The sequence below is a fragment of the Meles meles genome, chromosome 1 (genome assembly GCF_922984935.1).
Source record: "Meles meles chromosome 1, mMelMel3.1 paternal haplotype, whole genome shotgun sequence".
NCBI lineage: Eukaryota > Metazoa > Chordata > Mammalia > Carnivora > Mustelidae > Meles > Meles meles.
The window spans coordinates 190,450,411-190,522,148 of record NC_060066.1 but is presented as its reverse complement, the minus strand read 5'-3'; the positions used below and the strand labels follow the sequence as shown (position 1 = coordinate 190,522,148).

Genomic DNA, 71,738 nt, shown 5'->3' with positions numbered 1-71,738 from the left:
AGGCCACCCAGCTCCATTCCTTAGTCACAAGCCAGCCCCGTCACCAGTGGGATTATAGAAAGTGAGAGTGGACCTCATCCCCTTTCTTCCAGAATGGGCAGAAGCCCATCTAAAACAAGGACAAATATCCACAGACCCATTCTTAGATAGCCATATACACGCATGTGTGTACATGTGAGTACATACATATTGGAGAGCCATATTGTGTACAGATGGACACATACCTGTATGCCTAGATGTCATGCATACTGACCCCCTTTGCCGGGCACACCGGGTGTGTTCTTGTTCCTGCTGGACCCAGGGTCAGGCTGCAGCACATGGCGCACAACCACACACACCAGCCTCTGTGTACGCCCATGTTCATGCCCCAGTCCCGCCAGCCATCCCCTCATGATCCTTGACTGACATGTGGACTCGGACACCAAAGAAGGGAGAGCTGGGCCAGGAGGGAAACCCTGCTTCATGAGCAGCTAAACTGGGGACAGTCTGGATTCCAGATCACTAGATAGACCAAGGAGCTGTGGCAAATTGAGTCTCATAACAGGGGCACCTGGGAGTCCAGTCTGAACCTGAATGCAGAGGCGGGGCATGGAGCAGCTGGGAGTTGGGGGAGGAGGGGGGTTCCTTCCTGGGTGAAACAGGTTCCCAGACTTCCTAGAGAACTGCAGGGACCAGGTACTGCACCCCCCCCCCAAGGCCTTACTCCCAAAGGTGAAGCTGGATGTTAGGGCCTTATTCCAGAGAAGAATAGGTAAAAACCAAGAACCCGCCACTGACCTAAACACCTGCAGTGAGGGGAGAAACTGGGCTGGTGGTGTCGAGTGGCTGGGGCCCCCCAGCTCTCAGATCCTGCGTCCAGGAAGCCTAGTCGGTACCAGGCCCACCCACTGCCATGTTGGGCTCCACACCCAGAGCCAGACTGGGTCAGGGTAAGCTCAGGGTGTTGGCAGGCCACGCCTGCAGACTCTTAACGGTATCTACAGCTGAGAAGACTAGGGGAAGACAGACCCCCAGCTTCTGATCCAGCCAGACCCTGAACGCTGTTATTCCCTTTGCCACAAAGAAGACAACTGGATGACTCACCCTCCATCCCAAGAAACTGCCCTTAGGGTCCCTCCTCCCACTCAGCTCTGAGGATCTTGGTCATACATGCTCCCTGGTGTCTCTTCTCACTGCGAGGAAGCTGGGAGCCAAGCCACACACCTGAGAAGGATGGGGAGCAGGTGTTGGATTCAACTCTCAGAGTCCCTACCTTTTCTCCCCCAGCCCCAGCACAGAAGAGAATTCCACAGAGCACCACAGCCTGCCTCCTCCTTTCTGAATAGACAGGTGTGAGAGAAGAGATGAGAATTCCAGCAGGGAGGGCACAAGCAGCTGTTTACAACTGGGACTTTCTGCATCTTCTGGCAGTCTGCTGTGGGGAGGAGAGACAGGCAGGTGAAATTTCTGAACACTCGGGGTCTCCTTGCCACCCAGACTGACTCTCTCTCTCTCTGCCTTTATATATGTTACTGTTTAGAATATTCCTCCACCTCCCTATCTCCTGGAAAACTCTTATTTAACCTTCAAAACCCTGTTCAGGTCTCCCCTCTGCTATGAAATCTTTCCCTACCCTAGCATTCGCCCTGCCTAATGAGCTATTCATTCCCTCCTCCAGACTACCATGGATTCCTTTGGGGATATCTGTCTTCCCCACTTGATTGCAAGCTCTGGGGAGGGAAGGAGATGTGTGGGATTTGTCTCTGAATGCCAGCACCAATGCAGGCTCTGCCATAACATGTCCAGGAGAAGCAGTGACACCCAGCAGTTGAGACAGTGAGCTCTGGAATAAACCCAACTTGAGGCCAAGTCCCAATTCTGTGTCTTCTCCTTGTGGGACTCGGTCAAGTTGTTTCAACTCTCTAAGTTTCAACTGGCCACACTGAAACAGAAAGAATAAAAAGAGAAGTAAAAGAGAAAATTAAAATTCAGAGGTTAGCCCAGAGCTGGGCGCATTAATTACTTTCGTGATTGTCCCATGAACATCTACGCTGTCACTTCTTTGCTGGAAAGTCCTAATGACCCCCACACAGTCCTTTTCCCAAGAAATCTCACCAGTAAATGAATACAATGAAGTGTGGCGAGTCCCATACCAGCCCAGAGAAGGAACCGTTTACTTTAGCCATGGCGTGTTCTAGTGCTCACATTCATTGTCTTGGGGGTTAGAAAGTCCCAAGTTCAAATCCCAACTCTGACAGTAATTAGCTGTGTGAACTCAAGGAAGTTATTAAAACACTCAGAAACTCTGAGATATATTGGAAAATTAACAATACAAATAATGGTAAGCATGTACAAATAATACAATATAAAACATGTGGGATGCCTGGGTTGCTCAGTCAGTTAAGCATCTGTCTTCAGCTTGGGTCATGACCCCCAGTTCCTAAGATCAAGTCCTACATCGGGCTCCTTGCTCAGCAGGGAGCCTGCTTCTCCCTCTGCCTTCTGCCTGCCCTGCTTGTGCGCTCTCTCTCTCTCTCTAACAAATAAATAAATTCTTTAAAAAAAAAAAAAAACTTGTTAGGGAGTAAGCAAAGAAGATTCCCAGAGAAGGCAACATCTGGCTTTCACAAATGAGTAGTTCCAGGGAGAGAGGAAAAGGAACAGCAGGTTAAACAGCTGGTGAATGCAAAGGACAATGACAAGTGTGGTGACTCTGGATCACAGTGTGTAAAGGGGAAATGGCAGAAGAGGACCCAGAAAGAAAGGCAAGGGCCAACCACACTTATGCTAAGTGGTTCCAGGCACACACTTCTGATGACAACAGACCCTTTTCTGGAATGTGCCTGGTACCTATTTTAGAGGCTCAATAAATATTTGTGGGAAAAAGAAATAAATGAGTTAGTGGCCCAAACAGCCTGACCCACAACCCTTTCTTTGCTGGAATTTCAATTCTTCCATGAATTAGCTCCCCAGGCCTGGGCATGTCATGTAATATCTTTGGGCCCTGTTTCTTCCTCTGAACTTAGAAAGAGGCTGGACAGAGTCACCATGCCTTCTGCGGGGAGTGTCTGAAGGGTAGATGAGCACATGCCACTGTGTGTTACCCTCACTGTTTTGGAGAGTGACCTTTTGAAAGCAATGACATAGTCCGTTACAAACATCTTCGCACCAAACTCCGTTCTAGGTACATTACCTCATTCGGTCTTCTGAACATCCCCATTAGGAAGACTTTACCATCTCATTTTACAGATAATGCACTCAGAGAGTGTGCCCGGGTCACACAGCCAGTCAGAGTCTGACCCAAGACCCAAACCCCCGTCTTCCTCACTCCAAAGTCTCGCCACCACTTTGATGATTGTTTTAAAGCGATAAAAATTTTTCCATTTAAAAAAAAAGATTTTATCCATTTATTTGAGGGAAAGAGAGAGAGAGAGAGTGGGGGAGGGGCAGAGGGAGAAGGAGAAGCAGACTCCCCACCAAGCAGGGAGCCCAATGTAGGGCCAGATCCCAGGACCCCAAAATCATGACCTGAGCCGAATCAGACATTTAACCAACTGAGCCACCCAGGTGCTCCAACTCCTTTTTTTAAATGAAATACGACTTTGGTAGGAACCCCAATCTATAAAACAATTACAAGCAGAGCTTCTCCTGTGAAGCAGGAGTAGAGGGAGCGGCACCCCCTGCTCACTCCTTGCCCTCACTCACCCACCCAACCACTCACCTCCCCAGCCCCTGGGCTCCAAGGAGCACAGACCCACTGAACTTCACTCCCTTCCAGCCAAGCTCCATGGCCCAGAAACTTGAACAGAAGCTAGACCCACCAATGGGCCTGACATCAGAAGAGCAATTCCTGTGCCTGCGGCTCACAGAATAAAAATGTATTCCTTCTGATCCCTATCCAGTCTCCTGATAAGCCAGCCCTGCCATGTCTTAATATTCTTCCTGCTAAGGTGCCTGAAGGTCCCTCAGATGTCTGGTTCCAGCCTGCTAGTCTTTGAACTTGAGACATACTAAGCACCCAGTAGTTGACTTAATAATTTGGGAGACTTGAAAGGCAGTCCGGGCAGTGGTCAGCTAGCTGTCCTCCACAGAAAATCTGGATGGGCTGGAAGCTCTCCCTAAGGGCTCCTCTCCAGGGATGGCTGCTTGAATCACAGAGTTAGGGATCATAGCAAATTTGTTTGCAGACACAATAGTTTCATGTTAGCAGGCTGTCCTGGGGAGGGGAGAGGGGAACAGGTCACTTACATCTCTATCAGAGGCCACATCCTTGGACATGTAATAATCAGCTCTGCTTGGCTTAGCATCATCAGAGCCTGGAACTGTGCTCTATCTCAGGGCCCCATGGCCTTAAAACCACGTCAGAGACAGGTGATTCCCTTGCCCTCTGGCTGAGGACAAACCACTACCTTCAAGCTTCAGTGAGTCCCTACTGGCCCTGACTCCCTTCCTGAAAAGATGAAGGTGCCACAGAAGGGCTTACCTTCCGTTGTCTTAACAATTCCACACATACTCCACCCCATCTCAGAGGGAGAAGGCTCCCTTCTTCTGTCCAAGAACAGTCTTGTCATCAAGTTTGCAACTCCACATACCTCCCCTGTACCCAAAATCCTTCCCTTGCCCTTTGACAACAGCCTCAAGGACCACACTCACCCTTGTGCTAAAGGTGGCCTTCCCAGGATGGCCCTAGCCCTGGATGGGCAGATCTGGATTCAAGTTCAGGTTCTATCACTTACCAGCTGCTTGACCTTGAGCCTGTCCTTCTGTCTCTGCATCTCAGTTCCCACATCTGCAAAGTGGAAAGTGGAAATAACAGCTCTTATCTCAGAGAAAGGACTGCTAAGAAATGAGATGGTGTGCTTGGAAGGGCTCAGCACAATGCTTGTCCTTTCCTTACTCAAGGAAACTTGTTAGAAATGCAGGACCCCAGGCCCCCTTGAGGTATGCAAAATCAGAATCTACATTAATACTTTTAAAAAGCAACTCAAGTCTTTCATATGTGTAGGCAGAACCACAGCACCATTTGAACCTCTAGATTTTATCTCATCTTCCTTCCGGAGAGAAATAATTGACACGAATGTGTGAGTTCCCCTGCATCTCCCCTTCCCTTCCCCTCACCTTCTCAAGGAGACCAACACCCACAGGGTGACCTCTGGTGTCCCTCCCCAGTTGTAACTTACTTGCACCAAGCCAGTTCCCTCTACTCATTCTGCCTGGCAGTGGGTACCACTGGTGCCAAATCCTTTTGAAAGACATGTTGCAAGTGTACTGGGAGACTGGAAAGGAAATATGTAATAAGCCTTAAAGAATATCTGACACATGGAAGATACTAGGTATTATTCTTCCCAGCTGTGTGACCTGGATATCCCTGAGCACATCAGAGCCTCAGTTTTATCACCAGCACCCAACACACAGTACTAGGTAAAGTGGGTCTTACGGTGTGAGTTCAGTCTGACTCTCAATTCAGAAGAGATTCTCAACTCAAGAGAGATGGCCAAATCTAGGATCAGGGGTTGAAGAGGAGAGGGTACAGATGGAGATGAGCCCAGGTATAAGAGCAGGTAGACCAAGGGCATGGGTAAGGAATAAGGAGGAGACCAGCTTGGCGGGAACAGGAGACATGCCGAGGAGAAACAGGTGAGACAGACAGGAGAGTGGTGACTAGCAGAGGACCTGGAAGATCAAAGTAAGAAGTTCGGGTTTATGCCAGAGGCACTAGGGAACCACAGGAGGCTGCAGATCAGGAGGTAGAGTAGCAAAGAGTGCAGGGGGAGAGTGACCTAGGCAGGCTGTAATGGTAAAGAGGGGGAATGGCTCCAAGAGATATTGTTGTAGAATGTATAGGACTTGTTGACCAGTTGGATGGAAGGAGGAGGATGGAGAATCAGTCTGACAACTATGCTGATGATAGCAGTGACAGACGGGGCAGCATGCATGCAGACATGGAACTATTTTCAAGTGGAAAGTGATGGGTTTGGTTTCAGAACTTCATCCCTTCATCCAATCGGAATGCTAAGCTCTGTGTGGGGTTCTGAGTATATCACGGTGTGCCAAACAGTTTCTGCCCTCCTGAGAGGTGCAGCCTGGTGATAGGATGATGTCAAGATGCCTATGGGACCCCCAGCTAGAGAAGTCCAGGGGAAAACTCAGAGAGATGTGAGGGCTGGAGAAGGTTTTGGTGTCATTTTCCCAACTGCTCTGGACATACATTTTGAAAAGCACCAAGAGCTGGAGGAGTCATTGGAGCTTTTTTCAAGGCCCAGACTTCACCCCTGCATTTCTCTCAATACCCAGCCATAACCACTGCCACCTCCAGTTGCCCTCTGCAGGGTCCTCTCCAAGGTAAGCACAGCAGAGGCAGATCCCAGGTGCCTAGCATGCCCAGTGGGCAGGGGTTCTGGCCTCTTGATTATTGGCTGGTGAGGAGCCTCACCAGATGATTGTGTTCATCTGATTAGCAATTCATGCAATTCATGCTCTCACGATCTGAGCAGAGACACAGACCAAAGAATCTGGCTGAACAGAGTAGCCTTGTCCCTCATTGTGATGTAGGTGAGGTTCTTCTTCAGCACTGCCCTCCCTTCTCCCACACACCTCTTTCCTTCCACTGTACATTCTGTTCTCTGCACTTCTCTAGAATGCCTAGTGTGCTAACTGGTCAGTGACTCCTCCACCCCCCTAAACTCAGACTCTTATTTCCCTCTCTACATCTGCTCTAGCCACTGTCTTCCAGCTCCCCCAGACTCACCACACACCATGCTGGCCCCTGTAAGCCCAGTTAAGTCAAAAAATCCACAGTTAATTAAATACTAAGCACTTAGCATTAGGATAGATCATTTGGAGGTAAAGTGATGAATGATACTATGGAATTGTATTTTTGTGTGCCCTAATTGTGTGCGTACAAGATATAATTCACTGTAGCTTTCCTGTGGTCAATGAGTAATGGATATTTATATCTTTTTTATAGCGCTCAGAGGCAAATATAACTAATGTAAATGATATAGAAATCTCCTTCAACTGTATGGTCAACTAAACTTCAACAAAGCAGGAAAGAATATCCAATGGAAAAAAGACAGTCTCTTCAACAAATGTGTTGGAAAAATTGGACAGCCACATGCGGAAGAATGAAACTGGATCATTTGCCTACACCACACACAAAAACAGATGCATTTCATCAAAATGGATGAAAGACCTAAATGTGAAACAGAAATCCATCAAAATCCTAAAGGAGAACACAGACACCAACTTCTGTGACCTTGGCCACAACAACTTCTTACTACACACGTCTCCAAAGGCAAGAGAAACAAAGGCAAAAATGAACTATTGGGACTTCATCAAGATAAAAAAGCTCTTGCACAGCAAAGGAAATACTTGACAAAACCAAAAGACAACTAACAGAATGGGAAAAGATATTTGCAAATGTCTTATCAGATAAAAAGTTAGGATCCAAAATATATAAAGAACTTATCAAACTCAACACCCAAAGAACAATTAATCCAATTAAGAAATGGGCAGGAGCATGAACAGACATTTCTCCAAAGGAGACATACAAATGGCCAACAGACACATGAAAAAAATGCTTAATATCACTCAGCATCAGGACACTACAAATCAAAACCACAGTGAAATACCACCTCACACCCATCAGAATGACTAAAATTAACAAGTCAGGAAATGACAGGTGTTGGCAAGGATGCAGAAAAAAGGGAATCTTCCTACACTGTTGATGGAAATGCAAGCTGGTCCAACAGTATGGAGGTTCCTCAAAAAGTTGAAAATAGAGCTACCCTATGACCCAGCAATAGCACTACTAGGTATTTAGCCCAAAGATTAAAATGTAGTGATCCAAAGGGGAACCTGCACCCCAATGTTTATAGCAGCATTGTCCACAATAGGTAAACTGTGGAAAGAGCCCAGATGTCCATCAACAGATGAATGGGAAAAGAAGATTTGGTATGTATATATACAATGGAATACTGTGCAACCATAAAAAATGAAATCTTGCCATTTGCAATGACATGGATAGAACTAAAGGGTATTACGCTAAGCAGAATAAGTTAATCAGAGAAAGACAATTATCATATGATCTCACTGATGTGTGGAATTTAGGAAACAAAACAGAGGAGCATAGGGAAAGAGAGGAAAAAAATAAAACAAGATAAAATCAGAAAGGGAGACAAAGCAAAAGGGACTCTTAATCACAGGAAACACACTGAGGGTTGCTGGAGGGGAGGAGGATGGGAGGGATGGGGTGACTGAATGGTGGGCGTTAAGGAGGGCATGTGATGTAATGAGCACTGGATGTTATGTGCAACTGATGAATCACTGCCCTCTACCTCTGAAACTAATAATACATTCTATGTTAATTAATTGAATTTAAATTTAAAAATAAAATTAAGAAAAGAATGAGAAACTATTACATATTAAACAAAATAATAAATAAATAAATAAATAAAAGGATTTCCCCTCCCCCCCAAAAAATAATAATATAGAAGTTTAAGGCCCTCTCTCTCTTTATCTGACACAGGATAGTTAGAACTACACTCTCCTGGCATTCATTCCCTGGGCCGAAAGCAACCCCTTGGTAATGTGGTGCTCCAGTGTAAAAAGACGGTCTTCTCTGTTGCCATCTGCTCTATGATGCAGTTTCCAGGAATACACCATGGGGGGAGGGGGGCGGGACTCCCTTTTCTTCAAAGCCTACTCCTCCAGCTATTCTGTCAGCCCAGATCAAAGCTTTAAAAATATACATTTTCTTTGACGCTGTAATTCTACTTCCAGACACTTATTCTAAGGAGGACGTATGTGCAAGGATGTTTGTGGAGCACTGTTTAAAATAGCTACACATCAAAATGGAAAGAACCTAGATGTAATATACACACAGTGAGATACTAGGGGAGTTATTAATGTCTCTCGGGCCAAATCACCCTTCCATATTCTGCTCTGTTGCTGGTCTGGGGACTGCAAACACTTTACCTCCCAGACCCTGAGAGCAGCTGGCTTCCCATTAGGTTCCAGCAGTGGGAGGCACTTGAGAAGTTTGGAAGGCAGGGCAAGGGAAGAAGGCACTGAGTTCCTGTTCCTTGCTTTCCTGACAGCATCACCCTAAAAGCAGCAATGGGCTTCAGCCTCCCTTTGTCTCTGCACTCCCAGATCAGCCTCTTCGGACTCCCCCAAGATACCAACATCTGGCAGCATCCTCTTCTAAGGTCTGAGCACCAAGAACTCTGCTCTGAACTCCTAGGTTCTTGTTTCCCCACATCTTTTCTTTCATTCCTCTAGCCCTACAGGGGGCACCTCCTTCCTGCAGTTATTAGCTCTAAATTACCTTTGAGTCCCCTTCTTGCTCTATCTGCTCCCCAATGTGTATGTAGCCAATTGCCTCTATTAAATTCCCTCTGGGTGAAATACTTTGTGTGGTGTCTGATTTCCTAACGGGGTCCTGGCTAATATCAGGGCCATTTCACCCCCATTAGTTGGAAAAAGGAATCATCCTAACTGTGACAATACCAAGAGTGAGTTAAGATGCAGAGGACAGGAATTTTATACATTGCTGATGGGTTGTAACTTTATACACTAGTCTGCCCCTTATCCTTGGTTTCTCTTTCCATGGCTTCAGTTGCCCATCTCCAGTTGGTACCTGGAAGCAGATGATCCTCCTTTGGACATATTGTGAGAAGGTCAATATAGCCTAACACTATGTCATAATGCCTATGTCATTCCTGTCACTTCCTCTCATCATGTAGGCATTTTATCATCTCATCTCAACATGGGAAGAAGGGTGAGTATAGTACAGTAAGATATTTTGAGAGAGAGTGAGAGACCACATTCATGTAACTTTCATCTCAGTATATTGTTATAATTTTTCTATTACCATTAATTACTGTTGTTCATCTCTTACTAAGTCTAACTTATAAATTAAATTTTATTGTGGGTATGTATGTACAGGAGAAAACATAGTACGTGTAGGATTTGGTACCACCTATGGTTTCAGACATCCACTGGGGGTCTTGGAACATATCCTCTTAGGGAAGGGGGGCTCCTATATGACCATCTCAGAGAGGATTTGGAAAGCAGTACCTAGTAAAGCTAAAGACACATATACCCTCCAGCCCTGCGATTCTGGCCCTGGGTATGAACTCTAAAGACATCCTTACAGATTACACAAGAAGATGGCATCATTCCTTATTTGTACTATCAGCAGGACATGGGTGAGTCAATGGTGGTATACTCATATAATGGAATCCTAGATAGCAGTTAAAAATGAATAAATGAAAGTTGCATACAGCAATACGGATAAAACTTAAAAGCATCATTTTGAGTGAAGAGAACAAGCTACAAAGGATTGTGTACAGTAAGATATCATTATATATATAAAATTTTAAAGCCTGCAAAGCAGTACTATGCATTGTTAATGGATACATTTGGATATAGTAATGGGAATATATTAGTACATGGGGGAAATGAGCAACCCTAACATTAGAACACTCATTATTGAAGAGGACAGGAAAGGAAATGGAATCAGGAAAAGAAACACAGATGATCTGGCTAATATCAGGGCCATTTCACCCCCATCAGTTGGAAAAAGGAATCATAACTTCTTAAGTTGTGATAGTGGGTACCATTCAAAGGGCATTGTGGAAGCAGAAGCTTAGAAGGTGATCATCTGTGTTTAAGAGCAGGGAGGAAGAGGAGCCAATAGGCATACCAGCCATCAATGTCCATTAAAACAGTTTTCTAAAAATATGGTTTACTGACATAAAGAGCTACTAAAAAACATAGTAAGTAAAAACTAAGTGTACAAAGAGTACTCTCTCATCACCCCCTTTTTATAAGATATATACATGTGAAGGGGCAAAGGGTGGAAATGGCACTGTTGCTCAGGGTAGGAGGATGACAGATGCCTTTTATTTGCTTCTTTATATTTATGATGTTTTCTATTTTTTCTGAAACAAATATGAACTTCTTACATAAGACATTCCTAATGATTTTTCGCAAATGGACTCCAAGAGAAAACCCTCCCTTATCCATGGCCGTGATCTCAACATGCCACTGAGGGTCTTCCCAAAGTGTGGACTGCAAGACAATTTTAGGTGGCTTCATGTAGGTTAAGCATTTCTGATATTCGTAAGTATGCTTATCTTAACATATTACAAAAGCAAAATAGTTTCAACAAATGGTGCTGAAATGGCTGGACATTGACCTACAAAATCAATCAATCTAGACACAGACCTATACCCTTCCCAAAAATTAAATCAAAATGGATCACAGATCCATTTTAGATCCATTCTAAATATGAAATGCAAAATTACAACACTCCTGGAAGATAATGTAGGAGAAAAATAAGTTAGCACTTCCAACCCCTGATTCAACTGATACTCAACCTTTTTTTAAATGGGAGGCCTGCCGTGCACGGGAAAGGGATTATCTTTTCAGTAATTTGTTCTGGGTCTGCAGGATAGCTAAAGGAAGGGAATATCATTTAGACCCCTACTTCACTATTCATAAGAATCAGTTCCAGGTATCCTAAATATTCATGACAAAACAACAAAGCTTCTAGATGGCAAACACGGCAGGATCTCTTCATGACTTTGGGGTGCAAAGATTTCTTAAACAAAACAAAACCTTGCTGATCATATAAAAAATGATTGATTGAAAAACAAGATTTCTTTAAAATTAGAAACTTCTGGTTATCAAAGGACACCACTGAGAGAATAATCAAAAAAAAAAGTGTAGAAGATGGTTGCAACACTTATAATCAAAACAGATTCCCTTCCAGGATACATAAAGCCCGACAAACCAATCATGAAAAGATAGAACACACAATTGAAAAACGAGCCCAAGACTTAAACAGGCACTTCACAAAAGAAGATGCCCAATTACCTCACAAACATATGACGGAGGAGAACTGGCAGTGTTCTCTTCCTTTATCTCAGAGGTCATCAGATGAGCCCATTCACTCTTATATTTTCAATTCATGGAGCTATACACTCAAGATTTGTCTACTTTTCTGTACCTATATTGTACTTCAACAAAAAGATTATTTAAGAAAAGAAATTTGGGCAAAAAAATAAATAGCATTTTGGTGCTTAGGTGTTGACCTAAAGACAATTTAGAAACACAATAATGGATTGTATAACTTCCAAAAAGAAACAACAGAAAAATAGACCAAAAATAAGTAAGGATTCCCTTTGAGGGCAAGAGTGAGAATAGGAATGAAGGCGGGAATAGGAATAAAAATTAGACTTCTCTGCCTCTATCTATTTTTTAACAATCTTAATTCACAATCATGCAAATAATCAGTACAATTTTTAAATAAGTTATTTTTTAAGAAACATTAATCAATTTTATATTAAGTTAGTAATCCAGGTAGTACATAGATACACCAAAAAGTATGACAGCATTAACATTAATGACTGAAGTCGTGGTATAGGAAGATTTCCAGGTGACTGGGCGTGCTATAACAGCCCATGTCATAACCATGGCAGACTTTGCTAATGCACCATAGATCTTTCCCACTGAGCCTAGACTGCACCTCAGAACCCAAATCAACACAGCACTCTAGGCAGCACTGACCTGATCCAAGAGTTGAAATATGCTTACCATCCTTAAGTGATAATAGCAGGTCTCAAAGAAATAGGTCAAAGCAGTCACAAGTCCACCTAGGTCTCCTGATCCTTCAGGCTACTAATGGGAAAACCGAGGCTAAGACGGGAGTGGCTTTCCCAAGGACACACCAGAGGTTTCATTTCCCCTCTGCTACACCACCACCAAGCCTTAGCATTCCAGCCTAAAGAACAGAGCCCCCTACCTTCCACCATCCCGTTCACCTGAGCAGAGGAGACAGCAGAAGCAGTCAGCTGTGACAAACTCTGCAAAAATTACCAAGTAAGAATATCACAGCTCACTCTTGCATCAAGCCTGCTCCTGAATCCAGAGTTTTGCCCTGTCCTGAACAACCAGGCCACTTTCTTCCCAAACCACTACGACAGAGACATCTTGATGAATCACAGTGACGATCCTTATATTTTTCTACTCAGAAATTTACCATAGCTCCCTATTTCCTCAGTCCTAACCCCTTAGCCTGGCATTCTAAATAGTTCATGATGAGACCCCAAACTGTCTTTCTTTGTTAATGTCAGCTTACCGTCCCTATAAACTCCAGCTTAATCTCACCTCCAGATCTGTGTCCATGCTGTTCCAACCGCCTTGTCCTTTCATTGAGTCCCAGAGATGGAACAGGGATATTTCAAAGTCTTCCTTCCATGCTGTGGGATGAAGCTGACCCATGGAGTGTTGCCAAGAAGCTCCAGCTAAAAGGAAAAAGGGTTCCTGGGACTGGAGCCAGGTCAAACAGCAGAAACTTTCTCTTGATCATTCCCAACCTCCTTTAGATAAAGGACCCTTTGAAAATCCGATTAAAACTATGGACCCCATTCCTAGTTAAATACATCAAAGACATTTTTCAATAACTACCAAAGGGCAGGGAGAAGAGACCCCGGCTTAAGAATCATGCCCCACGATATCATGACAGCAGGCAGTCACCCTTTCTTCTGTGTTTATTACGTGTCAGGACTGTCCTAAGCACTACAGGCATTACCTCATTTAATACCCTTCATACTGCCATGATTGACCCCAACTTTACAAAGAATGAAGGCACAGAGAGATGGTAGCCACAGAATGAGAATTCAAACCCCAAAGTCTTTCTGACTCCACAGCCCTTGTTCTTAAATGATTCAACCAAAGTTTTTTATTCTGTACAAACTATGTCAGAACTTCCTGGGCCTGTCATTTAAAAATGCAGATTCCCAGGGCACCTGGGTGGCTCAGTCAGTTAGGTGTCTGCCTAACTCAGGTTGTGATCCTGGGGTTCTAGGTTCGAGCCCCACATTGGGCTCCCTGCTTAGAGGGGAGTCTGCTTCTCCCTCTCCCTCTGCTCATACTCTCACTCTCTCTCAAATAAATAAATAACATCTTTTTTAAAATGTAGGTTCCCAACGCCATATCAGGTCTAATACATCAGAACCTTGAGAGGTTCTGCATAATTAATAAGACCCCCAATTGATTCTCAGGTACCCTAATGTTAAAAACTGCCACACTTCACTAGCCTGTCTTCCCCCAGTAAGTGGTGGCTGAGTGTTCCAGTTATCGTGGCTGTGTAACAGATTACCTCAAAACTTAATAACATAAAGCAACCACCATCTTATCTTGCTCCCATATTTGTGGTTCAGGAATTCAAGAAGGGCATCACTTCCACCAGACTCCATTGGCCCCAAGCTGGCCCATATTCAAGAGGAAAGGAATAAGACTGTGCCTGCTGATGGGCATGACAAGGTCGCATCGTACACAAGCACATGCAATGGGAGCTGGTGTTGCAGCCATCTTTGAAAAGGGCAATCTGCCGCTTGAAGCTTCTGCTCACCTGCAAAATCAGATCAGATCAACCAGGCTGCTTTGATGTGCGGTGTGGAGAGAACAAGGCTTAACATTCATCAAAGTCACTTTTTCAGCAGGCTTTCTCATGCTTCGTGGCTCACCCTTTCTGCTTCAAGAAGAGCTGCAGCAGCAGTCCCGCACATCTCAGCGGCCACCCTCAGGAAGTGCCCTCAGGAAGTGACAGTGCTTTCCCAGCAGGTCATGATCTCAGGGTCTAGTACAAAAACATGTGTCCACCCAGATTTCTTCTGCACTTGGGTGGCCTCCCCTAGGGCAGGGGGTTGAGTCTAATGGGAGACCCAGAACCAAAATGAAAAAGGTTCCGCAAGGCATCATGGGTGGAGAGGGTCAACTGGTAAAACCTTTCTCAAAGGGCAGCTTGGCCACATGTATCAAAACGTTATATGTACATGCTCTTTGACCCAGCATTTCCCTTTCTAGAATTTAGTCCAAGGAGAGAGCGGCCCAAATGCAAGAAGACACGTGCGTGAGCAGGTGCACGTGATGTTGTTCGTGATCATGAAAAATTGGAAACAACCTTTCCACCCGCAGGTTGATGACGGATTGGACCACTAAACTGTAGTTCATTAATACTAATTTTCAAAGAACGATGTAGCTCTGTATAGACTGATAGGGAAAAATCTCCAAAACATATGGTTAAGTGGGGAAAAAAGTATTTGAACAGTACATATCATAAATCACATTTATATAAAACACTTTGTGTGTTTGAGCCTGAAGATGGAGATGGCTAGAAGAAGGCCCCCTGGGGGTCACATTTGGTGTGTTTTGTTTTCTTCTGTATTGTTAAAATAATTAATAATGAGAAGGAGGCTTATATTATACCTACTGTGTGCTATGGACTGTTGCCAATTCCTTACCCCCCATTAACCCACTTTCTCCTCCTAACAGCACTGAGAAATGGACACTGTTATTGTCTTCATTTTAGAAGACAGGAATACTGAGGCACACAGAGGTCAGTTGTCCATCACCACACAACCAGCAAATGGCAAAGATGGGAGCCAAACCCAGGTGGTCAGGCTCCAGAATCCGTGCTCTTACCCATTAAGCTAACCTGCTACTCTGCAGTGTTTAATAATAAAGCCCTTTTTTTTTTAAGTTATCAAATTGGCCTTTAGAAGCTGTAAGTTTCCAGAGGGAGCAGCCATGGGTCCTTAGAGAGGGTCCTCCTGCCCTTTCAGCCAGCTGAGTGTACACACAGATTTCCTCCCGGGAGAAGTTCAAGGGTCATGACAAGGTATGCCCCAGGAGGCCCTGTGGTGCAAAGGGGACATTAAGGAGACCCGATGGGAGGTTTCTCCCCTTGGGTGGGAATGTGGGGTCCTTCAAGTCTGTGAGAGACCAAAGGTCAAGAAAGAGACCCCTCCTCAAGCCTGCAGACCCAGGCCACAGCCCTTTCCCACTCCCATGCAAGACCAGAAAAACTTATTATGGTAAATATCTACTTCAAATGGGTCCTTAATGACTAGAGAGCGAGACCACCAGTTGGTGGATCTGTTCGCATCCTTGGACTCAGGCATGCCCGCAGGAGGGCAAGGCAGCCCTAGCCGGAGCAGCAGCATGAAGGCCCAAAGGGGTCTCTAGGGAAAACTCATCCTAAGGAAAGGGAGAATTGAAGTCCAGAGCATGGTCCAAAGATGAGGTGAAGACGATTCTGAGCCCCGCTCTACTGTGTCATTGGATCCCCCAGAGCGATCCCAACGGCCTTGCGCCTAAGACCTGGTACAGGTGGCCGGCGCCCATGAACACACACTGAGGTCAATGGGGCTGCTTCTCTCCTACGCCCAAAGGAGCCCCGCAAGATGCTGAGTCAGCCCCTCCCCCCACCCCACCCCCACCCCAGCACACTTAGGACCAAGACACAAGAGTTGCAGAGCCTTCAGCCTAGGGGACACGGCTGACACTTTGGGCTTCCATAGGGACTGGAGGAAAGTGGTGGATGCTCATGGTTGCCAAAGGTACACGAGGCAGCCTCGAGATGCCCAAACCAGCATCAGGAGCTGCCTCATAGCAGTACGGGAATAAGCTGCCCTAGGGAGAGCATGTCATATGGGAAACAGGGTCAAGAGCAAGTCCTCCATGGGACAGGAGAGAAAGGGGGTATGTAAGGAGACTGGATGTGGGATCCTGTGTCCTAGGCCTGCCCTAATGACAAGGGGGATTGGGTTCCCCCCACCTCGTGGTCACCTCACCACCCTAGCCTCTACCCTTCCTCCTTCTCCACACTTAACCCCTCTCCCCAACTGACTTTCAATGCACACACACACACACACACACACACACACAGTTCTGAGCCCAGGTCTCTGTCTACCTTCCATCAGGGATCCTGAGGAATCAGATGGAGCTGCCAAGCTGGAGGCAGAGGAGATCTTACTCTGGAAACTTTCCTTTTAAAGGAAAGCAAGAGACAAATGGCCCTGCAATCCACCGGGATCGCCTTGGGTTGGAAATTTAAAATGCATTAAGGTTGAGAGACCTATAAACATGTCATAACACGCTCGGCAAGCTGCTGCCTCTGTGCCTTGCGGGCACGGGAGCCCCAGAGGGCACAGGCAGGCACGTCCGCCACACACAGATGGGCATACACCCCCATACGTACGCATCCCTGGAAAACACTCTTTCCACACCTGTGCTCACACGTGTGTGCACTCTCCCCACAGAGAGACACACACGATCTGGGCACACAGTCCCCCAAACAGATGTCTGTAAAAAGTCTCTGCACACACACTCACCCCTCCTACAGGAAGAGATGTGTAACCACATTCAGACTTACTAGTACATAAATAAACACACCTGCTACCCCCACACATGCACACAGATTCCCACACACAGTCACTCCACAAACATGCGTGCGCGCGCACACACACACACACACACACAGAGACCCCTCCCCATTTACACACATCTCTCAGAGATAAGCCCAGGCCCAGGCTTACCCCGGATGGGAGACAAACACCCTCACTCCACACACACAGACACACACAGATGTACACACTCACACACACTGATTCCACCCACATCTACATGGATGTGTGGGCACGTTCATATACACTCATCCAAAATATAGGCATTCGTATGCATACACACTCATCCCACACCAAATGTATGCGTTTACTTTATCCAAAGCAAAGATGTGCACAAATATGAACGAACGCACACCCACCCACGGGGAGTGTGTGTACATATGCAGCCCACAGAGACACATAATCAAATAAACATTTAGCATTCCTCCCAACTCCAGCAACCATCTGGGTGACCATCCAGCAGCCTCAACTCTTCATCGTTTTAAGCTTCTCTTCTCACAAAATGCCACCGTTTGCCCAGTGGCTCGACCAAAAAGCCTGAATATCACTCTGGATTATTTTTTTTTTTAAGATTGATTTATTTTAGAGAGAGAGTGTGTGTGTGCCGGGTCAGTGGGAAGGGGCAGGAGGAGAGAGAGAATCCCAAGCTGACACCCCTCTGAGCACAGAGCCCAACTGAGGGCTCAATCCCATGACTCCGAGACCACAACCTGAGCAGAAACCAAGAGTAAGATGCCCAATCGACTGAGGCACCCAGGCACCCCCATCACCCTGGAGTCTACCATCTTCCTCTCCGCCCTCCACATCCAGGCCATTTGCAAAGGCAACCATTTCTGTCATCCCTGAAGCCGTCGTTCTCCTCCAAGGCCCCATCTCTCACCTGCATCACCGCCACAGCCCCCTCCCCTCTTCCCTCACTTCCACTGTTGCTACCTACAATCCTTCCTCCACACGGCAGCCTGGAGAAAGGACCTCTCTATGGCTTCTGTGGCACTCTGAATAAAAGGCAACCTCCTTCCTCAAGCCTACAAGTCTGCACAACCAGACCTCTGTCTTCCATGACTGGACTTCACCTTGCACACCACCGCCCACCCACCACACTGGCCTCCTTTTCCAGTCACAAGCATGCCATTGCCCTCAGGACCTTTGCACACACCACGGCCTCCACCGGGGAAGCTCATTCCCTGTCTTTTCCTCCAGCCCCCATGCACCATCTCCCCATCTCTGCAGAGGTGTCTAATCTCAGCAGGATGCTCCCCATTATTCACGGTCCACTGTATTTTGTTTCCTGCATAGCACCCATCGCCATAAGCAATTTCTTTATGTTTCTTGTCCATCTTTCCCTCTAAACCTGCACTGTCCAACAGAGTAGCCACATGCGGCTATTTAAATTTAAATGAACTAAAATTAAATAAAACCCCAATTCAGCTCCTCAATCAAACTAGCCCTATTTTGAGTGCTCAGAAGCCACAGATGGCTAGTGGCTACTGTCCTGCAAGGGATAAAGGTGTACATTATGGCAGAAAGTTCTCTTGGATGGGTTCTACTCTGGATAGCAACTTAGACAGAGCAAGGTCATGTCTCTCCCACTCACCAGCATGGACTCTGTGTCCAGCATGCTGGCTGGCCCATGGAGGGGCTCAGGAAATATTTACCGGATGAACTCACACACATACACAGGGTCATAAAAGGAGAGCTGCCTTCTCCTATATCAAAGACCCGACTCTCTCCTATACCAAAGACCCTATTCAAATGCCACCTCTTGCTTGAAGCTTCTTGTCATCTTTCTGCGCCTTTTGGCCAGCCCCAGGCTTGTACCTCTAACATGGATGGGTCCTTCTTGGCCACAGACCTGAGTTGGCCACAGGCACTTTTACCCTATGAGAAAAGAGCAGAGAAGGAAGTGTCTGGGGCCATGTGCACATCAAGGTCCCCTCTGCTCATCTCCTTGGGGCCAGCAGAGTACCTACATTCAAGGTACAAGCCCCAGACACAGGCAATCCCAGGGTCACACCCCAGCTGTGCCTCTGACTAGCTGTGACCGTGGGTAGCTCACTGTTCTTCTCTGAGTCTCGATCTCACCTGTAAGATGCACACGACCGCACAAACTTCACGGAACTGCTATGAGGAGAGAGAGAGATGCCATCCGTGGAAGAGGTCACACGGTGTCCCTGGGAGGACGCAGCCTGCCTCAGCAGGGGTAGGACCCATGTATACCCCGCCAGCTGAATACAGAGGCTCGTGTGCAAAGTTTATTCCCAATTCATTCCAGCAATGACTGAAATTCTTTAGAGATGGGAGCCGCAGGTCACTGCCCAGACAGTCTGATGATTAACCAGGCTCTGATCCCGGCCCAGTGGCTGCCGTTTTGAAGCAAAACAGTCAGTGTCACATCTCAGTAATTAGTTTACGTGCTATCGAAAGGCTAGTGCTCCTACAAATATTTTATTAAGAGCAAGCCCTGATTACTACTGAACCGTCCCTGTGGTCCAGAGATGGGGTGGGGTCTGTCACTGAGCTGCCCTGGGCCTTCTGGCTTGAGCTTGCCCCAGGTCCACTGCTGGGGGAAGAAGGTCCCGGGCAAAATAAATGATCCGACAGGGAGGAGTATGCTCCATGAGGAAACAGCTTGTTCAGGACAAAAAAGAAGGGGGCATCAGAGGGAATTCAGCCATCAGATAAAATACAGCATCCTATAGGGGTGAAGTCATGGAATCTGGGGCCCAACGGCCTGGGTCCAGTCTCAGCCTGTTCCTTGCTGTCTGGGTGACCTTGACTGAGTTCCTTGTCCTCTCTCTGCCCTCATCTGTGAAGCAGGGATAACAATAATACCCACTTCACTGGGGTGTTTGGGGAGTCAATTAGTTATTACTTAGAAAGTGCTTACCATGGGGTTGCCTGGGTGGCTCAGTGGGCTGAGCAGCCAGCTCCTAATTTCGGCTCAGGTCCTCTGGGTGCTAGGCTCCACGCTTAGCAGGAAATCTGCTTGAGGATTCTCTTTCCCTCTCCCTCTGCCCTTCCCCTCCTCAAGAGCTCTCTCTCTCTCTCTCTCTCTCTCTCTCTCTTTAAAGTAAATAAATCTCTAAAAGAAAGAAAGAAGGTGCTTAGCCTGGAAACCGGCATGTGTTAAACCCTAACCCAGGGTCTGTTAAGCTGGTGGAGAGAGGAAGAGTGCTGAGATTTGGGAAACCTCCCTGACCTTTGCCCTCTCTCTTCTCCCAGCCTCATTATCAATGCTTCTTCTTCAAAGTCCTCCACACCCAACCTAGGCCAATTCCCTCAGAGTCCCAAAGTGGCTCTGAAGGAAATACAGGGGACCAAAAACCTGGGAAAAGATGCTTAGCCTCTCGTCTCATTATCTTCCAAGGGTGGGAATCTGGATGGCATCAGAGATCCCAGAAGGGTCTCACGGAGGGCCAGGCTGTGCTCAGAACACTTCCTGAATGAGTGCACCCTTTATTTAGTTGGAAATCTTAATGTAGCATTTAACTCTCAGGGTAGACCTCACATATTCATGATTCGAATTTTTTTAATACTGAAATAACACTGGTATACTAGCCAAAACTGATGGCATTTCAATACTTAACAACAACGCAGGGGCGCCCGGCCAGCTCAGTCGGTAGAGTATGCAACTCTTGATCTCAGGGTTGTAAGTTTGAGCCCCACACTGGATTGTAGAGATTACTTAAAAATAAAATCATAAAAAAAAGTTTCAGTATACCAGAACATCAGAATATTAAATCTTTAAAAGTCTTAGAATCCCTTTATCACTCCCAGATTTCATGGTCAAGGGCTCTTTGGGAGGAGCTTGTCCACTGAGGCAACCCCTCAGTAACTAGTAAACTAATTACTGAAGGTGTAGGAGGAGGGAAGAAGTCGAGAGAGAGGGAATAAATCATTGAAAAAGACAGCTGGGCATCAAGCAACATACGTCCCCCGAAGATGTTCATGTTTTAATCCCCAGGATTTGTCAATGTTACCTTCAAAGGCAAACAAGTCTTTGCAGGTGCGATTAAGTGAAGGAACTCTAGGTGGGGGAGAGTAGCCCAGATCTCCCCAGTGGGTTCAATGTAATCACAAGGATCCTTATGAGCGGGAGGCAGGAGGGTCAGAGTCCAAGGAAAAGAAAGGATCCGATGCAGGAGGCGGAGGTCGGAGTGATGCAGGGCCGCAAGCCAAGGAATGTGGGAAGCCTGGAGAAGCCAGAAAAGGCCAAGCAGCCGACTCCCCACTAGAACCTCCAGGACGAATACAGCCTGCTGGGGTGTTTTAGATTTCTGACCTCCAGGCCCATACGATGATACACTTGTTGTTTGAAGCCAAAAGGCTGGTCGTAATTTGTCACAGCAACAGCAGGACACTCCTACAGTACCCATAACATATATGAAGTAATCATTTCAACAAAGGTCTGTTGAAGGCCCACCGTACGTACCTGACACCGCTCTGGGCAGACACTAAATGACTAAACAAATGGGATCATTTCTAATAGTTAAAAGAACGTGAGAAGAATAAGAAAGTTTGACATGACGGAAAGTTTTGGTTGTAGGAAGAGGCTACCTCAGATGGAGCGGTCAGGAAAAACCTCTCTGCGGAGATGGCCAGAGTGATGAGGAACTAGCCAGACAAAGACCTGGGAGGAGAGACTGTTGGACTATATGGTTCAACCTTGACTCCGTAACCAACCACCATTTATTTGCTCCCAATTTTCCATGTTGGTGGAGCTGAGGACAGACAGCTCACCTCTGCTTCATGTAGCATCAGCTGGGATGGCCCCAACGGGAGGGTCTGCTTCCCATTCACCCACATGGTGTAGCACGTTGGTCTAGCTGTCAGCTGGGTGTGACTATTAGTCTCCCACGGGAGGCTTGGGCTTCCTCACAGGATGGCAGCTGGGTTCCAAAAGGAAGGAAGCAGAAGCCGCTATGTCATATCTACCACAGTTTTCTGGGCAAAGTCATTGCAGGCCAGCCCAGATTCAAGGGGACAGAGAAAGAGACTCCATCTCCCAGTGGGAGAAGGGACAAATCATCAGGGGTCATCTTTCACCCACCACACACCTGAGGTAGGAATGAGCTTAATGAGCTTGAGGACAGAGGTGTGGCTAGAGAAGAGAGTACACTGGCAAAGAGCGGAAATGGAGGTGAGGTCAGAGGGGGAGGCAGCTACCAGATGGCACAGGCCCGGCGGCCATCCTAACCAGTTTAGATTTTACTGCAAGGTAACAGGAAACCACCAGAGCAGGGAAGTAACATAATCTTGTAGGAGTTTGGGGGGTTTTGTTATTTGTTTGTTTGTTCTCAGTATCGCTCTTCAGTGCTGAGTGGAGAGGGTGAACAGGGGAAACAGGTTGTTGCAATGGGACCATTCATTGAGGCAAAAAACCATGAGGGAGTACATGGCTCAGTTTTATTCTCCACTTTCTCATTTTTTGAACTGTGATGGAAGGAGATGGAGGAAGAGTCCATTTAAGACTAAGTGCTTCTGGGAGGAAGCAGAGAGTGGCAGTTAGCAGCACAGGCCTTGGCCATGGCCCATTTGTGACCTTGAGTGGCTAACCTTCCCTTTCTTAACCTTAGTTTCCATAAAATGGGGATAATAATATCTGTCCTATAAAGTTATCAGGAAGATTAAATGAGGCTATTAATTCACTCAACAAATGTATACTGAAAGCCAACTATGCACGGGGAAAACAACCACAAAGGACTTTCCCTCCACGGAGCTTATAATCACATGCAGAGTGATAAAGATCTATAAATAATTCTGTGCCTGACACACAATACCGCTCAGTAGCTATTTTTAGTGTTGCATCGGAGGGGCCTGTGGCAGCCCCAGAAGGAGAGTCTCAATAGTCAATTGGCTACCTGACCTGGCTATCCCTCTCAGCCACTCAGCTGTCATTTACTGAACACCTACTATGTGCCAGACCCAGTACTAGACTCCTCCACCTCCATTAACCCCTCTCATCTTCCCCATAGTGGAGCTGTTAGGAATCTAGGGGCTCAGGGTCAGGTTAATTTATATGAGGCACCCCAAAGGCCATATGATCTGGCCCCTGATGAGTCACAGACTCACAAGGGGGCAGTTTGTCACCCCTGCTCCTTCTAGAATCAGACAGTAGGAGTGTGTGAGGCACTGCATTTTCTCATGACATCTTCACAATAGCCTTATGAAATAGGCTCTCTTGTTGTCCCCCTATCACAGATGGGAACACTGAGGCCCAGAGTCACAAAGCAAGTGATTGGCAGATCTGAAATTTGAACCCAGACAAGTTGACTGCAGGGACCACTGCCCTACACTGCCATATGGCCATCATTAGGAATCCCCACATCTAAGGATGGCAGGAGACCCCGCAGCCTTCTGTTTTATGGGAGGGGCCGGTTGAGATGCAGCAGGAAAAGGATGAGCCTGGGAGTAAGATCCATCTGGGGTCAAGGCCTGGCACTACCACTTCCTATTTGCAGACCCAAGGGAAGGATCCTGGATTCACTTTGCCTCAGGTTCCCTTCAATAACACCAAGATCATCCCTCCTCCATTCATTCATTCAACAGATAATTACTGAGAGTCTGTTACATGCCAGGAATGGTGGCATGAGTGAGACACACACTGTCCCCTGTCTTCATGAATCTGACATCCGAGCTAGGAAGACAGATGACAAAACAAGGGAACAGATAAATAAAATATTTTCCAGCCCTAATGAGCATGGTGAAGCCAATTAGCCAGAGGCTGAGCGAGGGAAGGAGAGGAGGAGATCTGCTCTGGGTAAGAGCAGCCACCCCAAGGATAGGAAGGAGCCAACCTGGCAGAGAGGAGGAAAGTGGTCCAGGCAGAGCGAAGGACCACGCAGAGACCCCAGGAGGTCTGGGAACCCCAGGAGCCCAACGTGGCTGGTACACAATGAAGGGACCACAGTGTAAGGTGCCCCTCACCTCCCGCCAGCTTGTCCTGAGCAGGAAAGAGGATCGAGCTTGCCAGGCAGGAGGCATGATGCTTGACATGTGGTAGATAATAAATGTGAGTCCCCCTCTCCCCACCTCCCAGAGCTGGGTGCTCTGGGTCCCGAAAGAGGTTCCTCCTCAGGAACCCAACCTTGTCCCCAGCCATCTTCAGCCACGAAGCCCTCATGGCTCCTCAGGGTTGCTGAGCTCCAAGCCTGTTTGCCAGCATCAAAGCACGCACTTTCTCCCTTTGTCTAATTATTCCTAATTGGGAGAAAAATTGTTTGGCAAATCAGCCAGCATCTCCTCGGCCCCGGTGTCCTAGCAACCCAGCTCTCCAGGGGGGTGACACCAGGGAGGAGGCGCTCTGCCGCCTCCGCGCTGCAGGGAGCCAGGGACAGGGCGGCACCGCGCTCCCGTGGTGGCCTTGCCCGTGCCCGGCCCCCACGTGCATGGCACACAGGCACACGCAGCCACGTGCGCTCTCCACCAAGGCCACCAGAGGCCCCTGGCGCTCGCCCGGCCCAAAGCGGAGCCTCAGCCTTTCTGGAAAGCAGAAGGTGTCTCAGAAATAGATTTCTAATTTTCCAGCCACCTGCTCAGCTGAAAGATATTCTGGAGTTTATAATTACTTTTCAGGCACTTAACTAGAGTCTAGTTTCTAGGGCAACTTGATGCATCTCTTAATGTGTTTATGGCGATATCACACCTTGAGGCTCAGCCAGGGCGGCCCAAGCATGACCCAGCCAGGCCCAGAGGAGGGTGCTTTCTCCTGGGTTCAGGCTTCTTAAGAACCCTGACACCTCAAGGAAGGGGAAGGAGCCAGTGAGATGGGGGTGGATGGGGCTCCTGGAGCGGCAGCCGAAGGGCCGTGAGAATATTTAACAGCAGTAGTAACAGGTCTCATGAAGACAGATGGCGGGGCCTCCGCCTTCTGGGAGGGAGCACACAGGCTCAGGGGACAGGCCTCAAGGGCAGAACCGCCCTCTCCTCGGTCGAGAGTTTGGTGGCCCCACTAGGGTTCCAATCCCAGCCATGCCATTTACTGGCTGGGTAATAATGGTAAGTTATTCTCCATCTCTGTGCCTCAGTTTCCCCTCCTGGGAAGTAGAGATAATCATGGTACCCACCTGGGAGGGTTGTGATGGGACTTAACAGAGTTAATTTCAGGGGAAGCACTTAGCATAGTACCCAGCTCATACAGAGCGTGCGCTGAGTAAATATTCTATTACTGCCATTATTAAGAAATCACAGAACAGCTCCCCCAGGGTCCGGGAAGTCCTGTGTGGGCTACAGGAGACGGAGATGGCTTCAGGGAGCTTACAAACTAGAACAGAGGTCTCCCAGAGGAGAAAAAATGCATACATATTGTAACTTCTAATTTGTATTTTTATCTCATCCTTTTTGGTTTATATTTAATGTATATCTTATGAAGTGTCTATTTTATAAATAAATAAATATATAGTGAGGGACCTCATTCAGGAAGGTTCCAATGACAGGGGAACAGGATTCCAAAAGGGGTAGGACAGAGGGAGTAAAAAAAATCATTTTAAATGAAAGGGGCCTAGGGGTCCTTCGACCAGTCTGCACCCACATTTCACACGTGGGGACCCTGAGGGGCAGGAAGTGGGTTGCACTTCACCCGGAGTCACACCAGAAACAAGGGGCCAAAGCCCTGAGGGATCCACAGAAAGGCCAAGAAGCCAGCTCTGCCGGTCTCCTGGGAGACAAGAGCTCCATGGGCAGCACAGGCAGGAAGGCTTCCTGGAGGAGGAAGGGCACAGGCACCAACCCTGGAGTGGAAGAACAAGGTTCCATCTGGGCAAACCAAGAACAGAGAGACAGAGCTATTGCTTCTAAAGCCACTCACCATGGGTTCCCCAAGGGTCATAACACAGGTGAACACTCCCACCAGGGCTAAGTTCAAACATCAGGGGTTTTCCAACCGACAAATTTCCTCAATCGGTACACTCCTGTGCAAGCTGGCACTGGCTTGCCCTGGAAGGACTCTCTGTCCTGGTCAGCTGACCCTGAGGCCTCCTTGCTCTGAATTTCTACCTACCCCTGGTCCTCCCCTCAGACTCCTGTTTTTCAGGGGAATAAGCTCAGTCCACATTTTTGTTGTCTGCCTATCTTCTTTAGGTATCTCTCCTTCTCTCCCTCGCTCCATAATAGGTCATTCTTTGAGCTGCGGTGGGGGGCCAGGAAGGGATTCTGTCTTCCCCAGCTCTGCCTCTGTACCTCTGGGCCTCTCAGCCTCTTTGACACCCCTGCTTCGGAACATGCCTGTGGGTCTGCTTGACTGTCTGTCACCTCTCTGGGCCTGTTTCTCTCTCCAAGTCTCTCTCTGGCTCTGAATGTGTGTGAATGGGGGCGGTGTGCATCTGCCTTTCCCTGTCTCCAGTTCCGTCTGTCTGTCTGCCTGCCTGTCTGCCTGACTTCTCTCTGGCCCACTCTCTAAGTCGGTGATTCTCAAAGTAGAGTCCCAGAGCCAGCATCATTACTTGGGAATTTGGTAGGAACGACGTTCTGGGCCCCACCTCTGACAGATTCCCTCCTTGACCTCCTTGCCAACCTCCACTCGGGCTGCTCTGAGTTCTTTTTCAACTAGGCCTCGATTTTCATGTTCTGCACAATGCCCAGTTTTAGCAGGAATCCTGTGAAGTCCATTTAACCAGAACCACCACACACACACACACACACACACACACACACACACACACACACACACACAATCTGATCAGGTTCCTCAGCCTCCGCCACCCCCCAGGTGGGGATGTCCGTTTCCCCTGGCCTGCCTCCAGCAAGAATCCTATTAGGTGGCTTATCCAGAATCTCCCCGGACCCTGAATGTTTCCTCTGGGTAATTTTCCATCCACTGACCCCACCCTGCCTCCTTGGCTGTCAGTTCCCACTTGCTCCTGCCGCATTCAGAGTCAAACCCAATCTCTCTCATTGCAAAATCCCCTTGCAGGAGTCCCTACACCTGTCGGGATAGTCCCTCCTGCTCAAATAAAGTCTTCCCATCATGCTTTAACAAGCATCATTTAACACCCAGACTGACTGAATCTGAAACTCTGGGAATAGGGCCCAGCAATCTGTGTTTCTAGAAGCCCTCCAGGTGGCCAGGGACTTCTGCGGCAGGTCAAGTTTCAGCACGAAGGTAGTCTCCCTTTCTGGCTCTGTTAGGAGGTGGGGGACCCCTTGCTCTTGGCCTTGTCTGTCCCTGTGTCCCTCTCACTTGTAGGTCCATGTCTCTCTATCACATCCAAGGCCATTGGACAGGAGGTAGCTGATCTCCATGGCACACTTTGCTTGCTGCCCGCTGTCCCCAGCAGCTTGGTTGCAAACAAAGAACAGGCAGCTAAGAAAAAGAAGCCTGCCCAGTTGGAAGCACAAGGCGGCTTGCTGACTGACCACAAAGCCTGGGAAGGCTGCTGGGGATTAATGGGGAAACATCACCGCTTCCTTTGCTGGAGGAGATCACGAGACTATGGCTACATGCCCTATTACAGGGGCTCCCTCCCCCTCAACCCCTCCCCACAGCTGCGCATACAATCACCTGCACACTCCAAAAGCATTCTGCATGGCGGGAACTACTCCAAGACATTCTGACTCAGTTGGTCTGGGCTGAAGCCCAGACATCAGTATTTTTTTTTTAAAGATTTTATTTATTTATTTGACAGATAGAGATCACAAGTAGGGAGAGAGGCAGGCAGAGAGAGGAGGAGGAAGCAGGCTCCCTGCCAAGCAGAGAGCCCGATGCGGGGCTCGATCCCAGGACCCTGGGATCATGACCTGAGTGAAAGGCAGAGGCTTTAACCCACTGAGCCACCCAGGCGCCCGACATCAGTATTTTTTAAACACTACCTAGGTGACTCTAATGTGCCAAGGACAAAGTCCTGATTGAAACTTCATAAGCCCCTTAAAGATGGAGATCGGGATTCCTTTTTTTTTTTTTTTTAAGATTTTATTTATTTGAGAGAGAGAGAGCACAAGCAGGGGGAGGAGCAGAAGGAGAGGGAGAAGCAGGCTCCCCACTGAGCAGGAAGCCCAATGCAGGGCTCAATCTCAGGACCCTGGGATCATGACCTGAGCCGAAGACAGACATTTAACAGACTGAGCCACCCAGGCGTCTGTCAGGATTCCTTTTTTTTACAGTTGGAGAAACTGAGGCTCAGGGAGGGAAAGTGCCTGACCAAAGGCGCGTAACTAAAAGTGACCGAGGAGTCGAGCCCGCCTTCTTTACGCCACTCCCTGCGAGGCACTTGACACACAACACTGTCATTCCCCATGGCTCCCTCTCCTCTGGCCTCCCTAAATGGCTGTATGTTGCCCACTTCAGCCAACCCAGTGGTACCCCCTCCCTGCACATCCCAGTTCTCTGCAGCTCCGGCGGCTCTGGCCGTGAGCGGACGGCTCTGCGCTTCAGAAATGGCTGACCTCTTACATGTGCCCTCCCAGGACGTGAACTCTCCTCCTTGGCCTGCTGGCAAGATTACTGTTTATTTCCCTATCAGGGAGGTTTCCCTCCTGATAGCCCCCAGAATGCCTCCCTACATCCCCACTCCGCGTACACACTCTTCTCCGGGCCCCTGCTCTGGAATCTGTCCTGCCGATGTCACAGGACATAAAGCCAGTGCTGGCCTTTTCTGGGTTCCCGATAGACACAGCCTCGCCGTGAAAGCCGGCACCCTGCGCTTTGCAGCCACACGCCCAGAGCGGCGTGACTGCCTGACAACGTTCCTCACCCCCACCACGGAAGTGCCCCAAACCACAGGAACAAGCCCAGACCTGCAGGTACCCAGACCGCAGGCCCCTCTCGAGCCCAAACTTCCTTTGAAGACTCTGCTTTCTCTCTAAAAGCCAGTGAGGGCTGCCTGGGTGGTTCAGTCTGTTAAGCACCTGCCTTCAGCTCAGGTCGTGACCTCAGGGTCCTGGAATCGAGCCGCACATCGGGCTCCCTGATCAGTGGGGAACCTGCTTCTCCCTCGCCCTCTGCTCCTCCCCCACACTCGTGTACACCGTCTCTCTCTCTTTCAAATAAATAAATAAAATCTTCAAAGAAAAAAAAGCCAAGTGGACTTTGCATGCTACTCCATAATGTGTCAGGGTTTGTTTCAATAGAAAAATAATGCTTATTGATTTAATTTTGACACAGAGCACATATTATTTTTGTAATGTAAAATGTTCAGTGAACAAGTAAATATAATGCTTCTCACTCTTACTGTCAAGTAAAATTGATGATCCAGGGAGATGCTGGGTTTGTTCTGTGGCCTCATGAATTCCCAACACACCTAGGGTGTCCCCAGGGATATCCATAATCCATCCATTTTTTCTTTCATTATTCATTCAACAAATACTTTTGGAGTACCTTCAGTGTCCCAGGTATGGGGCTAGAGTCTAGGAAAATAATGATGAGTAACAGAGAAATGCTCCCTGCCTCCAGGGAGCTTCCTGTCTACTCAGGGGGTCAAGATGTCAATACACACACACACACACACACATCAAAGTATAATAACTTGTAATAAATGCACTGTAGGAAAAGCAAAGGATGTATTGAGCAAGAATAATGGGGGTTCTAAAATTGTTTCCAAGGAAGTGACATTTAAACTGAGACATAAAAGATGAATAGGAATTGGTCAGGTAAAAAGGAGCAGTGGGAGAATGTTCCAGACATAGGTAATAGCCTGTGTGAAGAGGGAAAGAAGACAACCCAAAGCTTTCTAGAAGCTCAAAGATGAATCCTTGATCACTTGCAGCCAGAGCTCACAGGCCAAGGCAGGAACAGCCCCCCTTCCCAAGCCCTGGGAGGCAGCCAGGCTTTCTGCCAGACCCAGCCCGCTACAGTCTCTGGGCACAAGGCCATCCGTGATCACGCACCAGCACCCAGCCCCACACCAGCCCTGAAGTAGAACCTAGAGCCAGTTGGGGTAAGGGCTGGTGGCACCCAGGGACACAGCCCTGAGGGGCATAGCATAGGACAGTGCTCAACTTTCGATCATGGCCAAGCCCAGATGAAGCCTCTAGGGCTTCTCTGATGTCTGGAAATAGCACCTCTGGAACACCTGGGCAGGAGGGAACAGTGTTGAGGCACTTAGGGCCAGCTGCCTTTCTGAGCCCAGGAGCTAGGACCAAGGTCAACACCTTATTTCGTGCCCCAGTTAAGCGTCCCTGGCTCCTGGTCCTGACCTGCAACATGACCCCCTTCCTGGAATGCCAGTCTATGTAGGATTGGGGGATGCTCTTCTCCCATCTAGGCTGGGCCCTTCTTCTGAGCCCTCTGCCATCCTGAGTATACAGTGGCATACTCATTCTGGGGTCCAGCACCCAAAACCCCTCACCACCACGCTCAGCCCATCTGTTCCCCAGGATGCCTCCTACCATCTGCACAGAGGTCTGGCTAGTTCCTGGAAGACCCTGGCCTTCTCCCACCCAGACTGGAACTAGCCCCTGTCTGAACTTTCAGCTTCCATCATCTTTCTTCCCATAGCCAGAGTGACCTTTCTAAAAACACAGATTTGATGGTGTGGCTTCCCTGCCTCCAACATTTCCGTGAACTTTCCGTTGCCCTTAGGGTAAAGTCCAAGCTCCTTCACTAAAGATGGACAAGTTCTGCATGTCTGCCCCAGCCCCCTCTCTGCTCTCATCTTCCAGAAAGAAGACTTATAGAGGAGGAAAGGACACAGGAAGAGACTGGGGGGGAGAATGCAGAAGCACAAGCTGAAACAACCCAAACCTTTGACCTGAGCCTCCCCAGCCCCACCCTAGCCCCCAGCAGAGCTGGAGCTAGCCCCAGAGAAATCTCCGCTCTGATGGCTGCAACAAGAGCTGGGCAGCAAGGGCTGGGCAGCAACGGTGAAGCCTGGGCCTCTGCTGCCACCCAGAGGCTGAATGGAGCAGCGCAGGCAGAAGAGCTGATCTCTTAGTCGCACAGAGGCGGAGCCGGTCTCCCAGGATTCACCCAATTGTGAGCAAGGTCCAGTCAAGGGTGGGGCCAAAAGCGAAGGCCTCAGTGGGCAGCGACCCTGTTGGAATCCAGCCTAATTGGTCCTAAACACGCTTCTATTATGCAACTGTCATAATACTTCATAATTTACCTGTTCCTCTGGCTAGCTTCCCCACGAGATCCTGTAATCTGAGGTCCCTGCTCACAAAGCAACCTTATATGCTCTGTCAACCAGCCTCTCCAGCCTCACCTCCCCTTACTCCTCTCCCCTCCTCTTCCCAAACCGCCGGGCCCTTAGGACATCCCAGGACAACCAACCTCAGTAGAGCAACAGCTTCTTCACGTACACACTTTCTACCACCAGCCTGCTTCTCACTTCAACACCACATTTGTTCATTCATTCTTTCATTCTCCAAAAACCTACCGAGGGCCTTGTATAGGCCTGGCGCTGTGCTAGACAACCAGACAGACAAGACCCCCTGACATGGAACTTATTTTATTTGGGGCAGACAAATGAACAAAGTGATTTCAGGTAGTGACACACTGGCTGATGTGTTAGCACTGCAAGGGAGGCAGTGGGGACAGAGATTGCTGGTCAGGGAAGGCCTCTCCGAAGCCAGGTATGAAGCCAGGCTTTAAAATACATCCGCTGCCTTCAAAAAATAGAATCTGCTTTCCCTCCTCATAAGCCCGTTAAATGTAGGCTGTGCTTAGCTAGTCACTGCTAACGAAAAGAATGGAGCAGAAGCAATGGCATGTTGGCTATGTATGGCTTCCAAGAGAGGTTATAAAAGGCATTGTGGATTCCTCTTGATACTCTCTCTTTTGGATCACTCACTCTAGGGGAAGGCAGCTGCCATGTCACGAAGATGCTCAAGCTGGCCCATGGAGAGGCCCACATGGCTGGGCACTGAGGGCTCCTGCTAAAAGCTGTGTGAGTGTGTCATCTTAGAAGTGGATGGTCCCGTCTCAGTCAAGCCTTCAGATGACTGCAGCCTAGGCCAACATCCTGACCACAGCCACATGAGAGACCCGGAGCCAAAACTACCTGGTTAAGCCACTCAGGGCCAGTTCTTCCACTGGACACAGTAAGCACACAGCCCAGGCCCCATGATACTGTTAGGATATACAAAAATGTTTTAATCTCTATTAAAATTCAGAGAAAGAAATTTTGTCACAAATATGTGCAGATTAAACAACATACTCCTGAACAACCAATGTGTCAAAGAGAAAAATCAAAAATACCTTGAGACAGGGGCACCTGGGTGACTCAGTGGGTTAAGCCTCTGACTTCAGCCCAGGTCATGGTCTCAGGGTCCTGGGATCAAGTCCTGCATCGGGCTCTCTGCTCAGCAGGGAGCCTGCTTCCTCCTCTCTCTCTGCCTGCCTCTCTGACTACTTGTGATCTCTCTCTCTCTATGTCAAATAAATAAATAAAATCTTTAAAAAAAAACTTGAGACAAATGACAATGAAAATATAAAATACCAAAATTTGTGGAATGCAGCAAAAGCAGTTCTAAGAGGGAAGTTCATAGAGAACATGACTATCTTAGGAAACATGAAGTCTCAAACAATCAGCCTTTACAGTACAAAGAACTAGAAAAAGAATAAACAAAGCCTAAAGTTGGTAGAGAAACAAAATAACAAGGATTAGTGAAGAAATAAATGAAATAGAGAATAAAAAGACAATAGAGAATATCAATGAAACTAAGAGACAGTTCTTTGAAAAGATAAGCAAAATCGTCAAGCCTTTAGCCTGACTCACCAAGAAAAAAAGAGAAAGGACTCAAATAAATTCAATCAGAAATGAGGGGTGGCTGGGTGGTTCGGTCAGTTAAGCTGTGACTCTTGATTTCAGCTCAGGTCATGATCTCAGGGTTGTGAGATCAAGCTCCATGTTGGGCTCCATGTTGGGCTTGGAACCTGCTTAAGATTCTCAATCTCCCTCAGCCCCTCCCTGCCAAAAAAATCATAAATAAAAAAGGAGATACCACAACTTGTACCACAGAAATACAAAGGATCATAAAAGACTGTTATGAACAATTATACACCAACAAATTAGACAATCTAGCAGAAATGAATAACTTTCTAGAAACATACAACCTACTAAGATTGAATCATGATAAAATAGAAAATCTAACACTAAATTACTAGTACAGAGATTGATTCCATAATCAAAAACCTCCCAACAAACAGAAGTCCAGGATCAGACAGTTTCATTGGTGAATTCTATGAAATATTCAAAGAAAAATTAATACCAATCATTCTCAAATTCTACCAAAAAAATGGAAGAGGAGAAAACTCTTCCAGACTCATCTTATGAGGCCAGCATTACTTACCCTGATACCAAAACCAGACAAGGCTACCACAAGAAAATTACAGCCTAATACCCCTGATGAACATAGATGTAAAAATGCTCTATAAAAATATTAGCAAACTAAATTCAGCAGTACATTAAAAAGACATACACCATAATCAAGTGGGATTTATTTCAGGAATACAAAGATGATTCAACAATGGCAAATTAGTCAATGTGCTATACCTTCATCACTATATGTGCTATAACCATCATTAACAAGATGAAGGATAAAACTCATATGACCATCTCAATAGATGCAGAAAAGCATTTAACTAAATTCAGCATCCATTTATGATAAAAATTATCAACATAGTCAGTATAAAGAGGATGTACCTCAACATAATAATGGCAACATGATTGCCACATATGACAAATCAGCTAACATCAGACATCAGACTCAATGAAAAGCTAAAAGCTTTTCTTCTAAGATTAGGAAGCTGATTTGTCATATGTGGCAATCATGTTGCCATTATTATGTTGAGGTACATCCTCTTTATACTGACTATGTTGATAATTTTTATCATAAATGGATGCTGAATTTAGTTAAATGCTTTTCTGCATCTATTGAGATGGTCATATGAGTTTTATCCTTCATCTTGTTAATGATGGTTATAGCACATATAGTAATGAAGGTATAGCACATTGACTAATTTGCCATTGTTGAATCATCTTTGTATTCCTGAAATAAATCCCACTTGATTATGGTGTATGTCTTTTTAATGTACTGCTGAATTTAGTTTGCTAATATTTTTATAGAGCATTTTTACATCTATGTTCATCAGGGGTATTAGGCTGTAATTTTCTTCAAAACAGTACTGGAAGTACTAGCCAAAGCAATCAGGCAAGAGAAAGAAATAAAAGGCATTCAAATTGGAAAGAAAAGTAAAACTGTCACTATTTGCAGATGACATCATATTATATATGGAAAGTCCTAAAAAATACTCCATCAAAAAACTGTTAGAACTAACAGACAAATTCAGTTAAGTTCTCAAGATACAAACTCAACACACAAGAATCTGTTGTTTTTCTACATACCATGATAATGAACTATCAAAAAGAGAAATTTTTTAAAAATTTATTTATAATCGTATCTTTAAAAAATCTGGGAATAGGGGCGCCTGGGTGGCTCAGTGGGTTAAAGCCTCTGCCTTTGGCTCAGGTCATGATCCCAGGGTCCTGGGTTAGAGTCCCGCATCGGGCTCTCTGCTTGGCAGGGAGCCTGCTTCCCTTCCTCTCTCTCTGCCTGCCTCTCTGCCTCCTTGTGATCTCTGTCTGTCAAATAAATAAATAAAATATTTGATATATATACATATACATAATTTTTTTAAAAATCTGGGAATAAACTTAACCAAGGAGGTAAAACACCCAATATTGAAAACTACATAAGACATTAATAAAAGAAATTGAAAGACACAAATGAATGGAAAAATAACCCATGCTCGTGGATTAGAAGAATCAGTATTATTAAAATGTCCATACTACCCAAAACAATATCCATAGTCGATACAATCTCTATTAAAATTCCAACGGCATTTTTATAGAACTCAAATAAACATCCTAAAGTCTATATGGAACCATGAGAGATCCTGAATAGCCAAAACAATCTTGAAAAAGAACAAACTTGGAGAATATCATGCTCCCTGGTTTCAAACCATATTACAAAGCTATAGTAATTAAGACAGCTTGATATTGGCATAAAAGCAGACACATGGATCAGAATAGAGGACCCAGAAATAAACCCATGCATATATGGTCAACAGATTTATTTCAAAGGAGCCAAGAATGTATAATGAGAAAAGGACAATCTCTGATAAATGGCATTGGGAAAGCTGGAAAGCCACATGAAAAAGAATGAAACTAGATCATTATCTTACACCATACACAAAAATTAACTCAAAATGAATGACAGACTTGAACATAAAACCTGAAATCATTAAACTCCTGGTAGAATACATAGGTGGTAGATTCCTTGGGTCTTGGTGATGATTTTTTTTAATCTGACACTGCAAACAACAACAACAAAAAAAAGCGGGACTACATCAAACTAAAAAGTTTCTGCACAGCAAAGGAGACTAGCAACAAATGAAAAGGCAACCTACTGGATGGAAGAAAATATGGCGGGTTCAGTTCCAGACCCCTGCAACAAAGCTAGTATCGCAGTTTCCTGGTGAATATAAAGGTTATGTTTACACTATAGTGTAGTCTTTTAAGTATATAATAGTATTATGTCTTTAAAATATACTTACCTTAGTTTAAAAGTACTTTGTTAAAAACCACTACCCACCTTCTCTCTCTGCCGCCTCTCTGCCTACTTGTGACCTCTCTCTCTGTCGAATAAAAAAAAAAAAAAACCACTATCCATCATCTGAGCTTTCAGTGAGTTGGAATCTTTTTGCTGGTGGGGGTCTTGCCTTAATGCTAATGACTGCTCACTGGTCACCCGGTGCTGGGTGCTGAAGGCTGGGCTGGCTGGGGAAATTTCCTAAAATAAGACAAGAATGAAGTTTGCTGCATCCGTTGACTCCTCCTTTCAGGAATGATTTCTCGGTAGCATGCGATGTTGTTTGATAGCATTTTACCTACGATAAAACTTCCTTCAAAATTGGAGTCAATCCTCTCAGACCTTGCCACTGCTTTATCAACTCCGTTTATGTACTCATCTAAAGGCTTTGTTGTCATTTCAACAGTCTTCACAGCATCTTCCCCAGGAGGAGATTCCATCTCAAGAAAGCACTTTCCCTGCTCACCCATAAGAAGCAACTCCTCATTCATTCAAGTTTTATTGTGAGATTGCAGCCACTCAGACACATCTACAAGCTCCAACAGTAACATCTAAGACCAGTGATCACAGATAGCCACAGCAAACATAATAATAATGGAAAACTGAGATACTGTGAGAATTACCAAAATGTGACACAGACATGAAGTAGACAAATGCTGTTGGAAAAATGGGGCCAATAGACTTGCTTGATGGAAGGTTACCCCAAACCACCGATATATTTTAAAAAATACATTTTCTGCAATGTGCAATAAAGGAGGCACAGTAAAACAAGCTATGCCCCTACCTCATAAGGAACTAATATTCAAAATATATAAGGAACTCATACAACTCATTAATTTTAAAAAATCTGGCTTAAAAATGGACAGAAGATCTGAACAGACATTTTTCCAAAGAAGACGTATGGATGGCCAGCAGGTACATGAAAAGATGCTGAATATCATCGACATCATTAATCATCAGGGAAATACAAATCAAAACCATAGTGAGATATCACCTCACACATGTCAGAATGGCCATTACCCAAAGACAAAAACTAATAAGTGTTGACAAGGATGTGGAGAAGAGGTAAGCTTGAGGCACTGTCAGTGGAAATGTAAATTGGTGCAGCCACTGTGGATAACAGTATGGAGTTTCCTCAAAAAATTAAAAAGAACTACCATGTTATCTAGCAATTCCATTTCTGTGTATTTATCCAAAGAAAACTAAAACATTAACTTGAAAAGATACATGCGCCCCACATTCATTGCAGCATTACTTACAAGAGCCAAGATGTGGAAGTATCCATCAAAGGCTGAATTGGTAAAGAATATGTGAGATACACATACACACACACACACACACACACACAGACACACACAGAGAGAGAGAAATATTATTTAGCCTTAAAAAGGAGAGCTTACCATTGGCAACAACAACAATGGACCGCAAGTGCATTATGCTTAAATGAAATAAATCAGACAGAAAACGACAATTATCATGTGATCTATTTTATACATGGAATCTATAAAAACAAAAACAAAAACAAAAAAAACAGGGGCACCTGGATGGTTCAGTCAGTTAGGCATCCAACTTTTTATTTCGGCTCAGGCCAGTCATGATCTCAGAGTCCTGAGATCAAGCCCTGTGTCAGGCTCCACACTCAGCAGGGAGTCTGCTTGGGATTCTCTCTCTCCCCCTCCCTCTACCACCACCACCCTGCCATTGCACTCTCTCTCCCTAAAATAAATAAATATTTAAAAACAAAACAAAAAACCAAGCTCACAGATACAGAGAACAGATGGATAGTTGTCAGGGGCAGGGGGTGAGGAGTCAGAGAAATGAGTAAATTTTTCAATTTTTTTTAAATTTGGGGAAAAAAAGAAGCAAAGAGAATGTGGATGAGCCCCTGATCAAATTAAAGGGAACCATTTTCCCAAATTTAATTAGCTATGGATATTGCTATAAAAATCAAACTTTTTAAAAAAGAAATCTGATGTTGAAGAATATGTTTTCACATGTGTTAACATCTCCATCTTTATATTAGCATAATTATAAAATATAATTTTTAATACCCTTTTAAGGAAAAAGGGCACATTACCTCAGACAAGGTCAGAGAAAGGGAGTACTCCGGCCCTGACCCCCCAGGGCAAAAGTACCTAAGTCCCGTTAAAGTCCTAATGTGATCCTGAAGCTGCTCTTGAATTCTTGACTCACAGAAATTTTGAGATAAATATTTGTTATTTTTAAGCTACTAAATTTGGGGGTAATGTCTTACATGGTAAGAGAGCACTAATAATACTGGCCTCATGAAGATCTGAGGGCAGAGCACTGCAGACAGGAAGAGCAATGCAAAGGCCCTAGGGCAGAAGTAATCCTGGCATGTTCAGAATGAACGGGGGAAAAATGTTACTTTACCTCTTTAAGCCTCAGTTTTCTCATCTGTAAAATGGGAATGATGATCATCACAGCACTTCATTGGCTTGTTGTTGGGATTAATTAATAGCACCAGCACAAAGTAAGCACCGATTGCTGTTCAGCCTCCTCTTGGCCTCTCTTTCTCCTCCTGCACCATGCCTAGACCTGGTATCTGAAGGCTTTGAGCCTCTTGCCAGCCACCTTGGTCTTCTGACCCTAATCTCCACCAACACACCCAGCAACTGGGGATCCAGAGAGGCTTCTAGACGAGGTTCTGAGCCAGGAGAAATGGGTATTCCACAAATGGGGATGAAAAGAGTTCCAGTTTTGCAGCTCTCCCCTGAGATCACAGCCTTCTTTTCCCATAACCCACTTGCTAACTCCCCTCCAGTGAGAGTCTCCTACAATCCTAGAAGATTCCTGAGTCTCACACAAAGCCTCTACTTTCCACTGCAGCCCTCCATTTGCCCACACATCCACCTGTGCTCTGCTGGGGCAAGAAGAAGCCCTTCCCCACCACCATGAGAGCAAGAGCCCTAAAGCAGGGCCACAGACCAAGGTCTCAGCCACAGTGGTGGGGGGAGGGTTGGAATTACTTTACATGCACGCACGTGCACACATGCACTGCACACACACACACACACACACACACACAGAGAGAGGCCTGAAGCTCTCCCTGTGCTCAAGTTGAGTCCTTCACATGGGATACACAGAGAGGTCAGGAACTAGAGTGTTGGAGTCAATAGTCCGCGGACTGGCTGGGTGTCACATAAGTGTCCATTGCCGCTTGTCACACTCACTGCTCCCACCAAGTAGATGCACCACATTCTAGAATGGCAGTAACAACAACAATGATAATCAGTAGGCGGAGGATTCTTCCTCTGTGCCAGACACTGTCCTAAGACCTTTATAGCAAGCACACTAGGAGTGTAGCATTATGACCTCCAATGATGAACTGAGAACACAAAAAGGTGAAGTAACTTGCCCAAGGTCACACAGTGGGGTAGGGATTCAAACCAAAGCAATCATCAGCAGAGTGGAGACTGAGCCCTACAGGCCTGTGTGCCCCACCTGCCCAGACCTCAGCTGCCTTGATCCAAGACACTAGAAGGAGCTGGGCCAATAAGTTGCTCCTTTAGCAGACTGGGAGCAGTGGGCACAGAAGTCAAAAGAAACTGAGTGTCCCCACCCAGAAAAGGGGACAGCCTTCAAGGCCAGATATCAGAGAGGACAGAGCAGCAATGCAGACAAAAGCAAAGATGAAATGATGGAGAAGCTACCAGAAGAGGGGCCTGGAGACAATCTCAGTCTGCTGGTTCCCAAGTTCCAGACTGCTGGAGGCCTGGGGATCAAGCGGTTCCTGCCCCCTGAATTCTGGAAGTCTTCTTGCATCTACAACAAGTTTCCTTTATGAGGCAAGCATTGAAAAAGTCTCCCATCATGACTGTCAGGAAAGCTCTGACCAGAACATACTGTGCAACCTTGGACAAATTACCTAACCTCTCTGAGCCTCAGACTACTCCGTGAAATGCAACTTTGTAAGAATTCAGATACTGAATATGTAACAGCAGAGGAGGCTTCTTGCATATAATAGGCATAAAGTAAATGAGCCAGATGATCAGGGTACTTTGGTGTTTCCCACCATATCCTCCCAAACTAAATCCTGGAGGAACACAGTTCAGATTCTGGCTGGGGCCCTAAGTGAGTGGTACTGCCCTGACCAGGGCACACTGTGTACCACAAGCCCTTGTGTGCCCCACCTGGCTGAGAATGCTGCCGTAGGGCTCCTGTGCCCCAGCAACCCTCTGAAGCCTTGACCTCTGCCCAGCCCTGATCAGCCTCCTTCCCCACCCACAACCTACAGCTGGGATCTGCTCCGCTGTTGTTCCTTAACAAACTATTTTGGGATCGTGTAAAAATTACAGATATAGTTCAGAGAGCTCCCATATGCCCTTCACTCAGCTTTTTCTGATGTTACCATCTTGCAGAACCATGAGGTCAAAGACCGGAAATTACTACTGGCACAATACCAGAATTTGGAATGAACCAAACTCCAGACATACTTAGACTGCAGCTAGGGTGCTAATGCCCTCTTCTGTCCAATTTCTAAATCTTCTGAGCATCCTGTGCCCAGACAGAAAGGTCTTGGCCCAGCCGTGCCCTCTGGGAGTCCCAGCCTCGGGGAGGACAGATACGGAAATGGGACAGTTACCCTGTGATGAGATCTAGAGGGAAGAAGAGCATCTTGCTGATGGGGTGCAGAGAGGAAACCTTTCTTCCCCTTTGGTCCGCCACATCAAAGTCCCTGTCTCAGTTGAGCCTGAAGGACCAGAGGGACTCTGTCCCTCTCAGTCACCATGTCCAAAAGCCACTGGGTACCGTGTCCAGGTATCGACCTGCCCAGGGCTTACTACAACCCCTTTCAGGGAATTCTTAGGGAAGACAAAGACCAAACCACAGAGTGAGTCAAGATCAGGCACTCTGGAGGCAGACAGACGGGGGCCAAACCCCAGCTTCAAAGCTGTGTGACTCACAGCAGGTGACTCAGCTTCTCTGGGCTTCAGTTTCCTTGCACTTCCCCCTGCATCTCATGCTCCTCTGTCTGAGGCAGTGTCTTCCTGCCTCTCTTTCATCTCACCCAGCAGCCCCTCCCCAGTCTTGGCCCTCCCCCCCATCCCCAACCCCTTGGAGTCCCATTAATTTTGAGAGGCTGTCTGTATGGATTGCCGTCTGGCCCCGTCCTGGGGCTCAGAGAGCTGTGTAATTATCCACTTGGAGCTGAGGGGAAGCGATAACCAGTTCCCCCTCCCTCCTTCCCTGCTTGCCTTATGCTCATCCATTTCGCTCAAACATCCCCAGGGAAGCCGATTATGGAGGGGCCCGCTGGGGGAGGTGGGGTTGGGATCCTCATTACCTCAGACAAGGTCAGAGAAAGGGAGTACTCAGGCCCTGACCCCCCAGCCAGGGCCCTTCAGCCTGTCCTAGACATCACTGCTTCATCTCTAGACCCCATTATCTCCAACCAGGAGCTCCCTCCTGTACCCTGGCTTTGTTCAGCCAACTTTCCCTGGGGCTCCTCCATGTACATTTCACAGATGCTCAAAGTCAACACCTCCAACCAGGATGCACCATCTTCCCCTCCCAAACCCGCTTCCCCCATCCCTGCCTTCCACCTCCCACACGCCACTCCTGATTGCCTGAAGCACCAGCCTCCCAGGCTCTCAGCAAGACATCTGACATCGTCCTTCAGCAAATGTACCACCAGCATCCATTCCCATTGACCTCTGACCACCAGGACCAGTTTCCATGTCTTAAAAGTTACCTGGGAGTGGACCTTTTCACCTGAACAGCCCACAGTCCCTTCAAACTGGCAACACCCCAAATCTGACTATATCATCTTACTTCCAATCTCCCTGCCTCTGTCTGGGTCACCCACCTGTTCCCAATCACGGACACCAAACCTCTCCACCCCCTCCTACTCCCCCTGCATACAGCCCAACAGTCCCCATGCTGGGGCAGGGGAGCAGACATTGGGGTTTCCAAGAACTGAACAACAATTCCAACTCCATCATCCCCTGACTGTGTGACCTGGAGCACATCTCTTCACCTCTGGCCCTGTGAAATGGGACTAAAGATACGCACCTTGCAGGGTTGTTGGGAAGATGGGGTAAGACTATCCAGAATTACCGTCTCAAATGACTACAATGCCAAGCAAGTAACATGCATGCGTGGGGAGCCCTGGTGGGGTCTAGAGCTGACTAGATAGTGGATGCCCCATCAAGGAGAGGGACAGCTCTCCCTCCATCACTCCAGCTGTTGATGCCACAAGGAATATGGTCCTCGTACTGCTGGAACCTCCTTTTTCCCAACCAGGTTTCCACATGGAATCTCCAAATTTGTATATGTTGGTGGTTAATTGAAATGTTTCTTTAGTACCACAGAGGCCAAACAGAACATCTGCCCCCAGGGCACCAGTCTGTACTCCTTGATGTGTGCAAGGGGCTGGCCTGGGGCTCTCTCAGAGCAGTCAATAAACATGAATTCCCTTCTCTGCCCTTCTTATTGATTCTCTCAACAACAAAAAAGTCTCCCCAACCCATTCCTCCCAATTCCTCCTCGTCCTCATCATCTTCAGCTGCCAGGCCCTGTCTCTCTGCACCCCTGGCAGGGCTCTGGGTGCCCCACCCAAGATGCCTCACTCTCCCCAGCTCCTCCCCAGACTCGTTACAGTCAACAAACCCTCTCCCTTTCATTTTCTCATGTCCCTTTCCAACAACCCATCAAGGTGCATAAGTAGTCCTTACCGACAAACAGAGTAGTAATTACCAACCCCACCAAGCAAATGAGGGAAGTGGGGTCCAAAGGGCGTAAGTCTATAAACAAATAACTTAAGAAACATCTACCATGCACCAGGCCCTGTTAAATGGCAAACCCAAGGTCACACAGAGTATTCTTGGTTGCAAGTGATAGAAACGGAAGTTAACCAGCTCAGGCAAAGCGACAATGTCATAGTTCTGTGCATGCAGGAAGGTAACGTGTAGCTGGACTCCACTGAGATAAGGAGCCAGAGACCAGTGCCTTCTGATCACTCTTGCTTCTCTCTTTTTCTGCTTCCCTTTCTGTCCCAGAACCATCATCCGCAACCAGCAGATCATTTCCACACAGCGGGCCACCAGCAGACCCTGAACCTCTCCGTGTTTATCATCAGACAGATGCTGCCCCCTGTCTGGTGTTCAGAAGCCCCAGGGAAGGACCCTCAGTAGATCAGCATGGGTTCTGCTGTCACAGTGGGCTGATCAGCTGAGCAAGATATGGCTGATTAGCTCACCTTGGAGCCAACCCCAGCCCTGGGCAGATCAACAGTCAACAAGACAGAAACTCTGTGAGTCAGGAGATGGTGGCTGGTTGGAGAAGGGAGAATTCCCAGGAGTGGGGTTGCTGTCCATGCAGACAGATGTCTTAGTTAAAACTCTCCCCAAAGCTAAGCCTGAGATGAGGATTTACATGCAAATTGTGTACTGGGGAGAGCCTCCCAGGAACTATCAGTGTGGGAATGGGAAACGAGGCCGAGAAGGAAAGGGAGATAATGAAGGGTGTGTGGTTGAGTGAGTTATGCCATGGACAAGTGAGATTAATCCTCCTGGGGACCTCGGTGGGCCTCAGAGTTATCTCCACCAAAGGGTGTGGAAGATGGGGCATTTATCCCCTAACTTCTATCAGTCATTGGTGGAGGGCTGCTCCAGTGACATGTCAATTTGCTGGCATGTCCAGGCCACCTCATACCCAGGCAGAGGCCCCAGAAGCCCAGAGAAGCCCCACCACAGCGGCAAGTGCTGGCCATTGGACGTTGGGCCTGCCTAGTCTGTAGGCAGACTGTAAATCTGTAAATCACTGTAAATCACCACTGTCACTGTGCTTTACGTGGTCCCCTCACTCGCCATCACAGAGCACACCCAGGAGAGATGGGGTGCATGCTGACAGCACCTGACCGTGTACTCACTACTTGATGAAACAAAGTTTAAAACCTAGATCTGTCTGATTGTTTGCAGTGAGCCATGTGGACCCCGCACTGGACCATCATTGAGCAGAGGTCCCAGGCATTTCTGCCAGAGCCCAAAGGGAGCTGTCCCTGGTCCTGGAATGCCAGTGCAGGTGGGCAGAGGGGGCGGTCAGTGGTCAAAACTGTAAGACCTGCACACAAGACTCTCAATCCTTGACTAAGGAAGCTCCACAGAGAACAGAAACAAGCTGACCCTGTGCCACAGGGCATGAGGGTTACCGTGGGCCAGGCGGGAGGGATGGGGAGACGAGGAAGTATTGGGCCCCCAGTGTCAGCGTTGTGGGGGCTCACTGCTGCTGTGACCCAGCCCACCCACAGCCCCAGACACAGTACAGAGAGACCAGCTTCAGCCACCAGGCTGAGCTTGGGAGCAGAGACAGACCTGTGGAGTGGTTTCAGGGGCCCAGGAGGAGAGGAGGTCATTGGGGAAGGGCATGGCAATGAGGGCTCACCGGGGCCCCAGAAAAAATAAAATAAGAGTGTCCACACTACCAACCAGAGAGTGAAAGCCTTCAGAGCAGGAAGTATAGAAGGGTGAGGAGCAGGCCAACTATAACCCCCATGATTTCCATAGGTCCTGGCAGACTCTCCATGACACCATGATAACTCTGTCACCCATCGCCCCATCTTACAGAACGGAGACTAAGGCCAGGAAAAGAGAAAGGGTTTGGGCGTGGCTAGGGAGTGGGAATGGGATTGGAACACAGGTCTGCGTGGGATTCTGTCCCATAGCCCTCCCTCCTTCCCGGCTCTGACTCTTCTCCACCTTACCTTCCTCCTTCTCTTCCACCCTAACCTCCTTTCTAGACCCCTACCATACCACAGCTCCCATCCTTCTGCAAAATAATAGTTGAGAAGTCTCACCACAAGTCTTTCCACCTCCAGAAGAAAGCAAAGCTTCTTCAGCAAAGGTGCAGACTCTCTGGTTACGTCAGCCCAGGCCTTGAGACAGATGCTGATCACTTGTAGAGGTAGCTCTCCAGGGGCGGGACCCTGCCCTTCACCCAGAACCAGCATGAATGGGTCTCCTCCATCCCCCTCGAGGTCATAAGCAAACAGGTAGCAGGAACCAGATCTGTGCATCCCTGTATCCTTTCAGGGATGGCCGTTCACTTCCCCCATGTCCCCTCAGCGAGCTGAGACAGGCTCCTCCAAAGACCACCACCCAATAACAGGAGAAAGAAATTGGAAAGCAGCATCAACCTAGCCTCATTCCCCGATATTGGTCCTAGCTGAGAAGAAGAGCAGCTGGAATTCATTAAGTACTTACGATGGGCCAGATACACGTTTTATGTATTTTTATTCATCTACCCATCACAGTAACCCTGCAAGGTAGGTACTGGCGTGGTCCCCATGCAGCAGACGAAGAAAGTAAGGCCGAAAGAGACTCAGAAAGTTGCCCAGGTTGTGGGCCAGTGTGCAGGAGAGCTGGGGCGGGAATTGGGGCCGTGTAGCTCCAGAGTCCCTACTCTTAAGACCAGCATCTCTACAACACCCTGCTGCCCACAGATTCGGTGGGGCTCTGGGCTCCTTTCCTCTTAATGAAGAGGAATAAAAATAAATAAATTCATCCATTCATCATCAAACACCCCTCAGGCAGTTGCTATGGGCAACTGTGCTGTGCCAGATGGTGGAGACAAGAGTAGGCGCGATTCCCAGGACCCAGCCTCTAGGCCTGTCCTCTCGAAGACAACAGTCGAAAAGAGGAGAGGACATGAAACACACAAGCACCCCCATAAATATAAGTGCAGTTGTAATATGATCCCAAAGTAGAAGCATGTGCCAAGGAATGGGTAACAGAGGATCTGATCTAGTTTCAGGGGTCAAGGGAGATTTTCCTGAAAAGGACCCTAAAACCAAGATCTGGGACTTGAGTCGATGCTAGCGCAGAGAAAATGAGGAAAGAGCATTATGACACGTGCAAAGGCCCTGAGGTGGAAAAGAGAGTCCTATGTTCTAGAAAGTGAGAGAAGCCCAGTGCAGCTGGAGCACAAAGGGAGAAGGGCAGAGGCTGAGAACAAAGGGCAGAGAATGGCTGAGCGTGCAGGACTTTACGGACCGTATCAGCAACATGAGATTTTATTTCAAGACACTGGGAGCCACTGACAGGTCTTGAACAGCCTTTTTGAAACATGAGTTGCATTTTCAGAGAAGTCTGTTGTAGTGACAATGGGAGGATGGGGAACTGTTAAGTGTTTGGTACACATAGAACATTTGGCCTACTTTATGGCACAGAGAAGGAGCTCAATAATGAAGCTGACATTATTATCCCGTTTTCCAGCTTTTCTACCTCCCCCCATTGGAGGGAATAGGCACCCCCTCAGCCCCTTAGGCTGACTTCTCTTGCCAAAAGACCAAAACATTACTCTCCTTTGGGAACAGTGGTTTCAATAGTCACCAGTGGGGTCGTAGGCCATGGTGCCTACACAGCACTTTGCATGGTGCATTTAGAAGGGAGCTTGGGGGTGGGCATTGGCTGGTCTCCAGAAAAGAGTCAGCTCCCACCCACTTCACACCCCTTAACAGGGATAACAGGCAGGAAACAGGCAGAGCTGGTCCCCCCAGGGACGACAGCATTGTCTCCTGGAAGTAGGACTGAAGGAAGGGTCAGTCTGAGCCAGAGGACCTGTCAAAGATGATAAGGAAGTTCAGGAATGCCCAGGCTGAGGAATGGGGGAGGTGGAAGTGAGGCTGGAGAACCAGGAAAGAGAAGAATGAGAGGGGAAAGGATGACAGATACAAGGCAGGCGCTATCTGTGGTTCCAGTGGCCCTCCAGCCTCTTCCCCTCCATCAGTTCCCGTCTCCCTGGAAAGAAACTCTTCTTCAGTCCGATGCCTTTGCCCCGCCTTTTTCCCTTGCAAGCTTCCTAAACAGGTATAGTCTGCACATTCCCCACCTGTTGCCCTCTGGCTTCTGAGCCCATGGCTCTGCTGAATTATTCTGCCAAAAGTCACCAGAGACCTCGACTGACCTCTCTGCCGATGGGGTTCCTGCAAGACACGTTCATGACATTGTCCCCTCCCCTGTGTGCCTAGTCTACCCCACCACAAACAACACTCTTTCTCACCTGCTTCCTAAAGTCAACTCTCTCCAGACTCTGTCTAGACCCTCTTCTCTTGCCACCCAGCACGCACTCCAAATCCACATCCTGGGGCTCCCATCACCCCTTCGGGGCTGAGGACTCCCAAACTACATCTCCAGCCATTGTTGTCAACTGCTGGTCGTGGACAGACCACATGACTGTCCTCTAACCCCTCCGACTCAGCACGGGAAGCACTGAACTCACTAACTCCCAAACATCTGGAAAGAACCTATGCATTACCTGTCCCTCTCCAAACAACCTCCTTTTCCTCCTATATTCCTTACTTCCATCAGCGGACCCAGCACCTGCCCAATCACCAAAACCAGCAACCTGGGAATCATCCAGGGTCTTCCTCCTACCTACCCCCTGCATCCAGTCAGACCCCATACACCAGCTGTGCTTACAACTACTTCCTAAATCCATCCCTCTGGCTCCTCTCTTGCTTAAATCAATTGTGGTAACTTGTACCTCGCACCTCACGTGCCTCTCATCTTGAACAGAGGGAGCTTTCTAAACATGCAGTCAGTCGATCCTTATTATTCACGGATTCCATATTTATGAGTTTGTCTATGCACTAAAATGCATTTGTTTAACCCCCAAATCGATACACCCAGTGCTTTCGTAATCATTCTTGGAGGTGCACAGAGGAGTCGAGAATTTGAGATCCCTCCCTTCCCGACGTGCAGGTTCCCAGCTGAGATTCCCAGCTGCCGTCTTCTTTCAGCTCTGAGACTTGGAACAAATGTCCTATCTGAAGGCAATTTATGGCCACGTTTTCTCCTTTTGGGGCTTTTTGTTGGTGATGTTGCTGTTTAAATGGGCCCCCAAGGGTAACCCTGAGGAGCGGTCCAGTTCCTGAGCACAAGGAGGCTGTGATGAGCCTCGGGGAGAAAACCCGTGAGGTCGATGAGCTTCGTTCTGGCGTGACTTACGGTGCCTTGGCTGTGAGTTCAATGTTAATGACTCCACAATATATATTAGATAAGGTGTCTTTAAGAAGAAATACACATAAGACAAGGTTATGTGTTGGTGCGGCTGACGAACATTTAACAACCAGAGCCTCGCAGATCCTAACACTGCCTTTCCCCCACTGGCCATGGTGCAGTTTTTGCTAACTCCATGTTTGTGGTGACTTTACAGAACGTGAGAATCACGGATAGTGAGAATCGACTGTACAAAGATGAACGTAGCTTCCTTCCTTCCCTCACTCCTCCCTCTGCACACAAGATACAGCCAAACTCCTTAGCACAGTGTTCTGTCTTTCATGGTCCAGGCTGTCCTTACCAAGCTTCCAGGCACCTTCTGGTGCCCCCACCGCCCTCACCCAGTCTGCTTTCTAAAGCTCTTCCATTGTCTTTCTTTTTAAGATTTATTTATTTATTTGAGAGAGGGTGGGGGAGGGGCAGGGAGAGAGAGAGAAAGACTCTCCAAGCAGACTCCCAGCTGAGCATGGAGCCCAACTCAGCGCTCAATCCTACAACCCTGAGATCATGACCTGAATGGAAACCAAGAGTCGGATGCTTACTCAACCGAGCTAGCCAGGTGCCCCTCTTCCATTGTCTTTCTTTTAAAAAAAAAAATTGTATTTATTTATGTGAGAGAGAGTGACAGAGGGAGGGCACAAGCAGGGGGAGTGGCAGACAAAGGGAGGGGAGCAGGCTCCCCTCTGACCAGGGAGCTCGATGTGGGATTCAATCCCAGGACCCTGGGATCATGACCTGAGCCAAAGACAGATGCTTAACAGACTGAGCCACCCAGGGGTCCCTTCCAGTGTCTTTCACAGAGCTCCTCTGCAGCTCTCTGCTTCAGAGGCCTGTCCTCCTCAGCATTTCTTGGTGAACTCCTATACATCCTTCAAGACCCAACTTACCTTCTCTGGATCTCCCTTTGGCAGAATTTGACACTCCCTTCTCCGTTGGATGTCGCTTATAGCACCTCTCCCAATGTTGGACCTAATCCATCCAAGCGTCTCCCCTTTCCTGTGCTTGGTCATCGTTTAGGGGGAAGAATGTAGAGAGGGACAAGTATGCGTGAATTTTTGCAAGGGTGCATGCGTTTCCAACATCATTGGTTCAGCAAACATAAATGCAGCCTCACTCGTTTCCAGGCCCCATCCCGGGTCCCAGGGGTATAGCAATGAACAAAACAAAGCATTGTCCCATGCACACAAGACTGTGCCTAGAAGGTGTGGCCCATGGACGGTTGTGTACATGTGGGGTTGCATGGTGCTTGCTATGGATCGGTGGTTTCTGTGGCTCCTGGACACACAGTCCATTGAATTCTGACTCTGTGTGACCTGCTGATAAAGGACATCTTAGAAGCTCATTAGGATAACAGGCTGTGTCTCTGCACTGATAAGAAACTCTGTAGGGGTGCCCCCTGCGCCCCCTACCTACCCCTCCAACAGTCACTGTCTGGCCTGGGTTTTGCCTCTCCAACCCAAAGTCAACACTCATCCACAGGAGACTTTCTCTAGTGAGTATATCTGCCTCCCCCTTCCTTCTCTGCCTTCCCTCCTTCTCAGAAAGAAAAGGCCTAGGAATAAAAAAAAAGAGGAGGAAGTCACTTTCTGTGAGTGCCCACCACGTGTCAGCATGGTGGGAGGGGGGAAGTTCAGTTCCCAGACATCAGAGATAATCATAAAAAGGCTTCCTTCTTGCCAGGCTCTGTTCTAGAGCTGTACCTCTATGAGCTGGGTTAACCAGCGCCCCAGCCCTACCATGTAGGCGATGTTACTGTCCCCCTCTGCGGATTAGAAATGGAGGTATCACATGGCGAGGAAGAGGCAGAAGTGGGGTTCGGGCCCCACAGGCTGTGCTCGGTCACTGGGCAGCATCATGCTTATTCCGTGTCCCCCATCCCCCACGCCGCCTCAGGGGCACAAAATGTCTCACTGTATTTTGGAGGAGAGGGAAATTGCCCAGATCTCAAAGTACCAGAGGTGAGATTCAAACCCAGAGGTGTGAGATTCCCAGTGCAGGGGTGGGGGTCCAGAGGCAGAGATCCCCTGCCATACAACAGTTCCCTGAAATGCCTCCCCCATCAGACAGGGAGGCCCCTGCTCTGGACAGGACTTTTCTGTTCCCAAGCACTTCCTACTGGGGCTCACCCTGGAGGCCATTCTAATATCAGGGTATCTCCGGGCCCCCATCTGTGTGCTTGCCCAGGCTCTCTGGATCCTTTCTTTATCTGTGTAGACTTGTACCAAACATAGCATCTGGAACACAGCAGTGTCTCAACAATGATTCTTGAATTGAGAACAAGGATTATTGTGTGTGGTGTTGAGGGTCGGGGGCAGTCCGTGTATGTCTCTGTTTTGGGGAAGGGGTGACTCTCTGCACAATCCCTCACATGCCCAGTGTAGGGGTACAAAGACAGAGCTGGAGTCCAGCAGCCACGGGATGCGGGGAGGGGAGCCTGGGCCCAGAAACCTGCTCCATGACCCCTCGGCCATCGTGAGAGGCTCTGTGCAGCTGGTACTAGACTTCTCAGCAGGCCATCAAAGCCAGGTGGGTGATTTCCTGGGGGCCAGGGGCTGGTCTGCCTTATGCCCTGCTGACTAGTCCCTTTTGGTGTGGATTGATTTGTTTATGCAACAGATAGGTCCTACTTGGAATGAGCTCAGTTAATATCAACTATTCCAATATAGTCACAATGATGGGGAAGTTCAAGGCCATGGAAGCTCTAAGCCACCTGGAACAGCAATCAGGGAAGGCTTCTTGGAGGAGTACCAGGTGCTGAGAAAGGTGAGGGAAGGGTATCCAAGGGTAGGCAGTGGATGGGGCAAATGCACATGGGCTGGAGACAGAGTTTGCAAGTCATGGCGTTTTGGGAAAATAACTGAAACCAGAGGAATGGAAAGCCAGAGAGCAGCCCCTAGAGTCCCAAGAAGGAGCATGGGGACTTTTGGAGAAGGTTGAGAAGGCAGGACAGACCTCAGCTCCTCCCACACAAGGCCAGAGATGAGAGGACAAGCAGGGGCTCAGAACAGACCTACGGTTCTCCCCTCAGAGGATGCCCGGACTCTGGACTCAGCGCTCCAGGAAGAGTGAACCATGAACCCTTCAGTGTCTGGGCCTTCTCTGAGGCACTCTGGGGAGGCTGGGGCCCAGCCAATGGCAGTGGCAGGCGCAGCAAGCCCTCCTCCTCGGCCAGCGGCACACCCAGCTGCCTGCTGACTCCACGGGCTCTGTCCCAGAATGTGCTGCCCCAAACACCCTCCTTCGTTCTGACATGAGTTCCAGCTGCCTGCAGAGTCCGATTTCCAGCAGCCAGGAGCCAGTACACAGAGAGCCCTGAGGAGTAGCCCCCCAGGTAAGGTCACTTGTGTCCATATGGACCCTCGGCATATGTGGCAGAGGGAGACTTCTCCAGTGGCGAGGCAAGAGGGAGGCCTGGACATAGCTACCATCCTGGGTTCTGATGGGACAGGAATGGAGGGTTCCTCCCTCCTCTGCCCTGCATTCTTCCTGCTCTCCCCAGCTCAGAAGAGGTGGGAACCAGGGACTGAGTGGGAGAGGGGCTCACAGGGGTGCTCACAGCAGTTGAATGAGCAAGGGAAGCAGCTCTGTCTGGGCCCACAGAGTCCCACCCACCACACCCCAGGTGGGATGGGCCAAAAGCCTCTGGGGACTAAGGGCTGGAGTCTCCCAGGCTGCTCCCAGGCGAGCGGGCAGGCGGGCTGGTGGCGAGCTGCCAGGAGTTCCGCCCACACTGGGCGGGCCTGAGCAAAGGCAAGCCCATGACTCAAGACCAAGCGGTACGTGGTATAGACAGAGCAGTGGGGAGATAGGGTGAGAGTGAGACACTTCCAGCCTCCCTTCCCTGGCACCCACCTGGCAGAGGAGAGGGTGGGCACAGAACCAGATGGGCAAGCAGCTTCCTGAAACTTAAGCAAAGGGGCCCAGGCCCAAAGTGTGGTTCAAATCCCTGCTCTGCTGCTTCCCAGCTGAGCAACTATGAGCAAATTAATTAACCTCTCTGTGCTCCATTTTCCTCATCTGGAAATTGGGAATAAAAAATATCATACCCTTTCATAGAGTTGCTGTACTGGTTTACACAAAGTGCTGAGAACAGTGCCTGGAGCGGCGTGACTACCCCGTAAGTGTTGGCTCTTACCACTTCCCTGTCCCTCCGCAGCAGATCCCACAGGCCGTCAGGACCGCACAGTGACCAGTGCCTACACGTGCCCTGGGAAGGGCATCAGGAACCCCTTAGAGCAAGAGGCTGTGCAGTCCCCCTGAGGTCCCAGGGGGGGCCAGCACGTGAGACCACAGTGCCTTGGTCTCGGGGGATCACCCCAGCCCCAGCCCCGCCCCACCAGGAACCAGGCAGAATTCCAAGAGAGGAAGTGAGAGTCTGGCTCTGAGTGGCTCACATTCTGTAAACGGAGGTAGATCTGATACCTGTGTTCATCCCGCCAAACTCAACAGCGAAACTGACCAGAGCAGCATTTCCCATTTTGCAGTTGTGACAAGACTATTCCACATGATGATTTTTTAAAAAAGGTACTGTGGTCAAAGGATTTCAGGCAATGCTCCATATTCCTTCCCTTTTGGGGATTCGAGTGTCAATGTATTCGCTTGGTCAAGTAAGGGCCCTATTTAACTTTGCTGATCACTTCTCTGCCTTTTGGCTAAGATCAAGTGTAACTTTGCTGAACCTACATTTGCCTGCCTTTCTTGAACACAGAATCCTTTTCTTTCACTGCTCCAGTTGCCAAACTATGGGCAGGGTTCCACAGAACACCCGTTTAGGAATCCCCAGAACACCAGGCCACTCTGGGAACGTTATTGGATAAAGAGAACAATTATCCCCTACTTTATCTTTCAGCAGGGTTGCCACTGGCCTTGCTTCAAGTGACCTGCAGTTTGGGGGCAAGTTTCCTGCAGTCTCTCCCACCCAACCCCCTAAGCCAAGTAAAGGGCAAGTAGCAGGTTCCCCTTAGGAGGGGCTAAGAGGAGAGGGGCTCAAAGGGAGAGAAGTCTTCCTAAGGCTCTGCCCCCTGAGGAGGAGGACCAGGGTTGGAACAGAGGGAGAGGGCAGAATGTCCCATAACTCAAGCTTTCATGCTGCAGGACCACAAGACCAGAGCCTCAGCCCTGAGAAGAAAGAGCAGCTCCCTGAACCCACCTTCCCCCACTTTTAGGGATTCTGGATTTAGTTACCTGGGTTCTGACCCCAGTTCTGCCTTTAGTAGTTGTGCAACCTTCATAGCCCCCCGAACCTCGGTTTCCTCCATCTGTAAAATGGGGACAACAATAGACTCTAGCTCCTCTGTGACCAGGGGAATTGAGTAGAGATAATATATTTCCATAAGGTGCTCAGAGTCAGTATTCAATAAATGTGAGAAATCATTTTCTCCCAGCAGGAGCGGCCAACGCCTGGGTCCACTATGAACTGGGGGATCTTCGAAGGGCTCCTGAGCGGGGTCAACAAGTACTCCACTGCCTTTGGGCGCATCTGGCTGTCTCTGGTCTTCATCTTCCGCGTGCTGGTGTACCTGGTGACGGCTGAGCGGGTGTGGAGTGATGACCACAAGGATTTTGACTGCAACACCAGGCAGCCGGGCTGCTCCAATGTCTGCTTTGACGAGTTCTTCCCCGTGTCCCACGTGCGCCTCTGGGCCCTGCAGCTTATCCTGGTCACCTGCCCCTCGCTGCTCGTGGTCATGCACGTGGCCTACCGGGAGGCTCGGGAGAAGAAGCACCGAGAAGCGGTGGGGGAGGGCTGTGGGCGCCTCTACCTGCACCCCGGCAAGAAGCGGGGTGGGCTCTGGTGGACGTATGTCTGCAGCCTGGTGTTCAAGGCTGCTGTGGACACCGCCTTCCTCTATGTGTTCCACTCATTCTACCCCAGATATACCCTCCCTCATGTGGTCAAGTGCCACATAGCTCCGTGTCCCAACACGGTGGACTGCTTCATCTCCAAGCCCTCAGAGAAGAACATCTTCACTCTCTTCATGGTGGTCACAGCCGCCATTTGCATCCTGCTCAACCTCGTAGAGCTGGTCTACCTGGTGAGCAAGAAGTGCCGCGAGGGCTTGGCGGCGAGGAGAGCCAGGGCCGCAGGCGTGGGCCATCGCCCAGACGGTGCCACCTCTTCCTGCAAGGGGGACGACCTCCTCTCAGGCGACCTCATCTTTCTGGGCTCGGATGCTCACCCTCCTCTCTTACCAGACCTCCCTCGAGACCACGTGACGAAGACCATCCTGTGAGAGCCCCCTCGTCAAACCTGGTGGTTTGCAGGGAGGGCCCTGCATCTCCCACAAGTGAAGCCTCGGGGGCAGACAGCAGGGAGGGCCTGGCACCTGCCCCAGCTGTGGGGCCTTGGGCCAGTGACCCCTCTGAGTTGAACCTGCATTTCCTTTTATGTAAAATGGAAGTGAAGCCACGTCACGGGGTGTTGCTGTGAGAAGTGGTTTCTTTAGAAAATGGATGTACAAGTACCTTTGGGGGGGGCGGGCAGGGGACAGTCAAGGCTTAATAAAAGTCAACTCATCCACTTGATTCAAGGTGCCATTCAGTCCTTTGGCCTTTATGACCATTCTCAGGTCACTGTCTCAACCTCTGTGTCCCTGCAAAGGGCTGGACCTGACCCGGCCTGGTGAGGGGCCATTCCCTCCCCCAGCAAAGTGTCCCCAGCACTCCTGGGGGTCATGCCACCTGCTCATGCTCTAGACAAGCCTTTATCCCCAGTTGCAAATTGAGGTCCGAGGACTATCTGAAAATATAATGGGGCTTGGCCTGTGGGAAGCTGTGTGTTGCCATGGAAAGTTCATGAACTTTTGAGTCAGAACATTTGAGTTCGAACCCATGCTCCACTGGGACTCTGGGAAAGGGACTTCAGCTCCTCTCCAAAAGGGGTTAATAATACGGAGCCTGGGGGCGGGGGGGGGGGACTGGATGAGTTCATGGCTGTGGATGGGGTAAGCCAGCTGTAAAAGGCCACATAAATGTTAATCATTGGTATTAGGAAGTGCTCAATAAATGCTTGTGGGAAGTGAAGCACACGAGCCCCTCCCTGGCTGCTCATTAACCCTCACTATCCCGGCCACCAGGACAGCCGGGATGCAGGCCCAAGGCCCCTCTGCAACCCCCACTGGGAAGTACCCTGACTTCCCCAGAAGGCTTCCCCAGAGGCCCATAGAGGACAGACCTCCACTGGGCCCACACCACCTGGGACACTTCCTGCTGCCCGCCTGCATTCTTTTTCTCCGCCAGGGCAGCAGGTGTCCTCCTCTAAAAGAACCGTGATCAGCTCCTCCCATCCCCTCCACAGCTCACCAGCAGCCCAAGCTCTAGTCCCCAGAAATGTCCCCACCAGGGTGGGATGTGATCCTGAGCTGGATCAAGGTTGCCCCTCTCCATGGATGGCAGCTGCTCTGGACCATGCTTCCAGAGCAAAGGGCAGGAGAGAGGACTGGGGACAGATGGACCAGGGGCAATAAGGTAATGGGAAGGGGGTGGGGCAACAGATAGGGACCACTGGTGCTGACCCGGGCCCTGGCATAAGAATACCCTCCTGCACTACTCCCCCCAAAGACAGCTTCACCCACATACCTGCCAGGCCAGGGAGCCAGACCCAGCCATGCCCATCCAGGCTGGAGAGAAGGCGTGGGCCAGGGGAGAGAGCCGCAGGTGTTTGCTCTGAATATGTGCCCGGGGAAGTCCGCCTGCCTGCCCACCCGCTCACTCTCCCTTGGCTCATTGGCTCAGAAAGCTCCACCCAGCACAGGAGTGAGGAACAAAAGCTGCCTCCGGGAGGCCCTCAGGCAGACAGACAACCCAGGGACCAGAGAATCGCTGCTAGACCCAAGAAAGGTGAGGCCCAAATTGGGCAGCAGACGGGGCTGGGAAGCAGGGACCAGACGGGCTGAGGATCCCTGTAGCCTGGGCTACAGGGAGGAGCAGGGGGGAGAGAGGATCCCTGGAGAAACCCCAAGGAAGCCCCAAGGAGGGAGAGGGATGTCCTGTCAGTCCAAAGGGAAGACAGAGGACCAGAGAAGAGACAAGAAAGTGGGGGGTCTGGAAGAGGGGGTTTCAGTTCAGCAAACGTCTATCCGTGTGTTCACCAGGCCAGGCCAGGTGCCGAGTGCTAGGGAAACAGATGAATGAGCTGTAGAAGCTTGCCCTCCAGGCATGGAGGCAGGCAAAGAGATCATCTGAGTACCGTGGTCAATTCCAGAGAAGGGTACTCGGAAAATATCCCAGGGTCACAAGCTCTGAAGATGCTGAGGTCTGAGTCAGGGACAGGGGAGGGGCAAGGGCCAGGATGGAACCTGATGGCGCTCCAGATAAGGGGGTGTGGAGGACTGAGAGCACACGGAGAGGGGCCTGACCCAGAGTAATGGGAGAACTGGCTAGCACAGAAGGAGGGTGTTCCTGAGAGGAGAAGTAAGTGATGGAGGGAGGACCGAACCAGAATCCAGAATCCTGCCTCCATCCCTTCCCCAGTCCCTCCCTAAAGTTGAAATGGTTGGAATTCCAGAGAAACCCAGTGTGGTCAGGACAGTCGGCACTGGGTGGGGGAGGGGTGGTGGGTAATGCCAAACCCCAGGGTTCCAAAAAGCTTGCTTAGTCTGGGAGGAAATGTCAGGGCTGGGGTTGTCCTGGGCCTCTCGGTGAGGTGTGAGGTGAGGACGGCTATCACTCAGGGGACCACCAAAGAGGCCAACAGCAACATGCCCAGCACAGGGCCAGGCTCCCGTTGGCACTCAGTAGAAGTTGCAGGAAGATAAAGACGCACCACCCTCCCCTCCTGCCCCTGTCCAGTCCCGGCAGCTGAAAGGAGGGCAGTCACCCAATCCCTACCTTCGCCCTGTTTCTGTAGAAGTCGTGTGATCCACAGGGCTGAAACCTGGGGTCAAAGAAGTTGGCGGGTATATGCATGTGAGATGATTATCCTTCACGTTTATCCATTACTTTATAGAATAAGCTCGTCTCTGGTTTTAGAACAGGAAGGTGGGGGTTCAAGGCCAGCCCTGCCACTTCCAGCTGGGGAGCCTAGGTTGGGTGCCTCCCTGGGCCTTATCTTCCTCCCCTGTGAAATGGGGATAAGAGCTATCCCGACCCCAACAAGTCATGGCAAGCGAGGACGTGATGACAGAGGGTTGGTGAAAGGGTTTTGCCAATTGTACTTTTAACAAAGGACACCCACTTCCAGGCTCTCCCGGCCTCGTGGCCCCCACACCCCGAGTGGGTGCTCCCGGCTGCAGACGGTCCACGTGGGGAAGCAAGAACACAATCGTCATGAACTGGGCATCCCTGCAGGGCCTCCTGAGCGGGGTCAACAAGTACTCCACGGCGCTGGGCCGCATCTGGCTGTCGGTGGTGTTCATCTTCCGTGTGCTGGTGTATGTGGTGGCAGCCGAGGAGGTGTGGGACGACGAGCAGAAGGACTTCGTCTGCAACACCAAGCAGCCGGGCTGCCCCAATGTCTGCTACGACGAGTTCTTCCCCGTGTCCCACGTGCGCCTCTGGGCCCTGCAGCTCATCCTGGTCACCTGCCCCTCGCTGCTCGTGGTCATGCACGTGGCTTACCGCCAGGAGCGTGAGCGCCGCCACCGCCTGAAGCACGGGCCCAGCGCCCCGTCCCTGTACGACAACCCAAGCAAGAAGCGGGGCGGGCTCTGGTGGACCTACCTGCTGAGTCTCCTCTTCAAGGCGGCCGTCGACGCCGGGTTCCTCTACCTCTTCCACCGCCTCTACGAGGACTACGACATGCCGCGCGTGGTGGCCTGCTCCGAGTCCCCTTGCCCCCACACGGTGGACTGCTACATCTCCCGGCCCACCGAGAAGAAGGTCTTCACCTACTTCATGGTGGCCACCGCTGTCATCTGCATCCTGCTCAACCTCAGTGAGGTCACCTACCTGGTGGGCAAGAGGTGCCTGGAGACCTTCAGCCCAAAGCACAAGCGGTCTCGGCACCGGGACCACCTGCCCGACACCTGCCCCCCGTACGTCCTCTCCCAGGGAGAGCACCCCCAAGATGGGAACTCTGTCCTAATGAAGGCTGGGTCGGCCACAATGGAGGCAGGTGGGTTTCCATGAAATGTGAGGGCAGTGGCGAGGACCACTGGGGCCGTGGGCTGTTCCCTAAGGCCACACCAGGGCAGTGGCATCTTTTCGGCAGCAGTGTGAGGGAGGAAGATGGTTGCGGGGCTCTGGAAGCCTGCCCCTGGAGAGCAGTTTGGTCCCTGGGTCCTGAGTCCCAAGGGAGGGAGGTTGACGGCTGGTGGGAATTTTGTATAAGGCAATAGGGTGTGTGAAAAACATTAATAAACGTGAATTTTCCCAGTATTTTATAGCCTGGGTGGGGTGTGGCGGGTAGAAGCATCAGGGGGGTTCAGCATGGACCTCAGTAAGGAGGCCACAACCACTCAGTGGGCGCCTGAGCCCCGGGACCTCAGATCCAAGCTCATCCATCACACACACACACACACACACACACACACACACACACACCCACAACATCCGCCACAAAAAGGGCACCCCCAGGACACGGTGGGAATATGGAGAGGCTGCTCCAGGGGCCTCTGGACTCTGCAAGCCCCTAGCCAAGGCAGGAGGAGTGGGACCCCAGGAGACTCCAGGCCCAGCACGGTTCAGTTCTCCGGTGAACGCATGTGGTTCAGGAGGCCTCTGCCTCCGCCATTCCAGCCTCCCTCACCCTGTCCAGCACAGGTCTCAGGGAAGTGAGTCTCCTCTGAGGGTGGGAGGGGAAGGTCTGGATGGGGTACAATGGTGCTGAGAGCAAGTCCAGGATGGGAAGTCCGCCAGGATGCCCAAGGGGGTTAACCCCACAAGCCAGAAACCTATTGAGAGCATCCAAGCTAAAGGGTCCCTCCCACAGCCTCAGGTCTAAGGAATTCCCCTTCTCTTCCACAGACACGCATACGCTCATCCCCCACCAGACCCTAACCACGCCCAGAGCCACACCTCCAGCCCAGACCTGCCTCTGAGCCCCAGAGCCTCCCACCATCTGCCCAGGGATCAACCCTCCAGGAGGCCCCCAGGTCTCCTCCAGTCAGCAGCTCCCAAAGGGACTGCAAGGACCCTCCTCATACATCACCCACCCCCCTACCATAGATGGCGCACCAGCCACCCAGCTGTCCAAGCCGGGAGCTATCCTGACACCCTCATGCCTTCCCATCTTCCAGCCTCTCACGGCGCACAACCCAGTGCGTATCACATCCCCCCCACACACACCCCGATTCCAACTCTAAACTCCTGAGTCTGCCCTCCCTCTCCGGCCACTCTTCCAGCGCTGGGACAGAGAGGCTTTCTACACATGCACCGGACTGCGGCATTTCTCCTGCTTCAAACACTCTTCCATGCCCACCACTACTCCCCAGTGCCCCTCCACCTGGTCCCTGCTGACGTCCCCAACGTCACCCCTGCTTCCTCCCTCCTTGCACTCACCAATAATACCAAACGGCTTACAAGTCGCCAACCAGAGATCACGCTGCCTCATGCCTCGGGCCTTCGGATATGTGTTCCGGCCACTGGGAGTGCCCTTCCTTCCTCCTCTGGGACCCTTCCTCAGATCCCAAGATCCGAACCTGTAAGCCTTGCTTGTTCTTGGGCCGTTCTCCCCATCAGTCTGTGAGCCCTTCACGAGCAGGACACTGACTCACCCAGGTCCCCAGCTACCTTTAATAAATGTTTGGTAAATGAGTAAATGGGCTATGAGCTGCTCGGGGAAGGGACTTGTCTCGTTTACCTGAATCCTTCACTACACCTTGGCCAGGGAGTGCAGATAAGTCATCCTCTTGTGGATTTGTAAGTTCCATCATTGTTGATGTTTTAACTAAATCTAGCCTAACAGATTCATTTATAGTTGAGGAAACTGGCCTAGAGAGAGGAGGGGAACTTCCATGCCCATGCAGATGGGCTGAGTCTATGGGGGCTGGGGTCCGTAGAGAGCCTCTCTGCCTGCCCCTCCCCGAATCATGGGACAAGATCAGCAGTCACTTCATCTTAGTTCAGGGGCCCCGAAAGCAGAGCCAGTGGCAGGAATTCATGTGCCTGAGGATGAAGGAGTGAGGGAAGCAGGCAAGGGAAGAGACTGAGCTGGGTATGGGCTCAGGGACATTTAGCCTTGACCCCTGTGCAGTGAGGGGCCTTCCGACCATACATGCTGCCACTGAGGTGTTCCCGCTGGAGGAGAGGGCACCAGGCATTGGAACTCCCGTATCAGTCAGTCGTTGGCTTGAGTCCAGCCCGTGTGCAGGAGGGCTACCAGGAAGGGGTAGGTGACTCCCATTCAATCAAGGTCAAATCTCCAGGGGCAGCTACAAGCCATGAGCATCCTATATTCATAGCAGCTAGGGAATGGGTGTCCCCAGCTAAATGGGACATGGGCAGGGCACCAATACCATCCACTGAACTCCTGATCCCAGGAAATAAGGGTAGCTCTACCTTCAATCCCGACCAGAGCTGTGACCACCCAATCTCAGAACATAGGCTGGCACTCTCAACCCATTCAGAACCACTCAGACCCAAGCAGCAGCCAAATGCCAGCCAGCAAACCAGCCATAACCCACTCCCTATGGGATACCAGAGTCCCCATCCCAGTATCTGCCTCGGGGCCAGCATCAAGGGAGGGCATCCAGGGACCTGACTCCTGTGGCAGCCCTCTTCATGGGATCTGCTCCCAAAGGTCCCAAGTCCCGAGCCAGTGAGCCATACAGAACCGAACACCATCTGAGCAGCCCAAGGCCTCAGAAAAGCTGAAAGAATCCTCTAGAAACACATCCACCAGGGCATTTTCATCCTGAGTCCCACCCAATCTCTCAAGAACCCCCCCACCCCAGTCACTACCACTCTCAGACTTTCCCACCACCCCCTTCTTGAAATCTCTTCACTCAGCTGGGCCCTTGCCATCTGTCCCCTCCACCTTCTGCCCCACCTCCACGGCTGCCCCCTCATTGCTCCTCCACTCATGAAAGACTCGAGGAGTCAGGGTCTTGGGGTATACTCTCACATCCCAGGGCGGCAGGAACCATCTGGGCGTCACTCCATCCTTTTTGTGCCATGCCCTCTGTGTCTCTCATGATCTCCTCCTCCACTGCATTTAGCTACCCACTCACAGGACCACACCTGGGACTTGTCTTCACCCAGAACTGCTCCACCTCAAAAATCTCTCATTGGATTCAAATCAACAAATATTTATTGTTCAATGTTACGTGACAAGCCCCATGCTATGTGCCAAGGATTCATCTGGGAAGAATCAGATACAGTCCCCGATCTCACGGAATTTACACCCCATGAAGAGGACAGCTTATGGCAGGCTGGGGAACACAGGGTGCTGGGGGGAGGGAGAAGGTGGATCCAACAACCAGAGATGCAGGGAAAACTTCCCTGCGCCTTCTTTTTTTTTTTTTTTTTTTAAGATTTTATATATTCATTTGAGAGAGAGAGAGTGTGTGTGTGTGTGTGCCCAGACTTGCAGGGTGGGAGGGAGGCACAGAGGGAGAGGGAGAAGCAGGCTCCACCCTGAGCAGGGAGCCTGATGCGGGGCTCCATCCCGGGACACCGGGATCATGATGGGAGCCGAAGGCAGACCCTTAACCGACTGAGCCACCCAGATGCCCCTTCCCTGAGACTTCCTTAAGCTGATGCCTAGAGAAAGAAGAGGACTTTGCCAAGCAGAGCAGGAGTGCGCCAGGTAGAGGGAGAGCAAGCTTGGTGAGGAGGATGGGAAGTACTCCAGGAGGAGGCTCCTGGGAGGACTCAGGCTGAAGCAGGCAGGGGCTGCGTCTGCAGCACTTTCTTGGCAAAGCCCTGTTCATGATCTTGGACTTTATCCTCAGGACCACGAGAAGTCACTGGAGAGGCTCAGCACTGGAGCGATGTGATCTAAGGCACGGTGCCTCTGATTAATGTGCTGAGGGGCCCAGGCAGGGCCACCTACTTGGAGACTGACACAAGCGGTCCAAGTCACAAACAACGATGGCCTCAACAAGGGTGTGCGCAGCGGGAGTGAAGAAGTAGCTGGATTTAAGGAAGATTTATGAGACGGGGTTGGATCGATTTGTTGATCTGAGTGGGTGTGGGGATCAGGTGGAGAGGCACCAAAGGGACACCCGGGTTTCTGCTCTGGGTGACGGGGCCATCTCCCAAGGGGAGGAGCAGGTTTGCTCCTGATACAGGGAACTTCAGTTGCAGACACGCGGAGTCGGAGAGCTGGGTAAATTATCCGGGTTATCCCCTCTCTCTGCAGGACCAGCTCAGCTCCCCCTTCTCTCTTTCTCTCTCTCAAATACTCTACTTATTACCATTTCTGGTGACTTCACCTCTAATACCTACCTCTCCATGCTTTGACTTCCTTGTTTCCATTGATCTTTACTCACCTGTGACACCCACCCACATACATGCTCACGCCCCAGACCTCGGCAGTACCCAGAGCTCATCACCTCCTCTCCCTCTGCTTCCCGCTCCAGCACTCCCTCTGCCTCATCTGTGAGCCTTCCCCACGTGGCTGTCCACCACCCCCTCTATGACTTCCCTTCCCTCTTTCCCCAACTCAGACTCCCAGGGCCGTCCATAGATGTATCCCCGATGGCTCCCTTTCCTTTGCCTGTTGCCGTAGTTACTCAGTAGGCAAGACCCCAAGCCCAGTTCAACCCCATTCTCCACAGGGCACCCGGAGCATCTGGAGAATAACCCAACCAGACTGACTGGTTTCAATGGAAACTTCTGATCACAAACCTTGGGTGAACACTCAGCCCTTCTAGCAAATTCTACATTTTCCTAAAACCCTAACCCTAGTCCCCAAGATGGCTGTATCACACCTTCATCTCTTCCCCCAAAGCCCCAGTCCCTGTACCCCTAAACCTCTTGGACTGACAGGCAGGCATTATGTGTTCGATCATCCTGCCTTCTCCGCTGGGACTGGATGAGTGTCCCTGCTCCTGGTACCTCCTCCACTTAGACACTGGAGCCCTCAGCTCTCACCGACTCTAGACTGTGCTCCACAGTTTTTGCCCTACAATTCTGTAAATATGCTAGAATGTCCTCTCTCTTTTTTTAATTCCCTCTTGACACCACATCCTTCCCCAGCTACCACCACTTTTACAAAAAAACAAAACTCTCTAAAAGGTCGTCTACACTTGCTGTCTCCACGCCCTTACTGCATTTATCCATGGCAGCGGGAGAAATCTTCTGTCAAGATCAGTCAAGTCACTGCCTACTCAAGACCCTCCAGGTGGTTTCCCATAATGGCCATGAAAACGAAAATACACCAAACTCATTGCTATGGCCTGCAAAGCCCTACATGGATAGGCCTTGGCTGCCTCTCCAAACTCATCTTCTTCAGCTCTCCCCTCTGTACTCACACACCCACAATGGTCTTCTCCCATCTCGGAGTCTTTGCACTGGCTTCTGTTGGCAACACTCTTCCCCCGAGAGCTTCACGTGACTTGTCTCCTTGACATTCACATCTCAGCTCATACATCCCCTCCTCCAGGAGACCATTTCTGATCCGCCCTTCCCAAAGGAAGCACGTACACCACAGTCGCTCTCTACCACATGACCCCATTTTATCTTCTTTGGAGCATTTACTAGTACATGAAATGTACTAGTAATTTGTTTATATGTCTGTTCTCAGTATCATCCCGCTAGGATGCACTCCTGAGAACAGGAACTCTGTCATGTCCCCCCATTTTTCCACCAGCACCTAGAATAGCGCTTGACACATAGTAGCCACTCAATAAAATACACCCAGGTGGATGTCTAGTAGGCTGTTGGATGCTGGAGGAGAAAGGACTGATCAGGAAACAATGTCGGCAAAATGCCTGAATATAGCATAACGTTTTGCTCCAGAATTATTCCTCAAGTAGGAAGGTTTTGTCTTATACCCAAGTCCTTAACGAAGTCTCCCATGTTGTGGGGCATGCTTTCAATTACTGCATTTTGAACAACGGAATGCTCTTTGGGGGAAATTCATTAGCCTGAAATAACCCCAATCAATGAAGTCCTGGATATTCATGGCAGCCACTGGGTGGACTCAGAAAAAACGGAGAGAGAGACATTTCACAAAGATTCGATCATTACTCTTGGTGCTATGACCTTACAATAGCAAGTATTGTCTTTCTAGGCAAGCCCTTAAAAAAAAAAAAAAACTTTGAGAACAACAAAGGAAGTGATTACGTTGTGGAGAATGACAAATACACACCTACCAGATGATTTTTTTTCTAAGTTATGCAACCTAGTATTAAGCAACCAGGCTTTTATGGCAGAGAATAAAGTTTCCAGTATCATTCACAGATTTGAAAAGCACTATTCACTAATAGCTTGGGCAAAAATAAAAGTTTATGCATTCTGTAAAAGGTTAATGGTAACAAACCAAATTCTAATGATGTTAACCCAGGTGTCACGGAGACATGTTCAAAGTTTAAATAAAATTGCTTCATAAACTGTTCAGGGAAGGAAAAAATAATAGGTTTACTACATTGTTCTATATAATACATGACCTTAAGATAGGCAGCGAACTCTAGAGAGTATTACACTAAGTGAAAGAAGTCAGACAGAGAAAAACAAATACCATATGATTTCACTCATAAGTGGAGTTTAAGAAAACGAACAAACGTGGGGGTGGGAAGAGAGAGAGACAAACCAAGAAACAGACACTTAGCTATAGAAAACAAACTGCTGGGGGCACCTGGGTGGCTCAGACTGGTAAGCGTCTGGCTTCAGCTCAGCTCATGATCCCAGAGTCCTGAGATGGAGCCCCACTTCCTGGCTCCCCACTCAATGAAGAGTTTGCTTCTCCCACTCCCTCTGCCCTCCCCCTGCTTGTACTCTCTCCTTCTCGCTCTCTCTGAAATAAATAAATAAAATCTAGAAAAGAAAAAGAAAACAAACTGAAAATTACCAGAGGGAAGGGAGAGGGGGAGGAGGGAGGATGGGGCAGATAGGGGATGGGAATAAATAAATAAATTAATTAATTAATTGGAGTGCAATTGTCACGATGAGTACCAGGCATTTTATGTAAGTGTTGAATCACTAAAATCTACACCTGAAACTAAATTTACATTGTATGCTCACTAACTGGAATTAAAATGGAAACTTGGAAAGAAAAAAAAAATAGGTAGCAAACTAAGTTAATAAATTAAATTATTATTTCAACCATACTGAAAGTTTATATATTCAAATTGACCCCAAACTTTTGAGGGTCTCCTCACTGGCTCACTGGGAACATAGGGGATTGATCCCCTTTATTTCGAGTCTTCTATCTGGGCTTCCACGGTAGGTGGTAACTCAAGCTGTGAGGGTGGCTGATACTAGACAGAGTCTTTGAGGGGTAGAGATGAGAAGATGCCCTAGGATGGAGTCAGCTTAAAGGCCTAATAGAATGGGGGAAACTGAGCAAAGGGGACTGCAGCGTAAACTGATATCATAGAAGCCAAGGGAATATGATGTCATAGAGAAAAAAGATGATGTCACAGAAACCAAGAGATGAATGTTCTAGAGAAGTTTCTAGAACTTCTAGAATTTTTGAGAAGTCTCTAGAGAAGGACAAAGTGATCACCAGGACCAAACGTTGCCATGGGGCAAACTAGATACGGACTGAAAAGTGCTGATTCGATTAACATAGATGTCTTTGGCACCCATGGCAGGAGCATCATAGGTAAAGAATAGCGTGCAGAAACCAGGTCCCAGTGAAGTGGGGGTGAGGACAGGGACAATGAGGACCAAGTAAACAGAGATAACAAGTGTGGACAACCGCTTGGAAAATGGTGGCTGGAAGAAGAGTAGAAAATGAAACGGTGTCATTGCCCAAGGAAGGGAGCAGTCAAGAATTAATTTTTACAGTGACAGAGACTTGAGAATATTTTTAAAATGATGAAATGAATCCAGTAAAGGGGAAAGGTCAAGGTCCCCATAGAGCCAGAGGAATGGGATGAAGAGGCCAGATGGAGGCTCAGACTTCAACAGGAAAATGACAGGTCACCTACTATAACAGGAGGGTAGGAGGGAAGGTGAGGCAGGTGTAGGTCACCCCCATCTCTGACCACAGCTTCCCCTGGCCCTCTCACCTAGCTCCTCCCTCAGCATCTGTTCGCGTTTGTTCAACAGATCCCCCAGGGAGCCGCAAAGACACCTCCTGACCTGACCCATGAGCTTCTCCCAATCTGCCAGCCCTTCGTGCATCCCCTCCTTCTGCCTCCAGCCTAGGCTTGGGATCCACAGTTTCTCCCATCACCCTCATGTCACATGGGAGCTCTTAGACGGATGTCTGTTCTTCCTTCTAGACTGCAGTGTCTCTGAGGGCTGGAACAGTATCCATCTGGTTTGCCAGTGTATTCTCAGGCCCGACACCGTGCCTGGTGTATATATACACGGTAAAGGGGTAATAAATATTTGCTGAGATCACTGGAATGACCTGCTGTCCAGCCAATATCCCCATCGTCTCTCCGCCCCTCCTGCTTAGCCCAGACCAGTCCAACTGTACTTCCCATGGCTACACCCCGTGCTGGGCTCTGTTCCAGCAAACCCAGCCACCAGCCAGAGTGAGGTCACTGCAAATCCATGTTCTCCAGCTCCACCTGACAGCCCTCCTTCTTCTTTGCTTCGCTCTTTGCCGTTGTTCGTGGTGGTGTACGGTATTCTCAGGCGTCTCCACTCTTCTCGAAACTTCTAACCAGATAGAACTGGTCTTCATCCCACATCTCAAAGACAGCAAAAACTTCCAAGAATCCTCTCCCATTGACAGCCACCAGACCTGCAGACCAAATCACATGCAGACCAGCCCACCCTCATTCCCCCCAGCATAGTGAAAAGGGTGAGCCCAGTCTTGTTACTGCTTTAATCTCACCACTCCACCACACCCCATACTCGGGAAAACCACTCTCCCACCTCTTCCTGCCCTCCTGTTTCTTCAACCTCTAGCTCTCTCCTGGCTCTCCCAGCATTTCAGCAGGCTCACATCTCTTCCAACCAAAAGCCAAAACAAAACCCTTCCTTGACCCCCATGTCCCGCACAACCACCTCCTTATCTCTCTCTTGGCTTTCCCAGCAGTGCGTCCTGAAACAGGTTTGCACTCACCATCTAGACTTCCTCAGCTCCACTCCCTCCCTCCCACCAGCTATGATCTGGTCCTTGCTCCATCACCCCACCCAAGCCACCCTACCCTTACCAAGCACTCCTAAGTTTCCTTCACCACCAAGCCCAGTGGAGGCTCCCCGTCCTTGTGCCATGAGCCATTTCCCAGAGTGAAATGCCTTCCCCCTGTACCTCGTCCCATACCAAAGATATCTTGCACGGGCTGCCAGCCCAGCACGGCTCCAAATGGAGGAGCTATAGACGACTGTCAGTCATGTGACCTGGCCCCTGGACCTCAGGTGGGTATGCGCTCCAGATTGGACCTCTCGAGCTTCCTCCCCACATTATTTGAATCTTTTCTAAGGGAAACCTGGGAAGAGGTGAGCTCAGAGCTGGTGACCCTGGGCAAAAGTCTGCCAGCACATGGAGACGGGGAGCCAACAGTCAAGAGAGGAGCAGAGGTGAGGCAAACAGAAGAGACACAGCCAGACCTGCTCCAGCCGGCTGCTTCTGGGGCTCCTAGGCACCCCTTCCCTCCCCATGTTTTTACAAACCAATCAATTCCCCTCTGTGCCCAAACTAATTCAAATCAGATTTCTGTCATTTGCAATCAAGAGCACTGACTAACATGTCCAGGCTTTTTCTAGTTTTCCTGATGCTCCAGTCATGCCCCATCAATGTCCCCCGGTAACCCCCCACCACTGGGTGCTCTCCTGGTCTCCACTCCCTCCCTGGGTGAGCTCCTCCGCTCCCATGGTCTCCATTACCATCTGGTCACTGCTGATTCCCAAATCCATAGCTCTTCACAGATTATTTCCTTGTCTCCTATTTTTCTGTATTATCCCTACTATTCCTAATTTTCCTGAATATTTTTATTGTGATAAAATATATATAACATAAAATTGCCATTTAACCATATTTCAGTGTACAATTCAGTAGTGTTAATTCCATGAACAATGTTGTACAACCTTCACCACTATTTCTAGAACTTCCTCATTACGCCTAACAAAAACTCTGTGCTCTCTAAAATAATAACCCCCATTCATGCCTCCATCCAGCCCTTGGTAGCCTCCAACGACTTCCTGTCTCTCTGAATTTACCTATTCTAGAAATCCTATATTTCTATCTAGAATCTATCTACAGAGAATATCTACCTACCTAGAATCCTATCCTAGAAATCATAAAATTTCTGTCCTTTGGTGTCTGGCTTATTTCCTTTGACATATTGTTTTCAAGATTCACCCACATCGTCACATGAATCAGACTCGATTCCCTTGCATGGCTGAATAGTACTCCATTGTATGCATATACCACATTCTGTTGCTCCATTCTTCCTTTGATGGACATTGGGGTTGCTTCCAAACACATGCCTTGGCTATTGTGAGTGGTGCTGCTCTGAACATTCACGGATGGGTCTGAGTTTCAGATCTTATGGGTATATACATAGGTGTGGACTTGCTGGCTCATATGATCATTCTACTTTTGTTTTTTTTTTTTTTGTTTTTTTTTTTTGGCAGAACAGCCAAACTGTCTTCCACAGCAGCCATACCATTTTGCGTGGGCCCCAGCAACGGACAGGTTTCCCATTGTGCGTCTCTCTCCCATCCCATGCATCCAGCTGCCCCTGCACACCCAGATATGGGTGTTCCACAGACAACCCGGCAAGGCCTTTGGACGCACAGGAAAATTCGGTCGTGTGAAAACAACCGGCACTGAGCCCCATCCCATGCCCGAGGCTCTGGGATGGGCTATGTTGGGCATTAGGGGAAGCTCAGGGATGGAGTATGGAATGGGATGACACTGTCTGATGCGCCCTTGCATCGTTAAAAAAAGGGGGGAGGGGATTTTACAAGTCATGTCAGAATGTTCTGATGGCCTTGTCAAAACGGCTGCACTGGACTCTCGTTTACAAACACACACGTCACTTAGCCAACTGCAGACATGATGACCCTATCATTCCCTTCTGCTTCTCCCAACCTGCTTCTGCTTCCTAGCTCAGCCAGTCACCTACTCAGGTGCCTATGTCAGGACCTGCCCAGGCTGTAAGAACCACATCCCTGCAGCCCAGACCCCATCTAGGCTCTGCTACCTGATACCTGATGCCCAGCACCTCTCTGACCCAGGATCAAGGCTCCAGAAGCTCCCACAGTGCAGGTGGCGGGCTGATTTCAGGAATCTGGCACATGCCTCACCTCAGCTGGCTTTCCCAGCTGCCCTGATGCCCACACCCTTGCAGCTCAAAGGAGAGCTCTGGCGAAGACCTTCTTCCCCTGGGAGAGCAGAGGCTGGGTGAAAACAGACACACTCAGCCACATAGACAGCCCACTTGTCCCTTGAGTACCAGACCAGGGATTTGGGCCTGGTGGTAGGAGAGAGGGGAAAGAGATGAGGCCCAGTCAGGGAAGGCTTCCTGGAGGAGGCAGTGGTCAGGGAGGAACTTCTAGAAGGTAGGTGGGTGGGATGCTAAGCTAGAAGGAACTGATCAAACAGCCACTCTGTGTTAGTCTGGGACAGGGCTTATTCTATGTGATGGGTTTTTTCCCTCATTTGGCAAGTATTTTGTCTACAAAGTGCCAGGCACTGTTTTAGGTGCTGGGAATAGAGCAGTGGACACAACAGACTTCCAAAAATGGCTGTCCTCACAGATGCCAGTGATGGGACAGACAATTAAAAAGAAGAATAAGCAAAACATAGAATATGTTGCATGATCATAGTTGCCAAGGAGAAAAATGAAGCAGGAGAGAGAAAAGGTGGGGAGGGAACCTTGTAACAAATCTAGATGGGAAGGCCAGGGAAGGCAAGGCAGCACACCGTGCAGGGAGGGGGAGAAGTGTGCCAGATGAAAGGAAAAGCACACGCATTGGCACAAAGGCTGGGGAAGAGCCCAGGCACACCCATGGGCAGCAAAGAAGCCAGTGAGGCCGAGCAGCAAGAGAGCCAAGAGGCCAGAGTGTTTAGACGAGCCGGAGAAGGACCAGCACACATGGGGTCATATAGGCCATCCCCATACCTCTGGCTGTCACTCTGAGTGAGCAGAATGCCAGGGAAGCACCGTGGGGGAGAAAATGGAGTGGCATGATCCCCTTGGTGGTTGTGCTCACTGTAGATGCATGGGGGGGCAAGGCATAAGGAGGGCGATCGTTTATAGGACACCTGCAATAATGCAGGGAAGGAATTATCTCTGGCTTTGATGTTACCATGATAACATCCACAGAGTCAGTGAGAAGCGGCCAGATTTTGAAAACATTTTGAAAGGAACACCACAATGATTCGGTGGCAGTGAACGTGGGGTAGAAATAAAAAGGGTCAACAATGACTCTTAAGTTGGGGCCTTAATGAGTAGATGAGTACAATTGCCATTTACTCATTCGGATGAGTCAAGGATGGAGAACTAATCGAGAGGGATGTAGCGAGTAGGGTGTCAGATGAGATCAGGACTCCTAACTCAATTTTAATTTCGAACAAAGAATAAGTAAGGTTTTTTGGTGTAAGTAAGCCCCATGTACTATCTGAAATTTAAATTTAACAGAGCACATGCTTTGGGATTTTGTTTTGTTTTGTTTCGGGGGTCTTTGCTTGCTGGCTAGGTTTGGTTCTAAATCCGACAATCCTAATAAGGAAGGAGTTTAATGTGGGACGTGGTGAGTTGCAATCCCTACTGGACGCAGGCAGGCGAGGGGAGTAACTGCTGAGCCCAGAGTCGGGGCAGGGGGGATGGCCTGGATGGAGACAAGCAGTTAGGCCTTGTCAGCCTAATTCTAATATGTTTAATCCTGAGACTGGATTACATTGCCAGGAGAATGAGTGGGAACAGAGAAGAAAAAGAGCCAAGGACTGAGCCCTGGGGCACCCTAGTCCTTCAAAGTCAGGGAGATCTGGAGGATCCAGTGAAGGAGACAGAAAGGAAACCCAGGAAGGAAGAAAATCAGAAGAGTGTGATGTCCTGGGGACCAAATGCTGCTGGGAGTGCAGAGACCCGGCTTGGGGCGCCCCAGCCAGAAGGTCGGGGTGGAGGCTGGGGTGGGGGGAACACGCTGACCAAAGCCCCCCGATGAGAGTGAGCTCCGGGGGGGATGCAGAGAACAGATGGAGATACGCCATCAGGACTACTCTTCTGAGTTTGACTACAAAGGAATGGAAAGCAATGAAGCAGATGCTGGAGAAGTGGGGTGAGGGAGGCTTGTTTGTTTCTGAGGACAGGGAAGTACCAGCGCCTTTACTGTAAAGGGAAAGATCCAGTAACGCGGAAGGGAGAAAATGGAGGCGAAAGGGGTGGGGAGTGAGGTCCAGGGTGCGTGAGAAGAGGTGGGATTCGGGGCACACATGGAATGCTTGAAGCTTGACGGCAACTCAGAAAAGCCGTGTGTTACCTCCATTGCAGGATGTGTGGGCAGAATTTCCAAGTAACTCTTGGCATCTTGGAAGGAGAACAATGTTCTAGCCTGGATCCTGGGATATCTCTTCCTTCCTACCCACAGCCCCGGACATGCTGGAGCATGGCTGGAAAGCCCCCATCCTTCCACCTGAACTACTTCCCAGTGGGTTCTGCCCTCCCTGAGCCGCTACTGCACAAACACAAAGAAAATCCCAGCCAGAGAGGGAAGCCCCTGCCTGAGGCCTGGGCAGAGTTTCAGACACAGGGGGCAACCTGGGACTAAGACCAGCCGGTGCCAAGGCCTGGGCCGGAAGAAGCACGGGGCCAGGCTTCGGGCCTACCACCCCCAGAGAACAGGTGTGTAGGCCCTCAAGGGAGTGTGTGGGTGGCCCGGGCAGCTTCCAAGACCTGGCACGACACAGCCTTGCCCCGAGGCGAGGGGATGGCCTACATGGCCTCCCACACATTCCCTTGCTCTGGGAGCAAAACCTGGAAGTGGGACAGCAGCCTCACAG

General features: G+C 49.2%; 2 protein-coding genes across 5 annotated transcripts; both read left to right on the top strand.

The window, feature by feature from the left end:
* The first annotated feature begins 50,969 nt into the window (after window positions 1–50,969).
* On the top strand, window positions 50,970–54,274 carry GJB5 (gap junction protein beta 5). Of its 4 annotated transcripts, none has more exons than XM_046013998.1 (3): window positions 50,970–51,113; window positions 51,839–51,899; window positions 53,170–54,274. In XM_046013998.1, exon 3 carries the CDS (start codon window positions 53,194–53,196, stop codon window positions 54,013–54,015), a length of 822 nt encoding a protein of 273 aa, XP_045869954.1. In that variant the 5' UTR covers window positions 50,970–51,113; window positions 51,839–51,899; window positions 53,170–53,193; the 3' UTR covers window positions 54,016–54,274. The 4 variants fall into 4 exon arrangements, with proteins under 4 accessions (XP_045869954.1, XP_045869964.1, XP_045869982.1 ...); XM_046014008.1 differs by having other exon boundaries at window positions 53,167–54,274; XM_046014026.1 differs by lacking the exon at window positions 51,839–51,899.
* A 1,283-nt stretch (window positions 54,275–55,557) lies between these two features.
* On the top strand, window positions 55,558–58,099 carry GJB4 (gap junction protein beta 4). The gene is made up of 2 exons (XM_046014037.1): window positions 55,558–55,621; window positions 56,964–58,099. The coding sequence occupies exon 2, from the start codon at window positions 57,050–57,052 to the stop codon at window positions 57,848–57,850; it is 801 nt and encodes a 266-aa protein (XP_045869993.1). The 5' UTR covers window positions 55,558–55,621; window positions 56,964–57,049; the 3' UTR covers window positions 57,851–58,099.
* Window positions 58,100–71,738: the final 13,639 nt, after the last annotated feature.

Excerpts from the sequence above, each read along its gene's own strand:
- GJB5 (XM_046014026.1), top strand. The coding sequence starts at position 53,194 with ATGAACTGGGGGATCTTCGAAGGGCTCCTGAGCGGGGTCAACAAGTAC.
- GJB4 (XM_046014037.1), top strand. The coding sequence starts at position 57,050 with ATGAACTGGGCATCCCTGCAGGGCCTCCTGAGCGGGGTCAACAAGTAC.